Below are 72,089 nucleotides of genomic sequence, written 5' to 3'. Positions count from 1 at the left end.
GTGACCCCGATTGACCCCGCACACGTCATAAAAATGACGTCATAAACATAAATAGCGTGACACAAAATAGATTGGATTAGCAGTTTTTTTTTCTGCTAGACTGCACCGTTTTCGAATCGAAGTCTAGCGGAGAGAAGAATGAGATGTAACAATGCGAACTTGATCCGCAAAGTTCGGCTGTTTTTCATTGCTACTTGTGTAAGGAACATCAGAGAAACGTACCCAAGAAATTATTACTAAAAACCGCACTAAATTAATTCGTTTTTTAAATCAATGTTAATACCATTGGGATAACCTTACCAAGTTTTTCAAATTTGCAATGGTACATCGGGTTTATGTTGCCACATATATCCTTTTCATTTTTTCTGCTATACTAGTAAACATTGACAGTATAACTAGATTTTGGAACAGTAGGATTTACCTCCATAATTGGAAGCGAACCTAGCTTCTATCATACGTTGGTCCAATCGTCGAGTTCACAGAGTATGAAAGTATAGAGAAGTGCACTTTCTTAAATTGAGTAAAATATGGGTTCAATTAAAATTGAAAGCGCGCCTAAGTAAACAGGTATGAAGGTTTTGTAAATTAATTGTTTATTTATCTTTTTTTCTTCTAAAAATCGTAAAATTGATCAAGATTTAAACATTTCCATATATTTACATTGGTAGTATCATTACGTTGACAATGCAAATATGCAAATACACTTAACCCATCTTTATTCCTTAAAGATGTTGTTTGCCTACATATAAAACCATTTCTGTTTCGTTTTCTTGAACTGTTTTTTTTTATTCAAAGTATCAAATCAAACTCATTCACCAGTAACACCGAATACATTTTATGGATTTTTTAAACGTATGTTGTGCGACCATTTTTTTTTTTCTTTAGATCGGTTTATTCTGACATTTTATAAATAAAAACACCAGACAGCACACCGGAAGGCCATAGTATTGACTATTGATATCAAGGCTTCGACACACAAGGATAGATAAATTACAGATTCAGCCGAAGGGCAAATTGGAAAATGATAGTAAGTAAAAAACACATATAATAAATAACAATTCTCATTATGAATATTCCAAAACAACAGGGAACTTTACTTCAAGGTCAAATCACAAATTCCTCTGCAACAGCAAACCATTAGGAAAACTGTATTACAGCGTTAACACACAAACTATACCACAGCGTCAACACACAAACTATACTACAGCGTCAACACACAAACTATACCACAGCGTCAACACACAAACTATACTACAGCGTCAACACACAAACTATACCACAGCGTCAACACACAAACTATACTACAGCGTCAACACACAAACTATACTACAGCGTCAACACACAAACTATACTACAGCGTCAACACACAAACTATACTACAGCGTCAACACACAAACACAAACTATACCACAGCGTCAACACACAAACTATACCACAGCGTTAACACACAAACTACACTACAGCGTCAACACACAAACTATACTACAGCGTTAACACACAAACTACACTACAGCGTCAACACACAAACTATACTACAGAGTCAACACACAAACACAAACTATACCACATCGTCAACACACAAACTATACTACAGAGTCAACACACAAAAACAAACTATACTACAGTGTCAACACACAAACTATACTACAGAGTCAACACACAAAAACAAACTATACTACAGTGTCAACACACACACAAACAAACTATACCACAGCGTCAACACACAAACTATACTACAGTGTCAACTCACAAACACAAACTATACTCCAGTGTCAACACACAAACTATACTACAGCGTCAACACACAAACACAAACAATACTACAGCTTCAACACACAAACTATACTACAGTGTTAACACACAAACACAAATTATACTACAGCGTCAACCCACAAATTATACTACAGCGTCAACACACAAACACAAACTATACTACAGCGTCAACACACAAACTATACTATAGAATCAACACACAAACTATACTACAGTGTCAACACACAAACTATACTACAGCATCAACACACAAACTATACTACAGAGTCAAGACACAAACTATACTACAGAGTCAACACACAAACTATACTACACAGTCAACACACAAACTATACTACAGAGTCAACACACAAACACAAACTTACCACAGCGTCAACACACACACTATACCACAGCGTCAACACACACACTATACCACAACGTCAACACACAAACTATACCACAGCGTCAACACACACAAAACTTATACCACAATTTTATCACAACAAAAGAAATATACCACAGCTGTATCACAACGACAAAATATACCATAACTTTATCACATCCAAAAAAAAAAACCCACAGCTTCAACACAATAACAACATTTACCCTAATTTCATCTTATGATAAAATCTACCACACAAAAATTGCACGAAACATACACAAATGAGTATCATAGTTTAATACAATTTTAGAGTTAGATACAGTAGAGCTAAACAATGAATTAGTTTGCATCATAAATCTGTTTCGTTACCACAAATTCTAAGAAAGCAATATATATGAGTTCTTCTTTCAACGAAAAAACATTCTATTTTAACGACCCAAATTGTGCCTTACACAGCATCAGTAATAAAATATTGAGAAAAAAACTGAAACATTGATTCTGTGTTCCACACGCTCGAATTTATTTCCAGAAATATGAAAGCAATTGAAAAGAATTAAATATCTTCGTTTTATAAAGCGTGGTTTTTGTTGTATTTTTGGGAGTACAAACAATTGCCTGTGTTAAGAGGGCGTAGTAAACATATAAACTATCGATTGTATTGTTAACGTAGAGAGGTCACTAGGAGGAAAACACTTGGAAAAAATTAATGAACATACAAGTCTTTGTAATCAAGATACAAAAGTTTACAAGGGACATTAATATTGATCCCTCATATTACAACAGTTCTATTTGCCTGCAATTTCTTTCTCTCTTCAACAAACATGTCTACCTCCGTGTCACCCAAGTACCCGCACAATTTCTTCTCCACAACAATCAATCTCAACATAATTTTGGACCATTGTCAATTTGGGAAATTTCAAAACCAGGCCCATAGAAATCTAATCTATCTGGTTAAAAAATTAATTTTAAAAAGTTGCAAATACCAACATGTTATACGTCAAGATGCGATAGCGAAAATTAAGGATTTATGAATCTTTTGTCACAAGTTTTGATAAACTCTTTGATCTCGTTTGCAAAAAAGGGGCATGGAATCTATTAATCTATTGAAACAACCAACCTCCAAACCCAATATTTGGATCTTTGCTTTAAAACATTTATTTAAGTAAATATTAACTATATATTTCCAGTAGCCATATACTTTTAGTGTTATTTGCATTTTTTTGAAAAGAAAAACATCCTATCAATGAAATAGAGTCATTTCTTTAGTTTCGAATGGGGCGCAGTTCTAGCTCTATATACCATTTACTGAATTTCTTAATTATATCATCTGATTAGTTTTTTTATATATTTATCTGAATGTATTAGCATGTTATCAATTTTCTGTCAGAATATTATACATTCTTATCCGGATCACGCTTACACTCCTTTTGTTTAATACTATCGCCACAGTGAGGGGAAGTCACGTGATGTTTTGGTCTATGTGATCACGTGACTGGTGAAAAAATTTTGTGCACAGAAAAATTTTGGTTGACCAGATATTTTTGACCCACCTCTTCCCTATCTTATTGATTCCTCCATTGATGTACATTGTATGTTTATGTTAAGTTCATATTAGCATTTTGGTAAATTTTTGTGTTACAATTCCCATCTTTTTTGCTTGATATATTCATTATCTTGTTATATATGACCTAACGTTACACACCAGTTTTATCCTACAACTGGTATTTGAATAAATGCTCATTTTCGACCATAAAGTAATGTAAACAGTATCACAATGTTACTATTATCCTGATTTGCTTGTACAATATATTATGAAAGGTAGAAAGAAACATTGATAAAGGTTTGGGTGAACGACTAAACAAATGAGTAACAAAACACTGCTGATATATAATCCTACAAAGTTCAGATAATTATAAACACCAATCACATTTAATTTCAAAGTAGAAATTTTATATAATCATTACTCCTTTTTCGACTTTTTTTTTTTTTGGAAATAACTTTGAAAGTATATTTGTCGAAATGCACTTCCAAATGATATTCATAGCTGATTCAAATTGCATAAATTCATTCTTCTGGGATTTCAGTATGGAAATCACTCTTGTTCAAAGTGACAGAAGCATCACAACCATGGCCTATTTAAACTACAGTGCCTGAAGGCTGATCATATTGAATGTGGAAACAAACATGTATTTCTTTTATCTAACAAACGGGTTCCGTTCTGTTTATTATCCTGATTTTTTTTTAATTAATTAATTCCGTATCCAAATAACAATAACCAAATCAGTGTTTGTTCATGTATTCTGGTAGAAAAGCCGGCATGTATGGTTAGTTTTATCGACGTAATTAACACTGCGTTGTTGTTTTGTTTACAGAACGAACAGCTGACAATACATTGTCTGTTTTGTTAATGTATAGAAAAAGGCAATTAAACAAACAGTAACAATGTGTGAGAAATCTAAATACAGATGTTTGTTACACAGTCGTGGTTTGGTCAAATACCCCCTCCCTGGAATACACACAGACGGCTAATTGTGTATTGAATTAGTGAAACTGACACACGAAATCAAATATGTTTTGAAGCGACATCAGATGCTAGATAAACAACATCGTTAATACGCCCATATACTGCAAAAAAATATAGTTTTTTTGTCGTTTGATTTGTGCAATGATGAGTAAGTGCATCCACGATAATCGTTATATAAACAACATACATGTACAAAAAGTGCAACTGGCGTAATATTTTCAGCGGAATATGTCCATTTTGAAAATCGCTGAAATAGGACTATCACTGAAACATCTAGATTTACAGTAGAGATATATATTTCAGCGGAATATCTCCACATCGAAAACCGCTGAAATAAGATTATCGCTGAAACATCTAGACTTACAGTAGAGAGATACATATTTCAGCGGAATATGTCCATTTCGAAAACCGCTGAAATAAGATTATCGCTGAAATATCTATGTTAACAGTACAGAGTTAGATATAACATAGTAAATTGATTGTATTTCAGTAATTCAACACATGGGCTGCTGTATTGAGGGGGCTTTAGTATAATTCTGGAAAATCTTTTGAAAAACGGTAACATGAGAAATTGTGACGAATAGGTTTCATCCCAATAGGAAGTATAATTAGACCTAGCGAGTCATCTTACAAGCAGAATTCGTTCGTGATAATTCTAAAGTGTTTCTTAATTCCTAAATGGAGTTGTTCAAATAAATCTAAAAGAAAATGCCTCTTATCTGATTAAAAGATTATCAACAACTTCAAAGCCTTTTGATGGAGAACAATTTTCCGTCTTGGTCTTGGAATGACTCCTAGTAATTATATCTGTATTCTATAGTTGCTATCGTAATCCGTAAAACAATCAATTTTCATCTAGGTCTTGGAAATCGATATCTTATAATATCACTAATCCCGGGTGCTTTCCGTCAATAAAACTATTTGTGTTCTGGAGTGAAGTTAACAAATAAAGAACTGTTGAATTCCAGTGTCGAGTTCCACTCTCGAATTCAAGTGTCAAATTCAATTGTCGAAAACCACTGTCGATTTCCATTGTCTAATACTACTGTCGATTTCCATTGTCTAATAATACTGTCGATTTCCATTGTCTAATAATACTGTCGATTTCCATTGTCTAATACTACTGTCGATTTCCACTGTCTAATACTACTGTCGATTTCCACTGTCTAATACTACTGTCGATTTCCACTGTCTAATACTACTGTCGATTTCCACTGTCTAATACTACTGTCGATTTCCACTGTCTAATTCAATTGTCGAAAACCACTGTCGATTTCCAGTGTCGAATTCCACTTTCGAATTCAGCTGTCAAATTCAATCGTCGAAAACCACTGTCGATTTCCACTGTCTAATACTACTGTCGATTTCCAGTGTCGAATTCCACTTTCGAATTCAGCTGTCAAATTCAATTGTCGAAAACCACTGTCGATTTCCACCGTCTAATACTACTGTCGATTTCCAGTGTCGAAATCCAGTGTCGAATTCCACTGACGAATTCAAGTGTCAAATTCAACTGTCAAATTCAATTGTCGAAAACCACTGTCGATTTCTACTGTCGAATTCTACTTTCAAATTTCACTGTCGAATTCAAGGGTTAAATTCAACTGTCAAAATCCACTGTCAAATTCTATTCTCGAATACCACTGTCGAATTCCACGGTAGAATACCACTCTCGAATTCAACGGTCGAATTGCATTGTAGAATATCACTGTTGAAAACCACTGTTGTAGTACTTTCCATTTAATTCTTACTAGGTCAGATGGTTTCATCGATCCTTCAAAACCTAAAATATTATGTTCACATTCTTTTTCGGGAAGATTTATATGTAGTGATCGATGGACATATATAAAACAACCCTTTAGTTTTCAGTGTATACAGTCAATTAAAGTGACTCTCTCTCTCTCTCTCTCTCTCTCTCTCTCTCTCTCTCTCTCTCTCTCTCTCTCTCTCTCTCTCTCTCTCTCTCTCTCTCTCTCTCTCTCTCTCCCTCTCTCTCTCTCTCTCTCTCTCTCTCTCTCTCTCTCTCTCTATCTCTCTCTCTCTCTCTCTCTCTCTCTCTCTCTCTCTCTCTCTCTCTCTCTCTCTCTCTCTCTCTCTCTCTCTCTCTCTCTCTCTCTCTCTTTTTTCTCCTCTCCCCTCCCCTCTCCTTATCTCTCCTTTTCCCGTCCCCCTCCTTTCCTTCTCTCTCCTCCTCCCTGCCCTCCTCTCCACTATCCTTCTCTCTCCTCCTCCCTTCAACCCCCCTCCTATACCCTCTCCTTATCTCTCCTTTTCCCGTTCCCCTACATTCCTTCGATATCCTCCTCCCTGCCCTCCTCTCCACTCTCCTTCTCTCTCCTTCTCTCTCCTCCTCCCTTCAACCCCCCCCTCCTATCCCCTCTCCTTATCTCTCCTTTTCCCGTCCCCCTCCTTTCCTTCGATATCCTCCTCCCTGCCCTCCTCTCCACTCTTCTTCTCTCTCCTCCTCCCTTCCACCCTCCTCCCTTTACTCTTTTCGCCTTTCCTTCTCTCTCCTCAACCCTTCCACCCTCCTCTCCGCTACCTCCTCCCTTTCCTCTTCTCGCCATTCCTTTTCTCTCCTCCTCTTTTCAACTCTCCTCTCCCCTACCTCCCCCTCCCCTTTTTCTTTTCTCCCTTCCCCTCTCCTCACCCATCTCCTGTCTCCCCCTCCCTTTCACCCCCCGCCCCGCTCCTCCTTTCCCTATCCTCTCCCCTCCTCCTTCATTTGCAACACTTGGAATTTCCTCAACCAGACTAACAGAAAAAATTAGATTAGATTCGTTCTTATTTAGATGCATAATTATTGTAACATTACGCCCCAAAACTTCCATTAAAATCTTTCATCACTGATATGGTTTAATTTTCTCTGGTCGGAAACAATTGTATGAATTCGATGTCTTTGTTGATTAGGACAGTCGGTGATTACTTTCAAATGACTTTCTTTGGTCTAGAAAATATTACACACCACCAAACATATTTTGATGTCGTTATATTCTAGAAATTAATACATATACAGCTTATCCTACGTTTCTGTAACATTAACATTCCCGTGTTTCATCTTACAGCTATGAATACCAAAAGTTTCGCGTCCTTGACTAGCCTATGTGAAAAGGTCTTCGTATGAAGTAATGTGTTGCGATGGCAAAATTCACTGCAAAATCAAATATCAATGTGTTGTATTTCTTCTCTGTTAGGTAATTGTCCTTAACTCGGGACATCTCTTTATCAGTTCACAAATAAGTGATGATTCTGGTAAAGAATGCCCTTTATTTACATAAACATCCTTGAAAGACACTTTCTTAAAGAATCTATCATAAATTTAAATAATTCCACTTGATAAACCGTTTGCATAACTTTTGTTTCTGTATGGGACGAGGACATACGGAAACGGCCGAATAACAGCGAATATTCGTTCATTGTCGAAGGTAATAGACATTACGATGAGGACAGGTTCCGACGAGAGACAGAGCACGCATGCTTTTCGATACCAGTGCCGCGAAATAATTCTTTGTATCATATAATACCATTTACTTATACATGTATGTACTTATAAATAAGGTTATTAAGTACTCCAGACATATAAAAAATCTTAAGTCTCCTTATGGTTTTATAGAAAATAAAAAAGATAAGAAAGAAAATAACACTTAAACCAAAAATTATTATGATGATGTCATCGAAATCTGACCGATTATTTATTAGGGCACTGAAGATTCGGAAATAAATTTTCTATTACCCAGCTCTGAAACTGGACTTTCACCTGCCTCTATATTGTGTTAGTTTGTGTATGTTAATCTTCTAGATCTGATCAATATTTTACCATAGCAACCGCCTTTATGTGACTTCAGATGTTACGAGCACTTCGAACACTGAACGAACGACAGAAAAAAAAAAACGTATTTAAATATGGCCACGAAAATGTATTGTGAAGCAAGAATAAGGCAACTAGTGAATACTTTGATGTCTTCGATCGATCACAATATCGATGTCGTCAGAGGATTTTCGCGCATCAATATTCTCAATATGACAGCGTCTAAAGATCTGAATGATTTTCAATTTCAATCCTGTGTCTGTCCATCGGCTTTGACTTTTGGGAAATGTATTCACATGATTTGTGTTCAAAGACTTTTATCGAAAAACTGGGCACAAATGCAAAGAAAGAATGTCGATGAACAGAAAGTGGAGAAAATATTGGTTCTACTGATTAGCAGACAAACTTTTGTGCGCTTTATGTATACAATCTAAAAATCTCTCGGAAATCTGTAGACAATAATGAAAACTAATACACCAAAATGATAACTTATTAATATTGATACAAGCGACTAAACATTTTAATTTATAGACCCCAAATTAATCATGTTTGTAAATAATAATTATTGATATTAGTTACATATTATTTCTCTTTCCAGTCACCACTAATTATAAAGACTAGTTAATAGTCTTCAATGATAACTGAAAGTCTGTGTTCGTGTTGATTCTAGTTATTATCAAACATATATATGTATATATACAGTAAAAATACAAATATTGATATACACTTTGCAATTATGTGATAATGAGCTACACCCGTATTGTCTCCTTTTAGAAGACATAATTAACATTTTGTGTCCTTTAGACAATAAAAGAACTTCTGTGCTTGAGACCTTACTTTGATATCCAACTACGATAACAATTTTTTTTCACGTAGAATGCCCTCTAAGTAACCTTAAGCTTACAATTCGCTATATTTCGATCCCCCCTGTGTCCCAAGGTTTTTTTTCTACCTTGGAATATACTGTCAGCCAGTAATGAAACATTGATTTACGAGCTTGGCAAAGCCTAGTGTCAAAAAAAGTATATGTCCTTTTCTACTATACCGAGGCAAAAACATCACACTTTGCGAAATTTAAGGATTGAAATATTTTGAAAATCTTTCAGATCATGTCACCTCACTTCACCTTTAAGAATAGAATGAATGACGTACAGCCTAGAAGCGGCAATCAATACAAATTTAGAATCAGATACAGAGAAGCAAAACACGAAAGACTTAAACTGTATCATACAGCTGTTTCGTCCTTCTAGGACTCGTCAGTGATGCTGTATCATACAGCTGTTTCGTCCTTCTAGGACTCGTCAGTGATGCTGTATCATATAGCTGTTTCGTCCTTCTAGGACTCATCAGTGATGTCAAGGACCTAACCTTAATACGTAGGAGGCAATTGAAGAACTTACAAAAAAAGACCGATAAAAAAGTCAACATCTGGACGGACAGGTGCGCTCCAAAATAAATATATTTGATATCTTTCAGTATCGGCAGATTTCAAAATCTAAAACTATACAAGTACTTATAATAAATACCAATATAGACTCGTGGTTCTGATATTTTATATGTCATTATTTTTCATGTGGGAAATAATTTCAATTTACTGTAAAATCATATTTTTAAGCGAGTTTTTTTTTCATATATCATATTTTCGTGAACATTTGATTTCTTCGAAGATAAATATTGCTCAATAAAGTTGCTTCTACTATTTCTTACAGTTCTTGTATTTATGAATTCGAATGATTAAGACCACCCACAAAACGAATTAAATAAAACCCCACGAAATATAATATTTTCGCAGTATTGTGTCTTGATCCAGAGGCGGATGGCGGCGGCGAAGAATTAGGTCTTCAAAGTACTTAGTATCTCTCTCTACACACACACACAAATATATATATATATATAATATGTAGTTAGAGGGGATACACAACAATCTTGGCGGTTTTGTAACACTCTCTTCATTTTTAAGACATTTGTACCTAAACCCATTAACGAACAGAACAAAGGCAGCCTGTTTTGTTTGATCGAGCTGTATCGTCGTGTCCTCGGTTAATGGATTAAATGAATAGTGCACGTGCCCTTTTCATCTTATCTAGTTGGTGTGATTACTTAGAGGCTGAGAGAAGTCAAAAGGAATGCTTATAGCTGTTCAAGTATTGATTTCATAACTTCTTCCATATTTTTAATCCTTATCTATGAGTTGTTGGTATTTATAGATTTTGTTATATAAAATTATATAGGACATGACACTGAGTGCACTGTCACCTTTACCTGACTAATGACTAATGTCAATTGTTTAAGCAATGAAACCTTTCAAAACCAGGCAGTTCACCTCACTTTCTTTTTTGGAATAAGCAGTATCTTTTGTTTAATTCGTTTTGAAAGGTACAAGCATATGTTCTTGATTTGACATAACAAATTTAACCCAATTTTCATTTTTCAGTCCGGATTATCGCAACGTGTACATGTTGTTTGCTTTATAACCAACATAAGTAAATTGCAATTAATTCAGCACAATAAATTATATTGTACATTTTAACGCGAAAAGTACTAAAATAAGATAAAAACCATAATCAGGTAATCGCTAAAATAAGATAGTCGATAAAGATAAGATAGTCACTAAAATAAAACAATTGTTAAAGATAAGATAATCGCTAAAATGAAAATATCGCTAAAACAAGATAACCACTAAAATAAGATCATCGCTAAAATAAGATAATCACTAAAATGAGATAACCACTAAAATAAGATAACCACTAAAATAAGATAATCACTAAAATAAGATAATCTCTAAAATAAGATAATCACTAAAATAAGATAACCACTAAAATAAGATAATCGCTAAAATAAGATAATCACTAAAATAAGATAATCACTAAAATAAGATAATCACTAAAATAAGATAACCACTAAAATAAGATAATCTCTAAAATAAGATAACCACTAAAATAAGATAATCACTAAAATAAGATAATCACTAAAAATAAGATAATCTCTAAAATAAGATAATCTCTAAAATAAGGTAACCACTAAAATAAGATAATCACTAAATAAGATAACCACTAAAATCAGATAATCACTAAAATAAGATAACCACTAAAATAAGATAACCACTAAAATAAGATAATCTCTAAAATAAGGTAACCACTAAAATCAGATAATCTCTAAAATCAGATAATCACTAAAATAAGATAATCTCTAAAATAAGGTAACCACTAAAATAAGATAATCGCTAAAATAAGATAACCACTAAAATGAGATAATCACTGAGATAAGGTAAGCACTGGAATAAGATAATCACTGAAATAAGATAACTACTAAAATAAGATAATCACTAAAATAAGATAATCACTAAAATAAGATAATCACTAAAGATAAGATAACCACTAAAATAAGATAACCACTATAATAAGATAATCACTAAAATAAGATAACCACTAAAATAAGATAATCACTGGAATAAGATAATCACTGAAATGAGATAACCACTAAAATAAGATAATCACTAAAATAAGATAATCTCTAAAATAAGATAACCACTAAAATAAGATAATTTCTAAAATAAGATAACCACTAAAATAAGATAATCTCTAAAATAAGATAACCACTAAAATAAGATAATCTCACTGAAATAAGATAACTACTAAAATAAGATAATCACTAAAATAAGATAACCACTAAAATAAGATAACCACTAAAATAAGATAACCACTAAAATAAGATAATCACTGGAATAAGATAATCACTGAAATAAGATAACCACTAAAATGAGATAATCACTAAAATAAGATAATCTCTAAAATAAGATAACCACTAAAATAAGATAACCACTATAATAAGATAATCACTAAAATAAGATAACCACTAAAATAAGATAATCACTGGAATAAGATAATCACTGAAATAAGATAAGCACTGAAATAAGATAATCACTGAAATAAGATAACCACTAAAATAAGATAATCACTAAAATAAGATAATCACTAAAATAAGATAATCACTAAAATAAGATAATATCTAAAATAAGATAACCACTAAAATAAGATAATCACTAAAATAAGATAATCTCTAAAATAAGATAATCTCTAAAATAAGATAATCGCATCGCTAAAATAAGATAATTACTAAAATAAGATAATCGCTAAAATAAGATAACCACTAAAATAAGATAATCGCTAAAATAAGATAACCACTAAAATAAGCTAATCGCTAAAATAAGATAATCTCTAAAATAAGATATTCGATAAAGATAAGATAACCACTAAATAAAGATAACCACTAAAATAAGATAATCACTAAAATAAGATAATCGCTAAAATAAGATAATCACTAAAATAAGATAATTGTTAAAGATCAGATAATCGATAAATAAAGAAAACCGATCTGATTAGATTTTTTTTTAGAATCAGATAATTGCTAAAATAAGATTATCACTAGAACAAGACAATCGTTAAGATAAAGTTACATTTTTTAAACTCTCTCAGAATGTTAGATTTTTTGTTGCTTATGCGATTTAATTAGTGCATTTTTGCTCGGTCATGTTCGGATGTTTGCCTTTGTCACTGAATTACTAATATAAAAAAAATATCAATGTGTTAACATTAGGCGCGTTTACATCAGCATTGTTACGTAAAAATAAAGTTTGCCTGGTCGTGATTCTCATGCATAATTATGCTTGACTTTGGGATCTGCCTATCTAAACAGAACTTCAAACGAATGAACAAACGGCGTCCAGATGACGCTGAAGCCATACATCACAATGGTAGTTATAATCAAGGCGACCAAGGTTTTCCCAGCAGTCGCTTTTGTTAGAGACATAATCGAAACTTCAGGCACACAGGTACTAAGTAAAATATGATTATACTTTAATTGATTTATTGATTTTTTAGTTGACTCTGTCTACTTTAGTGGATTTGTTGTAGCGTTGTTGTGTTAAGTGATAACGCCAACGAAAGTCCTGGATTACCCTTAGAGCAATAACGTCTGTTTGTGTTTACTTTAATCCCTAAAGATTTTTGTACACGTGCTGGTATTAAGTGTACATTGTAGAATATCAGGAAATGTATATCTGTTTATCACTATAATAAAAATAAAATATGTATGAAATATTTATATGTGTGTGTGTTTGGGTAAGAGTGTTTTTAACTACAGCTAGGTAAGTACTCTTCAGTGACGAAAAGAGCGAAATGGACGGAGGTCATGGTGGGAAGAAAGTGAAATCGTAAAATTGCCGAGAGTTTGAAAATCTCTGTCAGGTAAAGGAAAATAACTTTGAATGTACTCACAGTGCAATATTTGAGAAATAAACTGCAGCGATTTTGTATATGCCCATTACCTCTTGTAAGACAACTTTACTTTGAATAAATCTAAAAAACACAGCTTTAGTGTCATTCATTGTCATTTATGTAAAACATCTAGCTGACAAATATACTATTCGTTGTTCAATAGGTGTACTTTTAACTTTACTTTAAAAGTGAAATGACTACAGATACATAAGCACCAACAAAATACCAACACGTGACATTTATAATCCAAGCTCAAATTCATTAACACTTGAGTAAAACAACAACAACAACATAAAAAACAAACAAACAAAAACAAACAAAATTGAAAAGCAAAAACAAAAAAAATAAACCTTCTGAAAAAAATCTGAGGATAAGGCTAAGTGTCCAGGAATAATAAGCGTCTTCTCCTTGCGCATATTAAGAAACAATCGTTCACCCCCTTGTGAGTGAAACATTTGATTTATTCAAATTCGTAGAAAAACTGCAAAATCAACACGAATCAAGCATCAATAAGATGTTTAATTACTTATTACAGATGATAACGACGATAAGTATAAATTTTGAATTAGAATAAAACAAGTATTGTACACACATCTAAATAACGTAGTTGCATTGTACTTAAGAGATAAGACAATACACCTATCTCAAGTTTCGTTCTTAATCAGGATCATTTGGCACATTCCGTATAAGAGACGATGCATTTTTCATGTACGGCAAGTAGCGAAGGTAGACAAGCTTTAACAGGAAATCAGCTACGTAGATATTCGAATGTTCTCAAATGTTTATCGGTTAAATTTGTGGGTTTTTTACTACAATTTCTTGGGCAGCATGCGTTCAAATCATTCATTGTATCAGAAAAATTGACACTGAAAATATCAACCCGACCTGTCACCAAAATGATTGGTTTTAAAATCATAAAATGATAAAAAAAAAAAAAAAAAAAACATTGACCATATTTTAATCAACTGGGGATTGGTAGTAATTCGAGTCTTGATCTAAATCCAATGACTGTTTACTCTGTATGATATCCTCTATGAGCCTATAACATTACTAATAAGGAAGTGGAGTTGTTTGACGGTCTTTTCCAGTGTTGGTTAATGCTTCTCGCGGAGCTGAGATACTAGTGTCTCTAAGGTCGTGGTTTTTGACCTTCGGCAAGACAATTTACTCTAACTTATCCGGTCGCGCGTGATGAGTGTCCCGTGTGTTAAGTGACGTAACGAGATCTGTCGAAACAACTTGTTGTTCACGGAGTGATAAACCAAACAAACAAATAATGGAATAGTCTTGATGTTGTCAATTCGCACCACGTGTTTCAAAGTTGTCAAAAGACATTTTAAGAAAATCAGACAGGTTGTTTAGATTTATGTTTTGTCTGCAACTTCATCTCTCAGAGATTCGGATTTTTTGTGTATTTAATATTTGATCTCTTTAAACATATCAATTTACTTATTATCTTTTATTCTATTTTATTTTCGGTACAAAGATGGACGTGTTTAATGCTCGTTAGCTTGCCGGTTGGTTTCGTTCTTAAATTCTCATTTGAGAACGTGACATTCCTTGCTTGTCTTAACCAATATTTGCATAACAGATGTCGTCGATGAAGCAGAAGAAGCTTTTACTTTAGGAACACCTGGTCTTTTCTTTCCTGTAATTTTTCAGTGTGTTTAGTTTTCTTTTAGCCATATTTTACCATAGCTTTATTAGATATGAGTTTGGATTATTATTATGTTGACATGTTGGTATTTTCTTATTGTTTTTCCCCCAAATTAAAGAAGAGGAGGGGTGCGGAGTGGGGGGGAGGTTAAGAAACTCTTTGGAAAAATTCAAGTACTCCACTTTCAATATCACAATCACAATCAATACACCGTGAGTGGACATGATAGAACTGAGGTTATATGGCCGTTATACATACTTGTTTCAACAAAAGAAACATCCTTTTGAACGTGGTATCGATGTTTTATTGACCTTCTGCCTGGAGCTCTGTCTGTAGTTAGTACCACAGAAGCCATATCGTTAATCCGTAGAACGTACAAGCCAAGCATCGATGTTAACAGTTGATATTGAACCCTTTCGAGGCCTGTATCTCGACCGCATGTTGTAGTCAATGTCACATGGTCATTATCGTTCCTTGATATGCATCTGAAAATGAATAAATGAATAAACATTTAAAGATACATAAATCAAAACTACTTGTTACATATGCATAGAACCCGGTATAACAAAATGCAAATTGCAAGTATACGAAGCGTTATAGGAAAGCATGGTTAGATTTAACGAGTAATTGAATGAATAAACTGGTCATGCTCGAGAGGAATCAATTCAGGTGTTAACAGCCGAATAACTGATGTAATGCCTCAAATAATCAATTTAATAACCAGTTCAGTCATCCGTAAAATATACACCAATAATCCTTTTCTGTCCTGTTTCAAGTGGACCGTGACAACCTCTGAAAATGGTGTGTGTTTCAGCCTCGTGGGGAAATGTTATTGGTTATAATGGTTTCTGTGTACATAGCATGTGCTCCTGGGAAATATTATCTATCGATACCAATAATGTTTGCTCTAAAATATCCACTGTTTAATTCCCTGTCTCGTGTTTTCATGAATGTAAACTTTATCATACGTTACTACTGACATCACAGTGCAATACATATTGTTGCAGTGGTAATGTGATAGACAAGAGATGGAAGGTAGTGTGATCCGTGGAAACAATTAGATATATTACAAATATTATTGATTGTGATGGAGATATACTTGGAGACATAATTATTTTTGAGTGCAAATGAGATCGATGAATATCTTCCATATAGATACAAATTTCTTACCAGTCGACAAATAAAAATAAACTTATATATATATACTTATATATATAATAAAACGTGCTTTTCGATAAATGAGTACAATTGGTTTAAACAATATTTTATTTTCAGATTTTCATTTACAACATACCCATACACAAATTATAAAATTGAAAATGGATCTGGCAACAAGATTATAAATCTTATATTAAGCCATCTTCAAAGTACAGTTAAAATATTACATTTTTGTTATAAATATATAAAAGGTCTGAAAAGAAAACCAAACAAGAATAAAGATTGTTATAGTCAGTTCCTTATGAGCATCATCCTTCAATCAAAGAAGAGTCGCATTGTCTCTTTATTCTAAGGACCTGAAAGTCATACTAATTGCCTGCTTATATATCATGTCTTGCTGACCAACATATTCCGTTATGACCAAGCTCATTAGTGTTCCTATTCTAATCTGTTAATTAATTTGCACTTTTTCTTTATTTATAAAATAGAATTTACACCTTCATTTGAATTGAAATGATCATATTGCGACAGCTTCAAATATCTTCATGTTGTGAGTAAATAACCTGCAGCATTTAATAATGAACAGAGATATGTAAAAGAAATGTAAAAGATGTTAACTAAATAAATTTATATCTCATCTATTAAAAAAAGATTCGGTACCATTACAAGTCACAAAAACCATGATCTGTGAAAAAGATTAGAAACTGATATGAATAATGAGAATACTCCATTCATATTTAAAAGCCTATTAAAAATAACCAAAACACGTGTCATTAGAGGGATAGGAATTTATATCGACCAATGACAGGCGTTGAGGACCATGCACTTACAGCGTGTTGGAGCTTGACACCAGTGCCCCGTACTAAGTCCTATATATTCTGGTACGCTTCAATAAGAGCTTGTCTCAGAGTATGAGAGAAAGGTAACTGGAGCAGAAAAACCAACATCGCTGCAGATTCAAGGGAACCAGAGCAACAATAAAACACAGGCTATAGACTGGGGAGTTGAAGAGTTCATATTATAACAGACATAAGACAGGAAGTGTTCTAACGAAGTTTCGATAAAAAGCCTTATACAAGACTTGGAACATAAGTGTTCATGCATAGCTGAACGGTAGGCTGTGGAACAAATTTGTTCAGTGTAATTATACCATTAGATGTGGAAAGGAGTTATTCAAAATTCAAACGTATACCTTAGATTGTGGCACAGGTATTTGCAGTGCGGTTGAGATTTTTAGTGAGAAGCACACGTGCTTTTGTGAAAGAGGGTTTCTTTGCAACTTTGATCTTATCATAGTCGAATACTTAAAAACAGTATTTGCATTCAAAAATGTCAATTCTGCTCCAAAGAAAACAAGCGCAAGCAGGAAGAAGAGTGGTAGTCAGGTTTGTATTTTTATTATATGTAAGATATGTAATGTGGCTGTATCTCTCACCAAGTATGTTTTTTTGCACATGTAATTGACACTGTTTAAACATTATGAAAATCACGAAATTTATCTAATGATGGGGATGCTGCAACTCCCCGTCTAGGTTTTTACTTTTCTTTTCGATCACTTTGGATTTTCCCCCTTACAGGGTTCACAAATTTAGACCCTTAGGCTCACCGACAAGTCGTAGAAGGACGAAACATGCTGTTTAATTCATTGTTTGGCTCTACAGTATCTTACTCTAAGCTCGCATCATTAAAAGGTTTTAGTCACTGTTTTTCGTGCAATTTTTATGTATAAAACAGAGTAAATTTTGCATGTAATTAGAAAATTTGTTAAGCAAGTTTCATTTATCTTTGTATAAAATGCGCATGTTCTAACAAACGGGCGTACTTTTACTTGTAGGGTATGAATGTAAGATTGAAGAAGTTTTCAAATATATGTTACAGAGTTGTAGGACCTTTTAATGAAAAGAGTTTTTTGGACTAGGTTGCTTGGGTTAGAATATATACGATGAACAGGGTTGCAGTTGTCCTGCATTTAGACAATATTTACTGATCATAAAACAAGGACGTGAGCCAAGTTTGCTACCCACATTTTATCAGTGCGACAAAATTATTACTCATATTCATAACTACAACTCCACTAAAACACACATTACTTTAGAAACAATTCTTTTTGGGGGTATCTTATTTTGCCTTCATTTGCGGATATACTCCGGACCTGTAAGGCTTTTTATGATGTTGAAATAAATTATTTTCACTGTAAGTGGTGTAATGTTGACAACACAAAGACGGACATAGTAAAGAAAAGAAACAAATATAAAATTTGGTTTCAGGATTCCATTTTCAAGGTCAATAAACAATTTATTCAGTATCTTTGACTTTCACCTTAATGCTTTTACGCTCACTTGCAATGAGATTCGACATTAACTTAATTAAATTGGATGAAAATGAAAGTCGTCTAGAAAAATGGGGAAAAAAACCTTTTTTAGCTACAATTGTCTTTATCTTAGAATGTGTGCGAAACATTCTGGGATTTAACGCAGGAAACCCTGCCTTAAGCTTCACTTTAACTGAATGAGCACCGCATTATCTGGCAAATGCTAAGTGGATTATTTCTCGCAATGACCTTGATCTTGAAGCTAGATGGGTGATTTTCAGACGTGTTTTAATTATTAAAGTACTGAACTACAGTTTCAATTAAATCAAATTAGAAATACACTTCGTGGATGACAAAGAAAATTAGTATGACACTGATCTAGATGCTGAAGTGGTAGTAAATTACTGTATGAAGATGAAGATTCAATGAATTAGAACGGGATTTACAGTCGACAGTGTTGACAAGGAAAATCGATAGACTGCAGAATGTGTCTATCCTTTATGCCCGCAAAAAATAACCAAATATACAGAACTTACTGTCAATGTGCAGGATTTAACAGTTTTCTTATTTTCAGTGTTATTCGCATTGAAGGTGTTGCACTAAAATATGACTACATGAATTGCAGTTTATGGATGTTGTTTTAGAGCAATATTTGTGTATTGACTAACGTCATCATGACGAAAATGTTTTCAACCAAATACTCAGTTATATCTATAATAGTTTAACTTATTAATAAGCTTATAGATACAATCGATTACGTGAGCACGTGTGCGTTCATGCGTGTGATCTTTTGGGAATTCTTGTTCACGATATTATCATGGTTATGTACTTTATGTATATATTTTATTCATACATGGGTGGCAACTCTAATCGGGAATATAACTTATTTTGATATTAACACTGTTTAAAAAACGTTCTGCACGTTTAAGATCACTTTTGTAATACAAATATGTACTTGCCTATTAGAAAGTACTAGATGCATGTCCCTATGTGATCTTCCTTGATACAGTACCACATACATAGCATTTACTCATTAAAGGAAAACCCATTTGAACTCCATCCGTTTCATGAATAATTCCACATTATGTGTCATTGATTTCCATATTTCCTTGCAAAATACTCTAACTCACAATCTGTGTCATTTGACATGTTTATTCTATCAATATGATGACACACAATACGGAAGGATTTATTACGGAACTTTTTATGGAAGAAACGAGATGAAATTTGATCAGGGAAAATCCCCACTTGTAAGTTGCAATGACCTAATAAATAAATATAAAATTTTATAACAAATGCGAAACAAGCTATCAGCTTATATCAATCACTCTTGTTCGCACGGATGGAAGCGAGCGGAGCTTTTACTGTGATAGGAAACCGGAGTACCCGGGGAAAACACAACTTTTCACGTCCGTTCTGGAAATTACCTATAACGTAAACATTACAGTAATCTTATTCTAGACGTGATGGAAAATGGAATTGCAAATTTAAGTTTATATAAACATTGTTTTTTGTATTAAAAATCGGGTAAATTACAATGCCTAATTGTGCAAACGTGCAAAATACAGGACATCATAAAATTTGAACTCGCCAATATGTATAAATTTCCATTAAACTGGTTTATTTGTTTTATATCCTGTTTTAGAAGTTAAGGTCACGTGATGGTAAAGCAAGGATATAGTAACAGGATACGGACACCTAGACATAGTTTACTGTTTCTAGATATTACCGCTCCCTGAGGATGACGATAGAGGGTTATCGACGTGGTCTCAGCCAGGAAGACGTACTCCTATGAACTGGCTAGACGCACAACCCTTTGACCGAAATCAGATGTTAGAAAGAAAAGATTGTTTAGGGCTTACTGTAATCCTTCGTCATACTGGGAGAGAGAAATCCGTAGATTGCAAGAAGCAAAGGTTAGATACTACTATCTGCTGAAGGAGAGATAAGGAAATTGTAGGAATACATGGTTAGAGACTACAATGTGCTGCGGGAGAGATAAGGAGATTGGGAGAATTAAAAGTTAGAGACTACAATGTGCTGCGGGAGAGATAAGGAGATTGTGGTAATTAAAAGTTAGAGACTACAATGTGCTGCGGGAGAGATAAGGAGATTGGGAGAATTAAAAGTTAGAGACTACAATGTGCTGCGGGAGAGATAAGGAGATTGTGGTAATTAAAAGTTAGAGACTACAATGTGCTGCGGGAGAGATAAGGAGATTGTGGTAATTAAAAGTTAGAGACTACAATGTGCTGCGGGAGAGATAAGGAGATTGGGAGAATTAAAAGTTAGAGACTACAATGTGCTGCGGGAGAGATAAGGAGATTGTGGTAATTAAAAGTTAGAGACTACAATGTGCTGCGGGAGAGATAAGGAGATTGGGAGAATTAAAAGTTAGAGACTACAATGTGCTGCGGGAGAGATAAGGAGATTGGGAGAATTAAAAGTTAGAGACTACAATGTGCTGCGGGAGAGATAAGGAGATAGGGAGAATTAAAAGTTAGAGACTACAATGTGCTGCGGGAGAGATAAGGAGATTGTGGTAATCCATGGTTAGAGACTACAATGTGCTACGGGAGAGATAAGGAGATTGTGGTAATCCATGGTTAGAGACTACAATGTGCTACGGGAGAGATAAGGAAATTTTGGGAATCAATGTTAGAGACTAGAGTGTGCTGCGGGAGAGATAAGGAGATTGTGGTAATTAAAAGTTAGAGACTACAATGTGCTGTGGGAGAGATAAGGAGATTGTGGTAATCCATGGTTAGAGACTACAATGTGCTACGGGAGAGATAAGGAGATTGTGGTAATCCATGGTTAGAGACTACAGTGTACTGCGGGAGAGATAAGGAGATTGTGGTAATTAAAAGTTAGAGACTACAATGTGCTGTGGGAGAGATAAGGAGATTGTGGTAATTAAAAGTTAGAGACTACAATGTGCTGTGGGAGAGATAAGGAGATTGTGGTAATCCATGGTTAGATACTACAGTGTACTGCGGGAGAGATAAGGAAATATTGGGAATCAATGGTTAGAGACTACAGTGTGATGTGGGAGAGATAAGGAGATTGTGGTAATCCATGGTTAGAGACTACAGTGTGCTGTGGGAGAGATAAGGAGATTGTGGTAATCCATGGTTAGATACTACAGTGTACTGCGGGAGAGATAAGGAAATATTGGGAATCAATGGTTAGAGACTACAGTGTGATGTGGGAGAGATAAGGAGATTGTGGTAATCCATGGTTAGAGACTACAGTGTGCTGTGGGAGAGATAAGGAGATTGTGGTAATCCATGGTTAGAGACTACAGTGTGCTGTGGGAGAGATAAGGAGATTGTGGGAATCCATGGTTAGATACTACAGTGTGCTACGGGAGAGATAAGGAGATTGTGGTAATCCATGGTTAGATACTACAGTGTACTGCGGGAGAGATAAGGAGATTGTGGTAATCCATGGTTAGATACTACAGTGTACTGCGGGAGAGATAAGGAGATTGTGGTAATCCATGGTTAGAGACTACAGTGTACTGCGGGAGAGATAAGGAGATTGTGGTAATCCATGGTTAGAGACTACAATGTGCTACGGGAGAGATAAGGAAATTTTGGGAATCAATGTTAGAGACTAGAGTGTGCTGCGGGAGAGATAAGGAGATTGTGGTAATTAAAAGTTAGAGACTACAATGTGCTGTGGGAGAGATAAGGAGATTGTGGTAATCCATGGTTAGATACTACAGTGTACTGCGGGAGAGATAAGGAGATTGTGGTAATCCATGGTTAGATACTACAGTGTACTGCGGGAGAGATAAGGAAATATTGGGAATCAATGGTTAGAGACTACAGTGTGATGTGGGAGAGATAAGGAGATTGTGGTAATCCATGGTTAGATACTACAGTGTACTGCGGGAGAGATAAGGAGATTGTGGTAATCCATGGTTAGATACTACAGTGTACTGCGGGAGAGATAAGGAAATATTGGGAATCAATGGTTAGAGACTACAATGTGCTGCGGGAGAGATAAGGAAATATTGGGAATCAATGGTTAGAGACTACAGTGTACTGCGGGAGAGATAAGGAGATTGTGGTAATCCATGGTTAGATACTACAGTGTACTGCGGGAGAGATAAGGAAATATTGGGAATCAATGGTTAGAGACTACAGTGTGATGTGGGAGAGATAAGGAGATTGTGGTAATCCATGGTTAGATACTACAGTGTGATGTGGGAGAGATAAGGAGATTGTGGTAATCCATGGTTAGATACTACAGTGTACTGCGGGAGAGATAAGGAGATTGGGGGAATTAAAAGTTAGAGACTACAGTGTGATGTGGGAGAGATAAGGAGATTGTGGTAATCCATGGTTAGAGACTACAATGTGCTGCGGGAGAGATAAGGAGATTGGGGGAATTAAAAGTTAGAGACTACAGTGTGCTGTGGGAGAGCTAAAGTGATTGTGGTAATCCATGGTTAGAGACTACAATGTGCTGCGGGAGAGATAAGGAGATTGTGGTAATCCATGGTTAGAGACTACAGTGTACTGCGGGAGAGATAAGGAGATTGTGGTAATCCATGGTTAGAGACTACAATGTGCTACGGGAGAGATAAGGAGATTGTGGTAATCCATGGTTAGATACTACAGTGTGCTACGGAAGAGATAAGGAAATTTTGGGAATCAATGTTAGAGACTACAATGTGCTGCGGGAGAGATAAGGAGATTGTGGTAATCCATGGTTAGAGACTACAGTGTACTGCGGGAGAGATAAGGAGATTGGGGGAATTAAAAGTTAGAGACTACAGTGTGCTGTGGGAGAGCTAAAGAGATTGTGGTAATCCATGGTTAGAGACTACAATGTGCTGTGGGAGAGCTAAAGAGATTGTGGTAATCCATGGTTAGAGACTACAGTGTGCTGTGGGAGAGATAAGGAAATTGTGGGAAACCATGGTTAGAGACTACAATGTGCTTCGGGAGAGATAATGAGCTTGTGGGGGTCAATGGTTAGATACTACGATATGTTGAGATGAGAGATAAGGAGATTTTGGAAGTTAAGTCAAAGCACACACCTGGGATTTTCACCTGAAGTTACAGCGACCAGTTCTCTTACCGACTGAGCTTTAACGTCCTCAAAGGGTTGTATAATACGCCGTGTCTGTTACTGACGGTTGATCATCGATATTTCAATTATTCCGTTGTGTTTGTCTTTCTGTTGCTCATTTAGTCACACAAAACATTTATGCGATGTCCATTTCTCGGTCAGCTTTTGTACCTTTTACAAACAAATTTAGAACAAAACATTATTGACGAAAATCGAATTGTTGATACATGTTATTACCGTTACTTAATACTGTAAATAAGACAACAAACGATGACTTTATAAAAAGGTCTTTAAATAGTCAAATCAATAACTATTAACTTCAAAGAAGCAGCTTATGGACATGATGCACTTTTACTCAAATTTCCTATTATACAGTTAGGCTTATATTTAGGGACAATAGAAAAATTCTAAAGAACCATGTTTGAAACATATATTTAAAATAAATGTCTCAAATAACGTTAGTGATATTATTCACATTCCAATGAACAGTTCGTAGGATCGTTAAGATTATAAAATTTTAGATTTTTTGAATGTAATATCATGCAGATGTTGAATCAAATATAAAAATAGTGTTTCATAAAGGCCGGTAAAAAAAACCCTGTATATTTCAATTTTGATACCTAACATCGTAAATATTAATGAATAAAGAAAATCTTGTAACCACGAAAATATATACGTTCACAGTAAGCACACAGCGAACACATTAATGAATAAAGAAAAAAATGATACCACGAAAATCTATACGTTTACAGTAACCACACATTGTACACATTAATGAATAAAGCAAATTATGTAACCACGAAAATCTATACGTTCACAGTAAGCACACAGCGAACCCATTAATGAATAAAGAAAATAATGTTACAACGAAAATCTATACGTTCACAGTAACAACACATTGTACACATTAATGAATAAAGAAAATAATGTAACCACGAAAATCTATATGTTCACAGTAACCACATATAGTACACATTAATGAATAAAGAAAATCATGTAACCACGAAGTATATATGTTCATAGTAACCGCACATCGTACACATTAATGAATAAAGAAAATAATGTAACCACGAAGTATATATGTTCATAGGAACCACACATCGTACACATTAATGAATAAACAAAATAATGTAACCACGAAAATATATATGTTCACAGTAACCACATATTGTACACATTAATGAATAAAGAAAATAATGTAACCACGAAAATCTATATGTTCACAGTAACCACATATTGTACACATTAATGAATAAAGAAAATCATGTAACCACGAAAATCTATATGTTCACAGTAACCACATATAGTACACATTAATGAATAAAGAAAATTATGTAACCACGAAGTATATATTTCTTAGTAACCACACATCGTACACATTAATGAATAAAGAAAATAATGTAACCACGAAAATCTATATGTTCACAGTAACCACATATTGTACACATTAATGAATAAAGAAAATTATGTAACCACGAAAATCCATATGTTCACAGTAACCACATATTGTACACATTAATGAATAAAGAAAATAATGTAACCACGAAAATCTATATGTTCATAGGAACCACACATTGTACACATTAATGAATAAAGAAAATAATGTAACCACGAAAATCTATACGTTCACAGTAACCACATATTGTACACATTAATGAATAAAGAAAATAATGTAACCACGAAACTCTATATGTTCACAGTAACCACATATTGTACACATTAATGAATAAAGAAAATAATGTAACCACGAAGTATATATGTTCATAGGAACCACACATCGTACACATTAATGAATAAACAAAATAATGTAACCACGAAAATCTATACGTTTACAGTAACCACACATTGTACACATTAATGAATAAAGAAAATAATGTAACCACGAAAATCTATATGTTCACAGTAACCACACATTGTACACATTAATGAATAAACAAAATAATGTAACCACGAAAATCTATATGTTCATAGGAACCACACATCGTACACATTAATGAATAAACAAAATAATGTAACCACGAAAATCTATACGTTCACAGTAACCACATATTGTACACATTAATGAATAAAGAAAATAATGTAACCACGAAAATCTATATGTTCATAGGAACCACACATTGTACACATTAATGAATAAACAAAATAATGTAACCACGAAAATCTATACGTTTACAGTAACCACACATTGTACACATTAATGAATAAAGAAAATAATGTAACCACGAAAATCTATATGTTCACAGTAACCACATATTGTACACATTAAGGAAGAAAGAAAATATAGAAACCATCAAAATATCCACGTTCACAGTAATTTTTTATTGTCATCCTTTTTTTTTATTCCATTACAATACCAAAGTTCCTTTGATATTTTCCAGCAGTTTTCTTTAAGACATGAAAGACTTTGTAGTCCCATTCAAAGCAGTCTACCAAGACAATATATTATTAATTACAGCTTGACAATTAATCAATCATTAATCACGTATGTTTGTTGATTAGATCTGTGTCGAATTTTATCTTTATATATGATCAAAGATCTCTGTTAACACAAATCAGAGACATTTTTCCTACCATAAATATTGAATTTATTGATTCTTATTTATCTAACAGTTTCATGTCCACTATTTCTGCCTTTCAGCGCACGAGAACAGATAGGAAAATGAGTAGAGAGGAAATAGTATGAAGAGATAGGAGAGAGTAGGATACAGAGATTAGATAGAGGAGGATGTCTACATTATTAGACTAGCTTTTACGTATAAGTTTGAAGACGATTCCCTCGGCCCAAGTATAGCTCTAATTTAGCACTAACTAGGCACGTCACTGCAAGAGGACCGCTTGATGACGGAGAGGAGACGAGTTTCGGTGCCTTGCTCTCATTTGAGAACGTGCCGTTGTTTACTGGGATTGACAGGGGTTGGCATGACCGGTGTTGTCGATGGGCTGGAGACGCTTGGTATTCCGGAGCACCTTGTCTTGTTTGTCTTATGCTTTTCAGGGACCTCCGCAAGGACCTTTCTTTTGTTCATATTTTGCCCTAGGTTTATCGAATTTGAGTTTGGATTATGATTGTGTTGACATGTTGGTGTTTTTTTTATTATTTTTATTTTAGTAAAGAGCAAATATTCCCTATCATCAACACTACATAATGAAGTTTTACCAATAATTCAAAACTATATATTAAGATGATAACCATCAGTTTAATAAGTACACAGATATTTTATTTTCCATTAATATTCCCATTACATATACCTTTCTGTCTAAAGTGGACACATGCATTTTCATGAAATTGATTTCTCTTAAAATAGATTCAATATAAAATTGACTGCAATGATTTAGATTCCCAGTTTTCATTTACATATATTCTGATGGCTGGCCTCTTTTAATCACATGTAATCCTTTCTCATCGCTATGCAGCGTATTGGGATTTTTGTATGTATTTTTGCTAAGTTCTATAGCGTTATATAATGGAACACAAAGGCCTTATGAAGGCCTTAGTTCGTGAGAAACACTGCTTTTACTTCATGATCTATCATCTATCGGGACCAATTGTGTTTGTAGTGTTCACATCATTCTGCGCTGGTAAAACCTGAGCGGCGTGGCGTACAAATATTGCATTTCCTTGAGACTGAATCCCTAATAAAACCCAATATTTATCAATTATGGACCTTTTGATCAGGTCATTAAGGTGTTATATCGACCCGGAAGAAAAGTATTGACTGATGGCGAAAATATTTACCTTTTTTCAATTTCTTAATGCATTACTTGTTTGATTACTTTTTTCTAGCTGGTTTGTGTTTCCTTGTAGAAGCTAGAGGCTTAATCACTGCACACCAAGCGGGAGGTCCGAATCACACACCTAGGATGTTTACAAGATATTGTGGAGTTTCTTTCGAGAATTTAATATCAGGCATCATAGTAAAACATTATTTTTGATTATCCAACAGTGGCCTCGTCATGCTTTTTTTTAAAAATATTATTATTATTATTATTATTGTTTACGTTTAGCCCAAACATAGTATAATCTAAATATATCGAAGTGTACAAGCTGACTATGACGATTAGTTTCATAAGAGCGTCTCCTAGCAACAAGGAAACATGTCATATTTTTCAGGTAATCAATTTCCATTTTGTGAATTTTTTATCACAAATTTCTAATGAGCTCGAAGTCTTTAATATAGGCTCAAGGACGAAAGATACAAGTTCACATACCAGAACGAAACTCAATATCTGAACCAATATGAAGACCCCGTTAATAGTCATCTATAAATAATTCATCTTTGCGATAAAAGTTTACTTTATATCTTATCAGAAACATCCACATCCCTCGTGCTATCACTAATTACTATCAGCGATTACTGCTGAAATCATAAATTTTTGTGGAGCTTTTATTTTCGTTGATATTACTGGTTTTGTCCACGAATATTTATGTCCACGAAACAATACACAGAAAAAAAACACATATATTTTGGTAATAGTGGAGTTAGTAAGATTTATAAACAAAATGAAATTCGAGCGAAAGTGCATATAAACCTCGAAATTTATGTCCAACGAAAATACATTAGTGACAGTAAAATCCTTTGGTATCTTTTAAATAAAATACACCAGCTTATAGCAATTCAGTGTGAAAGGAACGTCGTTGAGAAATTAAAAGTTGAGTCTTGTTTACACTGACGTCTGTCCCTATTTAAGTATAGAATGGATTAAGCCTGCTGTATCTCACTGCATTTCGTATGAGACATCCTATTGTTACACATCCCTTGCAGTTTACGTACTTTCTCTATGCCTTCTTCTAACGGGACATCCGAGAGACAAAGAAAGACCCCTTGCAAAATTCTATCCTAACTTATTCTTTTATCCTTCTGCATATATGACCTTAGTTGTCCACCAAATACTCTTTGGCATAGCTCACATTATATTTGTGTCGCCGTTCATCCTGTAACAGGGAGGTCCTTCTGACTAGAATAGGGACTGGCACAGTAGAGAGTGGAAATTTATACATTCTCACTGAACAAGTGTTTGAGAAGACGGTGTTCATCATAGGTCAAAAACTTTTTTTTTCAAATTCAACTTGCCTTTAATTCCTGTGTATGTAGTGTCACACTATTTGATAGAACACAGAATGATATTAAGAAACTCTGATAAAGGCTTGGTTGAACAACTAGACGATCCATCGATAGAAATGTTGTTTTCATATAGAGTTTTGTAAGGATAAGGAATCCAATATAAAGGAGGGAAGTCCGTATCTTTATCATTACCTTGGAATATGAATAGTTATAATACTGGAGCGCTTTCAACCAGTATTTCTTCTTTGGAAATGATATGCTGCTAAGGTTTCCTCCATAATCGAGCAAGACTAGGTCTTTTTGTAAGCAGGATCTGTAATTATGTCTGCAGTGAAGGACCAAGTAATTGGATAACTTATCTGCAGGCACAATAACATACTTATCATGTAAGTCGTGATAGGTGGATTTAATATAAGTGTTTACCTCGAACTACTTATGTGTTTAAGAATGATAGACCAAACAGATTCAGTCCACGTTAGACATGAATCAAACCCTGCATGTTTTCATTTCACCCACTCTCTGGGATAGATTTTAACCGAATCAATATCCTGAAATTCATATTCAAAATAATGGACGGCGTTTCGAGTAATCAAAAATTCTTTCCACTGCATGATACCGATGAATAAATTTGCTTCGTGATATAGGTATAAATGTTTTGTAACTATCTCTGGGATATTCATGTATTGGTAGGAATATTTTTTATGGGTGATAGACACACAATATGTGACAGGCACACGAAAGCTGAACATGATGTATTCGAAATGGACAAAGCAAACATTCGGTGGTGTGTAGTATTTCTTAATTGAAAGTTAGCATTAGCTATGTTTATTCTAAAATGTGTGAATAATATCTGGTTTAAATAAACGTAGTCTTGTCAATAGCGGCGTCATATGAAATCGATTCCGACCCTGAATGAACATTCTCAGATCTTGTCATGTCAGTAAATAGTTAGTGCAGTAGAATGTTTTAAATGTATTGGATTTTAACAGTTAGTTTAAAACGTCGCGTTGATCATGATAATGATTGTACCAGTCTATTAAGTCTGATTAACGTATGCCCATCCTTTATACGTAAAATAACCCACTCCATACATCTGTAGGTTTAATCTATTGAATATCAGAATCTTGGCATTTGGGAGAGGAGTTATGTGGTCGAAAACCCAATACGATCATATTTGCCAATAGTGGCATGTTTGTTTTTCTCACCTTCAGCATCGATCTGTCACTCGAGAAGTGTTGGTCTGACCTATTTTCATCAATAAACCGCCCTGGTAACGACAAAGACACATCAGTGAGAGTAATGAAGTACGCTGCCTTCAAGAAAAGTTTGACATCTCTATCACAGTAGAAAATTGGAACATCTGCATAAACAACCAACACTCTGTCTCACCCAGTCAAAACTTTACACACAAACATTTTCCACTCAGCCCTTCCAAAACATTGTTTACAAACAAATTGATGTTATTTTATATCGTGAAAACCTTACATGCTTTTCTGAATAATAAGCCTTGTAAACATTAGATATGATAAAACATTTAAAACACAAGACTGTTTTAGAATTGTTTAACTTATAGCACTGAAGTAGATAAAAAAAATGGACAATTGTTGAACGTGTCTTTTGATGTGTTTCATTGTGTTTGTTTTGTATCAGTTAAATAATACCCCTGTTACCTATAAATACGATGAGAAGTAACGAAACAAATAAGGTTTTAGTTTTTTTTACTTACAAAAATGCACCTTCATCATACCATACCTCATAAACATTTTGTCATTAACGCTTTCTCCATATCTTACAAAATCATTGAGAAACATATCGGATAGATCTAGTTAAAAAGATACGCACTATCTCGACTGAAAATTCTTGTTCAGAACGATTCTGTAACTTGTTTATTTTGATTTGGTTGTACATTGTTTGTCGTCCTTTCAGGGTGGTCGGGTGGCGCAGTGGTAACGCACTCGCCTTTCACCCTGGGTTTGATTCCCGGAATGGATGTGAAAAAGACATGAGGGTCTCCTTCCCGATCACTTGGGTGTTCCCAGGCTATTCCGGTTTCCTTCGACAGGAAGACCCCTCGCGCTCTTCCATCCTGGCACACAGACTGTTTCGCATTTGTTTTTATATTTATTTATTAGGTCATTGCAACTTACAAGTGGGGATTTTCCCTGATCAAATTTCATCTCGTTTCTTCCATAAAAAGTTCCGTAATAAATCCTTCCGTATTGTGTGTCATCATATTGATAGAATAAACATGTCAAATGACACAGATTGTGAGTTAGAGTATTTTGCAAGGAAATATGGAAATCAATGACACATGGGGCTGGAATTATTCATGAAACGGATGGAGTTCAAATGAATTTTCCTTTAATGAGTAAATGCTATGTATGTGATACTGTATCAAGGAAGATCACATAAGGGACATGCATCTAGTTCTTTCTAATAGGCAAGTACATATTTGTATTACGAAAGTGATCTTAAACGTGTAGAACGTTTTTTAAACAGTGTTAATATCAAAATAAGTTATATTCCCGATTAGAGTTGCCACCCATGTATGAATAAAATATATACATAAAGTATATAACGATGATAATATCGTGAACAAGAATTCCCAAAAGATCACACGCATGAACGCACACGTGCTCACGTAATCGATTGTAACTATAAGCTTATTAATAAGTTAAACTATTATAGATATAACCGAGTATTTGGTTGAAAACATTTTCGTCATGATGACGTTAGTCAATTCACAAATATTGCTCTAAAACAACATCCATAAACTGCAATTCATGTAGTCATATTTTAGTGCAACACCTTCAATGCGAATAACACTGAAAATAAGAAAACTGTTAAATCCTGCACATTGACAGTAAGTTCTGTATATTTGGTTATATTTGCGGGCATAAAGGATAGACACATTCTGCAGTCTATCGAAGCATCCTGAGGACATCCCACCAGGTCAATTATCAAGACAGTTCATAGGATTTAGATCTCCGCTTTTGAATTTTTGTTATCTTTATACGAAGTACATGGATTCCAGAAGATGGAAGAAACATATATATACATAAATTCTGCAAGAAAATGTCCTCTATCAAAATTAACCAATTGATGGCGCAGCCTTCTTGAGTCGTCCAATATCGTTATCTTCTGTGTAATATTTAAGAAGTCATCAAAGTTGAGCGAAAACTCATATTTAGTTATGAAATTTCACTTTTTTGCCCATGTTTATAAAAGGTTCCAGTACGCCTTTTGTGCAATTGGTTTTAGTTGAGAGTGTAACCACAATCATGTTTTGCCGTTGGTCCGTGATCGGTATCAAGTTCATGATGTCATATGCAGCAGCAAGCAATGAGAGGTTGGACGAAACAACAAAAATATGGTGATCTTTCCTTTTCTTTCAGAAAAGCTGGAGAAGTAGAGAAGGGTAAAGATGCCTGTCTCAGCTGTGCTTGGGAAGTAGACCTCGAGGGTCAGAAGATACGGATATCATTCTGTAAGTAATCGACGGACAACTTTGTCTTAAAATGTCACAGGATTGTTCAAAAGGCACACACATCGTCATCAAACAATGAAAGCTATTGATGTACATATTTTATTGCCCTTATTTGCTATGTAAATGACATGTTTACCTCCAAAGATGTTCGTTATTTGCACAAGAGCCACGTATTGGTTGGAGGGAAACACGCTAAGGGCATTTCCCCATGTCTTGTCTGATCTGGTATACCAGCCAGAGTCTCACTTGTAAAAGATTAATGAGGAAATCGACCACCTAGAGTCAACAATGACTTTTATGATTTGAATAAAACCAATAATGTCTTGTTGATTATTTATCAACTCTATATTTGTTCAAGCTTTTATTTTTATATTGATATCAATCATATCGATGATGATGTTTAAGAAAAAACAGGTTGATGAAATTATGGTGAAGTTTTACGGCCGTCACAGTGATCTCATTGAGATTTTTTTTTCTTTTTGTGATATGAATCTGGACGTGTTTTAGACTCGTTAGTTTGGTTATTAGTTCCTTTTTTGTATACATTTTTCTGGATAACTCGGCAATACTTACTTGGATTGACCAAGATTTATATCGCGGATATTGTCGATTAAGCGGAAGACGCTTACTCTTCCTGAACACCTGGCCTTTTTCTCCTTGAACTGATTCAGGAGTCTCCGTGTAAAACTTTCTTTTGTTCATATTTTATTCTAACTTTATTATTATCATTATTATTTTATTATTTTTTTTCTTTTAGCACGTGACAACCTGCATGTATGGATTACTGGAGATCCAGTGGATACGACCGTAAGTATTAGATTTTTATTTATTTATTTATTTATTTATTTAACATTTGTTTATAGATAAATCATCACATAACACCCATTACATAAATGTTTGTTATAAAACGCATGTAATATGGCCTTGCGGAAATGCGATTGCCTGAAGGTTCTCGTTGTTTCCATAGTGACCACTTAGTCTCATGGCGCCATACGCATTTGTATGTAACCTAAGGAAGAGAATTAGAGTGGAAATATCGCCAGTTAAGAATTTTGCATCAGTCATAATACGCTATTTTCACGATTAAAGTTGCTCAAATATCTAAGTTATGTTATATATATAGAACCTGCATACGTTTCTATTACATGTAAGATATATGAACCTTCCACAGACTCGGTATAATGAAAAGAATTCCTGTAAGATCCCCAATTTTCATTCCTGTAATTATTTGGATTTAATTATTATTATGATGTCATCCAGCATGTTTCACAAATATGTCTTTTAATAAGATTGTACAACAGACACACGAATAAACACAGACGTAGCATCTTTCATTGAAAATGAGAGTTAGATATTTTTGATCCAAATAATCAATTAAATCATACAACTTTTTCGCCCTCCTCGGTCTCGTCAGTAATGCTAAATCATACAGCTGTTTCGCCCTCCTCGGTCTCGTCAGTAATGCTAAATCATACAGCTGTTTCGCCCTACTCGGTCTCGTCAGTGATACTAAATCATACAACTGTTTCGCCCTCCTCGGTCTCGTCAGTGATACTAAATCATACAGCTGTTTCGTCCTTCTAAGACTCGTCAGTGATGCTAAATCATACAGCTGTTTCGCCCTTCTAGGACTCGTCAGTGATGCTAAATCATACAGCTGTTTCGTCCCACTCGGTCTCGTCAGTGATGCTAAATCATACAGCTGTTTCGCCCTACTCGGTCTCGTCAGTGATGCTAAATCATACAACTGTTTCGCCCTTCTAGGACTCGTCAGTGATGCTAAATCATACAGCTGTTTCGTCCCACTCGGTCTCGTCAGTGATGTTAAATCATACAGCTGTTTCGTCCCACTCGGTCTCGTCAGCGATTTTTAATCATACAGCTGTTTCGCCCTTCCAGAATTTGTCATTGACACTATCTTATGCTAACAGCGCCATTTCTATATAGTTATTAATACAGATAACAATCTCCTCTTAGTAACAATAGAAAACATAGATATAAAACCGAAATAACGTTAGATTATCCTTTTTCTACATGGAAATACATGGAAAATCGAGAACAGACTATGTAGTTACTTCTGTTTGATACGAGATTTATAAAACGCGTCATATTTTTTTAACATAGATATACATATATATATTTCATTTTAGCTCGTTTTTTGAATTTTTTTAATTTTTTGATTCACATATCAAAAGGAGGCTCATTTAAGATATTTCTTTTTTACACTGTATCTGACTCATATGAATATATATATTTACCATTGGTTGTTCATAACAATTTTTTCAATATAATTAATTTCAGGCCTACATCAGTGACCACAAATACGACCTTGACCTTGATTTCGAGATCTGTCCTGGATACAGAGGTCATATATTCAGCGATGTCAATGACAATCGCACGGAGATCAAGAATCATTTGTTCATCAACGAGCAGAAATTTGCCGAAACTGTCCTCACGTATTCGAAAAATTCAGAACACTTCAAGAACATACGGAAAGGTCGATAACATACGAAAGCCCAGTTATCCGAAGCTTAAAAACCAAACTTAAAAAGGACTTTTTTCAGTCGAGTTTTTTTTTATTTTATGAACAACAGTACATGCCGACTTGCAATGAAATACTGTTAATTTAGTTCATTTGGCGTAATCCAATTTCAGCGCCTTGTTACGTTTTATATAATCAATTCATTGATAATTTCTCACATCCAGAACAATTGGTGTGTAAACAGCATAGGCAAACATTTTAGCGCAGTAAAATCAGCGCGAGAGACATTAAAATAAAGTTTACCGTTAAAATCAGCACATTTACATTACTTGAAATGTTCAATTTTGCGATTTTGTTCCCTTGTTTGAAAACATAATCAGATCGTATATATTTGTTTATTTGGAGTCGGTCTCTGTTATTTATTAAGAAAATCACGTAATCTTTCCGACTTACATCGTGTTAAAAGATTCATATTTCACCGCAAGTAAACCTACACCTGTCAAACGTTGCAGTATGTAAGTATCATGAAATTTATCCGCTAATTGATATATTTCATAACATGAATGTTGTTTTTAAATTTGAAAGCTTAAAACACACAAATTGCTTTTCATATTGTAAACTTACTGTTGTATATCATTGATGTCTAGTCCTATACTTGTATATATCTAGTGTCTTGTGTTCAAAATTTTGTGTCTTTTGTACTAAATCTTGTGTCATGTTCTAAATGTTGTGTCTTGTGTTCTAAATTTGGTGTCTCGTGTTCTAAGTTGTATGTCTTAAGTTCTAAATTTTGTGCCTGATGCTCTAAATGTTGTGTCATGTGTTCTAAATTTTGTGTCTGATGTTCTAAATGTTGTGTCATGTGTTCTAAATTTTGTGTCTGATGTTCTTAATGTTGTGTCTTGTGTTCTAAATTTGGTGTCTCATGGTATAAATTGTGTGTCTTAAGTTCTAAATTTCGTGTCTCATGTTTTTAATGCTGTGTCTTGTGTTATAAATTTGGTGTCTTATGTTCTAAATTTTGTGTCTACTGTTCTAAATGTTGTTTCTTCTTTTTTAAGTTTTGTGTCTTAAGTTCTACATTTTGTGTCTTACAATTCTTTGATATTTGTAATTTGTGTTGTAAACTAGTTGCTTTCTGTATTCAAAATCATATTTTAACTGAAATTTTTCATCATAGAATACAAAAAGTCATCCTTAGCTGTAGTTCATTGTCAGTCCTTGTAACATATATCCGAAATCAACCGATATACACTATTCGTCAGTCATGTTTTGTTTTGAAGGCTTTGTTTACATTCTGGTGATTAATCGTCAATAGCTTTCACATGATGGGTATCGTATAAAATTTCTTATAGACAAAGAAGAAAAAATGTGTTGAAAGTTCGGATAAAAGTCCATTAATTATTTGTGGATTGTTTAATGTTTTCTAATCATATATGGCACTTCATTTTAACGACGATTCGGCGAGGGGGAAAATCGTTTCATATATGTGAAATTCTGCTTATCATATCACATGGAGTTTTTTGCATAGGTTATTGGTTAAAATAGCATTTCTTAGCATTTAATAGAATTCAAAATTTAAATCAGTTTTAAATCAGTGATATTGTCCCTAAATATATCTCTGTCTTTGGCAACAGCACAATTTAGATGACGCCCTGGAGTTATGACGTCACAATGAAAGAATGCTAAGTTTCCGTCAACCAAAAGTAAAGAAACGCCCTGACACAGGAACAAGAATGACGTCATATAACCAATTATGTTAGATACAATGTGCAACCTTAACACATGTGAAATATCTATACCTTGTTTTAAAAGTTTTAAACAATTTTGAACATACATCACAAGGTTTCGAATATGAATAATCTTGGAGTTTGAATATGTCAAAGAATTCCAGTGTAAACCAAGGAAAAGATACTGCAATGTTTGACATGCTCTATATTAATCACGTGACGTGTTATTGCCCAATGAACAAGTGAGTTGGTCTTTTAAGCCTCGTACATTAGACACAAGGAATGTGGCGCTTTACTTTAGAATACTCGTTCCTGACAATACATGTGTTACCTGGTGTATGTGTGGAAGGACGAGTGACTGTGTTTTAAATGTAACTGTGTTTTTTAGATTAAAAGATCAGAGTTCAATTGCCATGGTTGTGTTTTTATGTTTCATTCAAAAACTTTGATAAAAGGGAAGGTTTCATTAAAAAAAAGCGGGGGGAAGGATTTTTTTTTTCAAAATGTCACAGGTGTGAATGGAAAAGTATCAACGAATTGGACCAAAATGTTTCATTGCGAAGGTGAAAGGAACTGTTTCATCAGAATAGAAACAATGGTGGTGAGACTGTTCCTTCCAGGTCGAAGGTCATTTCTTAACGCCGATGAAAAGAGAATGAAAAGTTCTCAAAATGTTTCAAATCCAAGACAACAAAGGTTCATGTATTCTTGAAAATACATCATCTTAAGCATATTACCTACGAACCTACAATATATCTATCATAAACATATTATTAGCATTGTATGGCATCGATATCACGTACCAATGCCATTTGTGTATTACCAGCTCATGAACTGCCAACATCGCAGGAATATTACACGTAATGTAGACATATTGGGGTTGGCATCCTTGATCAGATGAAACTCGTATGCGGTAAATACAAGCATTAGACTGCTAAAACGCATCGTTAAATTTGCACTTTTCTTGTTGGCATTCATATGCCCATAAACGCCAATTGAAAGCAGTGCAATACTTACATAAACTGAACCAGTGTATTATTAGGAACAAATTGCCAGCTCACAAGTGGTTTACCTTGTTTTATCATTCTTTGTAGTCAATCACAAGAAATATGATCAAGGACGGTTTCAATGAAGAGGGGAAAGAACTGTTTCATATCACCCGGAGCATCCATTTTCTATAACGACAATTATTTTTGTCTGAATTTCTTGTTACTGATGTCAAACCCATATAAAAAGAACTTGTCTGATGATTCTGTGATTGTGTTTGTCAATAAGACATTCAAGAGCGTGATCCTTTGATGCAAATTGTATTTAATCCCTTGCCTGTAAAACGAACCAGGCTTACAAAACGACATAGAGAAATCCTTATTCACATTGTCCAGTTTTCCCAAGGAGAAAATATTAGTTATTTGTTCATTAGCATAACAAAACTCGAAAATAGTCAAACTAGTAATCAAGGCTGTGGTATCAGCAGTCTTTCCCACAGTACATTGACTTCTCCGAACTGCACTTCCGGTAGAGAATGTGGCTGGAGATGTGTTGAAGTTTATATTCATGTTTCAGTTTCATAAAGGGAGGTAATTTGGCGTCGCCGGAAAAGAAATTCTTAATTATATATCATTTACTGGTAGTAAAAGATAAACTAATTGTGCTGATATTGTATATTAAAGAAAGGGACACAATGTTATTTAATAATTAACTATACTTCATCAGACTTTGGGTTTACAGTCCCAGTTCGATTGATAATGTTTATGCAAATTCAGATCTTACTCTCAGACATTTCGCTAATGGGGTTATTTTTTTTATGTAAAAATGGCATTTATTGCATCGGCGATCAGTAAGTGTTTCAGCAAATTGTTGTTCAACTGTTTAATCGATATACCGTGCCACTTACAAAATTAATATCATTCTAATGTAGATCCATTAGCCCAGAGCAATAGTAAAACATTGTTATACTTTGTAAAATTGATTTTCAGCGGCAATTTTGAAAACAAATACAAGTAGCTAAAGCATGGAAATCATTGATTTTGTCCACATTAGAATAATTGATTTATACTAAAACAAGTTCAGAAATAGTGCTGCTCGTAAAGTAGCCCTAGTGCGACATCGGTAAATAAAAACCACAATATCATGCTTCAGTTGATAAGACCAAAGACTCGTTGATTAAGCATCATCCATACATTAAATGTTTGAGTTGCTTTTGTTCGGAATCAACAGAAAAATGACTACTGACTGTTATATAGTGAATTGGCCCATGTACTAGTTTTGCGTACAAGTCACTGAGGTAATATACCCTAGAGCATTTTCTATTGGCTGCGCCTGTCAGAAATCGATTCTGATTACATAAGATGGACAATAACGTTATGCATGACATGAAAATGCCGCAACAAAATAACTGTCCCTGTTAAATATTTCCTCCAAATTTTTACCTTAAAACCTGTCAACATCTATTTTTAAGTTATGTGATAAAAAGAATCTCAAACCGTTTAAATCAAAACGCGCAAAAATAAACACTGCTAAGACTACTTTCTTAAAACCTCATATGAAATGAGATCTTATTTAAGATTCTATACATGTTAAGTATATTAACTTTGGACAACTTCTCACCTTACCGAAAAAACGTATGGATCCCCCGTGGATGTATGCTTCAAATTTCTCATAACACTTTATTTGACCTGGATAAACATTTTGACCGCGCTTGACAAAGCCCGGTACGCTTACACTTCCGTAACAACTTGTCAAAGTTTCACTATAATCCCTAAACTACAATTTGCTTTTGGCAATTTCCCCGATTTTCCTCACATGAAACTAGGACAGAGCATTATTCTCGTTCCTTTTGACCAATATCTCTGTAATTCTTTGTTACATTCGTCTTTTGTTCATTTACAACAACCCTTCTTTGTTTAGACACAGCATACTAACATGCCTATTGTATTCTAAAACTTTGACGTTAACAACCCGCGTAATTTACAATATCTGAAAAAGTGCAGTTTACACACCAGTAAACAATAAAAAAAAGAATAATTATCTCCTATATTTATATTTTGACATTTGTTTTCGTTACTTTAAATAATAACAAGTCATTCATTGAACAGTATATGCATTAACGGAATAGTATAACTGATGGAATAGAGAAATGGCTAATTTCAATCCTGCGGGAAAGGTTGTCAGACTTGACGTTCACCGAAGTGTAAGGACCAGTTAAGTTAGTTAGGGAATACACACCGGAAGTGTAAATATTGAAATAGTACCCGACCAAACAAATTTGTTCAACAGAGCGTATCATATAACCTGTCATTCATATTCATTCTTAATATTCATGAGATATAAATTAGGTATACTGCTGTATCAAGTGCCTTTACACTAGCGACATAAACTCGGAAGAATTATCTTTTTAAATCTTTATCGTCAGCTCAATCATAGACCATGCTGCTGCTTCTGGAACACCTGGTATTATTATTCTTTTTTTTAAAGAGCACCCGTGTAAATCATTCTTTTGTACACAGCATGTCATAGTTTCCAGAAATTTGAGAGAATTTTGTTAAAATGTCAATTCTCCATTACATGAAAACGTTTTAACGTGTCGAGTTTCCCCGTTTCCCATAAACAGGAGGATACATTTCAGTCTAGACAGCATGTCGAATAGTGTTAATTTTGTACCGTAGCAAATTAATTTGATGGTTAATATTGATCGATTCTCACAAAATAACAAACACAAATATACAAGACCTCTAATTATTTTAATTTGAAATCTTTCGTACGTAGACGAGAAGTATTGTCCACGCCATTCAGACAGGTATCTCACCATGGACCGATACCTGTACACTACACAACATTAACGTGTGACATTGTATGCCGATTTCCATACCTCCAATACATTCATCTACTTCTGACACTCATAAAATGCATACACAGCCACATGTGTTTCCCTTTCCATACATCTATCTTCATACACACACTCATAAACAAGAATTTATTTTTCCAATCACTGACTAACGGAAAGCAATAACTACTATGATGGTTCCGTTTCATAAACCTCGTGCATTCATTCACTATTTACACAACCTCGTGTGCCCAACACAACCTCTCCTTTGCACTACACTCACAAAATATGGGCACATCCACACATTCGAGTTAACACTTCACATCCACACACACAGAGAAGTTGTTGTGACTATAAATATGAATGAAAGATGTGTAAAATTAAACGTACACAAAAGAACCATTAAGTCATTCTCTCAAAAGTTCATATATCTAGTCATTACGAGCAAGACTAAAGAATATACGTCCATATATTTGGATGGCAGCCTTCACGTTTTTATACAAGGTGGTCAGAGTTGCGTAGAAAATGACAAATATGAAACAATTAATGACATGTTGTACCTTATTTAACCGGAAATAAGACTTTGTCAGGTGGAACACCCATCAAAATAAAAATGCTGTTTCTTTCTCCTACATTGTCCCTGTAGTCACAAGTACAATGATGGATCCCCCAATTCAAATTAATACATTATAAATCATCGGAGAAAAACACGACCCGTTCTTCAATAGACAACAACAAATTAGCCACGAGTTTAAATCTAAATCCTCTATTAAAGGGGATTAAAGTTGAGTTCAACGCTATGCGGTAAGTCATGATGGTTATAATTGCTAACTAGATTCTTATAATAACATTTTGTACAAATATTTCTGTAAAAAGTTCTTTTGAGCTAGAACAACACATTTTCTGCCCTTTATCTAACAATGTTCACTGCAAAAAAATATGCTATTCAACATTCTTCCACGAAATTTACTGGAATCGGGTCTAAAATTTGAAATTTAATTTATTTCTTTTTCTTTCTAGATATTTCCTTAGTCAGCCAATCCTTGGTTTTTATATTTAACCATTATTGTTTTTGTCTTCTCTAAAACATTTCCTACAAAATATATATATTATTGTTTTTGTCTTCTCTAAAACATTTCCTACAAAATATATATATTAGCAGAACATAGGACAAGTTAACTTTGAGGAAATAAACCGCTATTTTAACAAAGTTATTTAATAGTGATTCAAACACATTTTCATAAGATATTTTGCACAAAAATTTAAAACTGCAATTATGTATCATTCTAACGCTATGTACAACCTTTCTGATCCACAAAACATCAATAGCCACATGCTTTCACATTTCAGTTTTATACACTTGTGTACAAATGGTCTGAAAAGTTTCACTCGTCTTTAAAATTAAGTCTCATTTTCAACTATATGTTAACAGATTACACAACATAGAGAATACACACATTGATATGATTGATATATAACTTACTACAGACTATTTAGGACAGACTTTTCTAGACTTATGCGCATCTAAAATTCAGACTGCAGTGTATAATGTAACGAGGGCGGCAACAATTGAAAATGGCCTGCAGATTAATATTCGAACAGAAATCATCCGAACTCTAATTCTAGCCAGAGATCGATCAGCAGTTCATATATAAAAGATGTATTTATTGGTTTTATGCCACACGAAGGAGCCTTAACCTGGTCAACTGCAATATCCCAGTAACATATGAAATATCATTAATGACCTTTGACCTCCAATATCGGAGTAATAATTTCAAAGATTTAGCCAGAATCGAATCTTATACATCCTGTTAAAGCTTTCATTTTATCCCAATGGACTGTAACGTTCATACGCCAATATAAAAATTCTAGCACACAGTACGTCAAAGTATGAACAGTGAACAATGGACACTCGTGACGGCAATACTTGTACATTTACATAAATATTTGTGTCCCTTTCCGTACAAATATATTCCATACAAAAAAGTATTGATGTTGATCTACAAATTGTAAACATGAATCCAGGAAATGTACAGTATTTTTATGAGAAATGCAAAACAGTAATTTAATGTTTCATGATAAATAAATTAACACTATATACCTACCATTGTAAAATGCTTAGACAAGGGCAGACAACTCGCCAAACGGTTCACCATTCACAAAAGTGGAGAACTAATATATCTTTTATGATAAAAACACACAACTGACGTAATGATGACCATAAATGATAATATACACCATTTTATCACGTAATCTTATGTGATAAACGTTGTCTGCCCTACAAATGTATATATAACGATAATATGACTTTTCTTGTAAATATTAAAGAAAAGCTTGAGACAAACTTTACAATAAGCGGAATACCAGATTCCCCATACATCAACATTGGAATACCTGGTTCTTATGAAGTAAAAATATAGCGAATCATGGACTCTCTATCTCTAACAATGAAAGCTGCAATGATTATAAAGGATGCGATAAAAACGACTAGTTATAGGCCTCAACAAACGATATAAAAATAATGACATTTTAGGGACATCAACTAAATGGAACATTGAAAGGCAGTTCCTAATGTTACTGTAAAAATCCATACTAGAACAATTTTTAGCATTACTGTATCTTATTTTTTGTTAAACTCGAATTACGGGACAAGTTTTAAACAATGGTTTATCACTGGCAAAGTATAGCAACTTCAGCTATACGTGTAGGTGACAGGGGGAATTAACGTCAGGGAACCGAGTAAAGGAATGGTAAAAAGGGAGAGAAATACACTTAGAATTTAAACGACAAAGGTTTGTACCATCAGGACAGTCTGACACCACCAGTACATTGTCTGAGGCACCACTAGTAAACGATCTATAGGACTACCAGAATATGGTCTGTGGTGCCAACAGAACGTGGTCTATGACATCACCAGAACATGGTCTGACATCACCAGAACAAGGTCTATGACATCACCAGAACATGGTATGACATCACCAGAACAAGGTCTATGACATCACCAGAACATAGTCTATGACATCACCAGAACATGGTCTGACATCACCAGAACAAGGTCTATGACATCACCAGAACATGGTCTATGACATCACCAACATGGTCTATGACATCACCAGAACATGGTCTAAATTCACCAGAACAAGGTCTATGACATCACCAGAACATGGTCTATGACATCACCAGAACATGGTCTATGACATCACCAACATGGTCTGACATCACCAGAACATGATCTATGACATCACCAACATGGTCTAACATCACCAGAACATGGTCTATGACATCACCAGAACATAGTCTATGACATCACCAGAACATAGTCTATGACATCACCAGAACATGGTCTATGACATCACCAGAACATAGTCTATGACATCACAAGAACATGGTCTATGACATCACCAACATAGTCTATGACATCACCAGAACATGGTCTATGACATCACCAGAACATAGTCTATGACATCACAAGAACATAGTCTATGACATCACCAACATGGTCTGACATCACCAGAACATGGTCTATGACATCACCAACATGGTCTAACATCACCAGAACATGGTCTATGACATCACCAGAGCATAGTCTATGATATCACCAGAACATGGTCTATGACATCACCAGAACATGGTCTGACACCACCAGAACATGGGCTATGACATCACCAGAACATGGTATGACATCACCAGAACAAGGTCTATGACACCAACAGAACATGGTCTATGACATCACCAGAACATGGTCTATGACATCACCAGAACATGGTCTGACATCACCAGAACATGGTCTATTTGAGGACTAGATGGAAATATTTGCATCTAAGAATTGTCAAGCCAAGTGTTCATTTTCAACATTCTTTGTCTGTGTTTATACTACAAATGATAGATAGCTTAAAATTTCAAGGACAAAATGTGTTTTGGACTTTTTTTGTTGAAAATTAATTCATTAGTCATTTGGCTGTTTTGTGGGGTTTCTCTTCAAAATCACGATAAAACCATAAGTATGTGTTATAAATACAAAATGTCTCTAAACCTTCTGACTTTTAAATGAGAAACTTTGGTTTTATCAAGTAACCGGACAGAAATGATTCTCTGTGAGGTGTAAGTCAATAAGTAAGTAAGTAAAAATACTACACATTAATAGTGCAACTTGTACACCCAATAGCTTCAATACAACCAAGGTTATATTTAACGTTCAAATGTCAATATATTTATGTACAATAAAAATATTGCGATAAATTTTCATGTCATTTAAATGAAATACAACATAAATGGATTTTGGATGAGTGTAAATACATATGGCACAATGTCTATTGTATTGAACCTTATCAATATAAATTCATTAAAAGGGATGCAATATCTGTAATGGAAAGAGGTAGCAAAATCATCAACAGACAAATAGGGGTAAAAAATAAAAAACCATTGATATAAAGCCACTATACAAAACATCATTAATTTCTCCTTATCACAACGGAGAGAGAGAGATTGTAATCTGGACAAAAAGGAATTTACATGTATATAATAAAAAGGAATATTTACTCCCACATATCGATTTCTTAAAATTTCGTGTTTACCGAATATTAAGGAGATGGAACTAAACAGTAAGATATCATTGCTATTCTGGGCATACATATTTGACTTTCCCGATATCATTTAAACTTATTTTTTTAAATGCGTCGATTGAACAGTTTCAAAGTTTTAGTTTTTGGTTTTGTACACGAGTATCATGGTTCCTTATAACACAATTTAATATCTATACAGTATTTTTTAAAAATCCAACAGCATTGTTTTTACATAAATCATTAAAATATTCAATAAATTTGTATTTTTGATACCATAATGACCAAAACAGTCCATTAAAAGCTTTTCTACATAACTAGGTTCAAATCTACTTTATACACATGGCTTGTGATGAAGGACATTCATAGGAAACCTATACTACATCAAAGTCTTGTCCTAACATACATACTGTGAGCTCAGCAGAAAGTATGTTGTGTGACCGATAGATGATATCATTCACACAAACACTTCATGAATATATATTTAAGAAAAATGATTATACATGTATTGATGCATCTAACTGTCACCAATTTTTGTACACTGAAAATCCAAATGTTGAAAAGTATGTCAAAATGTCTAACATGATTCATAGTACATGATATCTATACTTGTATGACATTGACATTGAAATCTTTACAATGTCTTTTGTATACAACCGGCTTGGAAGTTCCTTTTGGTAACATATGAAACTTATTACAAACGGATGCCCCGAGTTAATAAGGAGAGACACTGTCACTCTTTCTCCTTGAAAAAGTCATCATTTGTAACATACTTGACAATATCAGCAATGTCCGACATGCTATCCTCGTCCTCTGGTTCAGCTGTGGAATAGCTTGTGTAGTCAGGTCGACCACAGTGTGGCGGGGCAGGTCTTCCACTGCCACCTCCACCATCCAGCTCCGTCAATGTCCCCTTCTTTGGTTCTTTCTCTAAGAGCTTGTCAATCATGAACCCACCACCTCCACTGCCTCCATTTGGTGTGTGACCCATTGGATGGGGACCAGTTCCATTAGCACCATATGGGTACCCTCTTGGGGGCATTCCCGGATGAGGAAGTCTCTCCCCTGGTCCATACTGGGGCCCATAATACTGTCCTCCATATGGCCCATAAGGTCTAGGAGCTCCCATATGCCCATCTGGACCTCCAGGCCCTCCTGGTGGGTATGGATACATTCCTACATGGGCCTGGTGGGGAGCCATCTGTCCTGGGTGCATTCCAGGTGGAAAGGAGGCTGGTGGGTTCTGTTGGTTCGCTGAACCTTTAGTCACACTTTTCTTTTTGCCTTTCCCCTTTTTCCCTTTGACAGGTTTAGCTGGTTCAGGAAGGTCAGTCCCGGACTGGGTACTAAAAGGAGGTTGATTTGGGGTCATTGGGCGCATTCCTTGTTGCATTGGAGACATGTGAGGTGGTGAACCATAAGATCCAGGATAACCTGGAGGAAAGTTACCCATGTGAGGACCTGGGTACATACCTGGAGAGAAAGGAGCACCTGACCTTGGATGGGGTGCCCTCTGTGAAGGCATTGGCCCCTGCTGGCTCTTAGGACTCATGATAGGGGGACCCTGGTTTGGGGCCATAGGACCATGCACAGACATTAAGGGACCCTGATTTGGTGCCATTTGACCACGGGCAGACATTGGGGGACCCATGTTTGCAGGTATTGGGCCATGGGCAGACACTGTGGGACTCTGACTTGAGGGCACTGGGTCATGGGCAGACATTGGTGGGCCTTTGTTTGGGGACATTGGTCCATGGGCAGACATTGGGGGACCTTTGTGTGGCGGCATTTGGCCATGGGAAGATATTTGCGGAACCTGGTTTGGGGATATTCGACCAGTAGTTGACAATGGGGGACCCTGATTTGGAGGCAGTTGGCCATGGGCAGACATTGGTGGACCCTGGTTTGGGGGCATTTGGCCATGGGAAGACATTGGGGGACCCTGTTTTGGGGGCATTGTGCCATGGGCAGACCTTGGGGGACCTTGGTTTTGGGACGTTTGGTTATGGTCAGATATTTGGGAACCGTGGTTTTGTGGGATTTGACAATGGGCAGACAATGGGGGACCCTGTTTTTTGTCAGACATTTGGGTGTCTTGGTTTTGAGGAATTGGGCCATGGGCAGACATTGGAGGCCCCTGATTTGGAGGCATTTGGCCAGGGACAGACTTTTCAGAACCTAGGTTTGGGGGCTCTTGGCTATGGCCTTCCATTGCAGGGCCATGACCCGAGGACATGGCACCCTTTGCAGGCACTGACGGGCCTTGGTCTGAGGGTAATATAGGCTCCTGCTTTATGGCCATACGCACTGCAGCTGACGATGGGGGGCCCGGATTTGGGGGTAATGGACCCTCAGCTGACTGTTCAGCTGGCTTAGAGCTGTTTTGCTTTTGGGGAATCGAAACATTGGCAGACATTTGGAGTTCCTGGCTTGGAGCAACAGGAACTTGGTCCGATACTAACGGACCTTGTTCTTTGGACACTGAATCATGAGTTACCATTGCAGAGCTTTGGCTTTGGATTTCTTGACTCTTACTTTGCATTGGTGGTCCATGATCTTCAGAAGATGTTGCTGGTGCCTGACTTGAAGGCATTGGTCCATAGCTTGATGCAGGTGGACCACGATTTGGGGACATTGGCCCATCAATAGGCATACGACCATTATTTGGGGGCATTGGACCTTGGCTAGTTACTGGGGTCCCACGGTTTGGGGACATAGTTTCTAGGTTTGGCATTTGGGAGCCATGTTTTGGGGACATAGAATCTTGATTTGACATAGTGTCTTGGTTAGGTGATTTTCTACCTTGGCTTGAAATAGGACCTTGGGAAAAGCCCATTTGGCCATCACCGGTTGAGAGGGGAATTGAGGTACTTTGGTTTACAGGCATTCGTCCTGGTATTTGTGGAGCATGTGAGATGGATGTTGAACCAGCAGCAGACACCATTGTGGCTGGTGATGGTGACATAGGACCTTGGTTTATTGCTTGAGGACCCTGCTTGTGAAGTACTGGAGACTGAGTTGGTGTTTTAGCGGTAGGATGAACTGGGCTAGACATTTTTGTTCCTTTGGAGTTAGGCAGAGTCAATGCTTCAGAAATGGGTTTATTTGGTATAGGATCATTAGCTGGTACTGGATGTCCCTGTGATGTAGGTATGGGCCCTAAACTTGAGCCTACTGGAGGACTTTTAGGTGTGGGACTTTGTGATACTGGGAAAGGAACCTGGTTTTTCTTACTTTTTCCCTTTTTTGCCTTTTTACTTGGTCCTGAAACTAAGGGTGGGGGCTGGGCAGGTGCAGTACTCAGACTAGATCCCATGGGAGGTGATTGCAGGCTAGCTTTTGAAGCTTGCTGTGATGTACTTAGGCTTGGTCTCAAAGGAGGAGGGCCAGGGTGATTGGGCAATGGAGCTGAGCCCTGATTGGACATTAGGTGGTGATTTGATGGCACGGGATGTCCTTGTGAACTGGACATAGAAGCCATAGAATGACCCGGTGGAATGGCTCCTTGCTGACCAGGCATGTTCCCTGGGTGACTTGCAGCATTAGGATATGGGCCAACATTCATGTTAGAGCTGTCACCTGAACCTTGATGCATGTGAGGATTAGGTCCTTGTGGAGGTGGAACGTTTCCTGTGTTAGGCATTCGACCAGGTCGTGGCATTCCTTGTGGCATCTGACTTGGATGTGGCATCCCCTGTTGTGTCATTTGACTTGGGTGTGGCATTCTCTGAGGTGGCATTTGACCTGAATGTGGCATTCCTTGCGGTGGCATTTGACCAGATTGAGGCATTCCTTGAGAAGACATCTGACCTGGACGAGGTATACCTTGGCGTGGCATCTGACCCGGGTGCGGTTTTCCTTGTGGAGGCATCTGACCTTGTTGTTGCACTCCTTGAGGGCGCATCTGACTACGATTGGGTGGACCCTGGGTTGGCATTTGACCTTGATGTTGCATGTGACCTTGATGTGCCATTCCTTGTGGTGGCATTTGACCATGATGCGGCATTCCCTGTGGAGGCATTTGACCTTGGTTTTTCATGCCCTGTGGTGTTATTTGACCTTGATGTGGCACACCTTGTGGTGGCATTTGACCTTGATTTTTCATGCCCTGCGATGTAACTTGACCCTGGTGTGGCATGCCTTGTGGTGGCATCTGACCCTGGTGTGGCATTCCCTGTGGAGGCATCTGACCTTGATGTGGCATTCCCTGTGGAGGCATCTGACCTTGATGTTGCATTCCCTGTGGTGGCATTTGACCTTGGTGTGGCATGCCCTGGCCTGACATTGGACCCATCGGTCTGTGCATGGGATGACCTGGAGGATTATAGGGGCTGCCCTGATACATTTGAGGATAGCCTTGGTGTTGTGGGTAATAACCTTGTGGAGGTGGTGACATGTACTGCCCGTGGGGAGGGGAGCTATATGGAGGAGGCGACTGTCCCGGAAAGTTCCCAGGACCCATTGGTCGAGATCCATTGCTGTACTGGGGTTTTGGATGTCTGACTGGATGAGACGGCATCCCTGTGGAGCCATCAGAAAAATGATCCCGACTTGAATCATCATAAGGTGGTGGTGGAAACTGTGATCCACTCATTTGAGATTCCGACCCGCACGTGCTGCCTGAACTCATCCTTCTGTCCATTACATGAGGAGGTATACCCCCATCAGAGCTTTCTCCTCCAACAGGAGGTCCTTTCTTTTTCAAATCGCCACCCTCAACTGGCAGCACAGTCTTACTCTCTTTAGCAATACCTTCTTCAGACTCTTGTTCCTTAGTGATGTCCTCCTCATAATCTTCTGTCCCCGATGACTCTTCTTGAATCACGGTCTTTTTCTTTTTAGCACTTCCACGCACTTCCTTCTTTTCTTCCTCTTTCTCACTTTTCTTGGAAGCAATAGAATCATCAGAATCAAAATTAAGCAGACTTGTGAAATTGACTTTTTGAGCGGCTTTACGCCTTGATCGTCTGACAATAGAACCGTCGGAAGAGGATTCCGACTCAGTACTAGATTTATAATGTTGTCTTTTACGAGATTTCTTGATAATATTTGGTTTTCTATCACTGTCAGATTCTGACTCTTCTCTACTTTCACTATCCTCTTCTTCACTTTCCTCGGATTTAGAATTTGATTTCTGATCTGATTTTTCATCAGAATCATCTTCCTCGCTACTGTCATCAGATCGTATCACGCGCCTCCGTTTAGGCTCTTGTTTTGATTTCTTATGCTTCAATTTTTTCAGCTTTTCATCGAAAGCTGTCCGAGATTTTTTGCGACTAGTAGGGCCACTTTCATCTGAACACAGATCTGCACTGTCCATTGATTCTTCTTCCTCCTCCTCCTCTTCCTCCTCCTCCTCTTCTTCTGACCGAGCCTCCCGATAGCTCACTCTCCTCCTAGCACGAGCCCTAGTTGAACGTCGGCACATTGCGCTATCATCACTATCATACTCTTCATCCACCACTGAAACAGGAAGTACAGAATAATTCTCAAGTGTTTCCACTTTCTGATTAGTTCAATGTAACCGCAGTGTCTACAGTGAACACAAGAAGTACTGTGGTCATCCAAAGTTGTATTACTGTAAATAATTCCATTTTCCTGTGATATTCTTTCTTTGCCAATTCAGGGGCAGATAATTCAACAATAAATTTTAGCTTACATATTAATTCCATAGCTGATAAGTATCAAAATGGAAATTTTATTATTTTTGTTAAATTAATCTCCAGCATTCTGGAAGCAATATCAGCAATTTTTCAACAAGATGCAATCGACACTGAAAATTCTTTCTTGTAAGATATCATTTATGTCTCCTATTAAAGCACTGAGTAAAAAGTTCTTACCAAAATCATCAAATCTGTTGCCACGACGTTTGCGTCTGCCACTTCGTCGTGTTGAAGCCCTCCGCGACCTAGACGTGCGCCAGGCTTCGCCATCAGCACTATAGTCACTCTCGTCATCATCATCATCCTCTTCCACTTCTTCTTGGATCTCAGATGCTGACCCACTGGAACACAATATTCTCTATGAAGAAATATCTTAACAGAGATGATGACATATAAAATACAATTATGAACCAAAGATCAAATCTAGTCTCATTCTAATTATATAAGCTTCATAGGTCTCGGCTCAGTAAAGGAACGCCAATTCCAAAGCTTAAACGTGACTTACATTCACTTAAAATGAAAAAAAAAAAAAAAAAGATTAATTTTCTGTTTAAGAATAAGAACTCTTGTGTTTTGAAATAAATCAATAACCGGGAATCTGAGAAGCATCTAAAACCAAGATTTAAAATAATGTACTTCTCTGTCGGAGTAAGAACTTAGCATTGTGACATGAGTCACTATACATTAACTCAGACGGTTCTCAGACATCTACTATCATATTTCTCTTTCTCTAAGAGAACACCGACACAACGTTTCAACAAAAGTCCCTACAAACATACACAGAAAGCTAGTAATAAGATTTCACTTATACTGTATTTCCTTGTCTCATTAAGATTGATAGTTTGACAGAAGTCCCTACACACATACTCAGAAAGCTGGTACTAAGATTTCACTTATTTTGTATTTTCCTGTCTCAACAAGAACTTGATAGTTTGACAGAAGTCCCTACACACATACTCAGAAAGCTGGTCCTAAGATTTCACTTATTTTGTATTTTCCTGTCTCAACAAGAACTTGATAGTTTGACAGAAGTCCCTACACACATACTCAGAAAGCTGGTCCTATGATATCATGTATACTGTATTTCCTTGTCTCATTAAGATTGATAGTTTGACAGAAGTCCCTACACACATACTCAGAAAGCTGGTACTAAGATTTCACTTATTTTGTATTTTCCTGTCTCAACAAGAACTTGATAGTTTGACAGAAGTCCCTACACATATACTCAGAAAGCTGGTCCTAAGATTTCACTTATTTTGTATTTTCCTGTCTCAACAAGAACTTGATAGTTTGACAGAAGTCCCTACACACATACTCAGAAAGCTGGTCCTATGATATCATGTATACTGTATTTCCTTGTCTCATTAAGATTGATAGTTTGACAGAAGTCCCTACACACATACTCAGAAAGCTGGTCCTATGATATCATGTATACTGTATTTCCTTGTCTCATTAAGATTGATAGTTTGACAGAAGTCCCTACACACATACTCAGAAAGCTGGTCCTATGATATCATGTATACTGTATTTCCTTGTCTCATTAAGATTGATAGTTTGACAGAAGTCCCTACACACATACTCAGAAAGCTGGTACTAAGATTTCACTTATTTTGTATTTTCCTGTCTCAACAAGAACTTGATAGTTTGACAGAAGTCCCTACACATATACTCAGAAAGCTGGTCCTAAGATTTCACTTATTTTGTATTTTCCTGTCTCAACAAGAACTTGATAGTTTGACAGAAGTCCCTACACACATACTCAGAAAGCTGGTCCTATGATATCATGTATACTGTATTTCCTTGTCTCATTAAGATTGATAGTTTGACAGAAGTCCCTACACACATACTCAGAAAGCTGGTCCTATGATATCATGTATACTGTATTTCCTTGTCTCATTAAGATTGATAGTTTGACAGAAGTCCCTACACACATACTCAGAAAGCTGGTCCTAAGATATCACATATACTGTATTTCCTAGTCTCAATAAGAACTTGACAGAAGTCCCTACACACATACTCAGAAAGCTGGTCCTAAGATATCACATATACTCTATTTCCTAGTCTCAATAAGAACTTGACAGAAGTCCCTACACACATACTCAGAAAGTTGGTACTCCTCACTGTCATCCTCTGGATTACTGCCACTGTCTAGAGCTGTAAGACTACGGCCCTTCTTCTTCCTTTTGCCTGCCACTCCGGCGGGTTTACCATCCTCCGCCTCCTCCTCTTCCTCTGTATCCTCCATTCCGAGGATGTTAGACATATCTTTACCTCTACTTCGCCCTGGTTTGGCTGATAATACAAAAAGTATGTTTACATTACTTAACATTCATGGTATGATCAAAGCTTGATATGTCACCACACTGTTAATAATATGCTTACAGAAGATTATGAACATCTAACATTTTAATTCCTCTCTCTGTCCCCAACGAGGCCATAAACTCCATCTCATACACTCTTAACAGAAAATGCTGTAGACAAAATTTTGTCAAAATATATTGTATGAATCAAATAGCAACATATAGATAAAAATTCTGAGAATCTCTTTCTCAGGGCTTTTTCAGGCACTTTTTGTTTTATGGATCAAATAGCAACGAATGAACAAATAACTTTAGAATCCCTTTCTCAGAGATTTTATCTGTTGGCTGTCATCAAAAGGCAAGTGCAAGTGTAAGTGGTCTATACAGAAAAAGTAAGGACATTAATATTTCTGTTGCATGTAAAAGGCTACCCCTGCACCCTTAGGTTTAGGAGGAGGGTATATCAATGGTCCTTAACAGACGACTATTAATGTACAAGACACATGAGTGTAGAACATTTCAACACTATTTAAAGTAATACACAGTATAGCTAAATAATTAAACTCCAACATCAAGACCATCGAGACAGTAAAACAAGAATATTACTCTCCTCAAAACACAATATCTCAAGTCTAATTTCTGAACATTTTCTTCAGGTGGGTTTGTATAATGAAGGTGACCGTGTAGTCATCAAAATGTGATACTCTATTCTTCTATGTGTTGTGTTAAAAGAACTGCTATCCTTTTACATGTCTAACCTTCAGTCCAGGCCTTTTCCACCTCTTGTTGTATCGCAGTGTTAATCATTTCATCATAGTCTTCAAATTTATAGCTCGTCTTGTTGCGCGAGCGACAGGAACGAGTTGCAAATGTTGGCTTGGACTTTTCTTTGTGGTGTTTGTGGTGATGCTTGTGGTGGTGATGTGCCTTGCGATACCGCTCTGGTCGTATCCCTTCATCACTACTTTCACTTTCCTCCTCAGGTTCAATGTTCTCCTTCAGTTCCTGACAAAAAAAAAATTACAACCGTTACCAGGTCTCTTTTCCAAGAAAAACTTTGACACGTTAAAACTTTAACCGGAATACTTCTCTTAAGGAAAACTTCAACACGCTACATTTTAACACGACTCTTTCCGTGGGAAACTTCAAATTTTGCTAGCTGCGGTAAGTAATGAACAACTGAAGGGAAATAACTCTTATCCGATGGCTTCATAAATATGGAGAAAAGGGGTCTTACGTCTTGGGAACGCACATTTTAAACTCTAGATGACATTTTCAGGACATGGGCCCTTTCTTGCTTAAAGAAATTTTGCCAAGAGTTGAGAATGCTGGGTAATCTTACCTCATTTAGGATATTGTCCAAACTAATCCCAACGTAGGCTAACCTCTCCTTCCTGCAAAAATATCAACATAAATATCTTAAAAAATAATAAAAACAAAACATGTTTTTGAAAAAATTAATATCTCCCTTTTGTAAAATTATCAAATACATGATAACTTAAATACAACAAGCAGCATTAACCACTATAATGTTTGAGTAAATCACAGAAAACACATTTCTGTTTGAAACACAGAATTTTTCAGTTCTGGGAAAAATGAACATATGCAAACCAGATTGATGAATAAATACCTACAAAATTGATACAAAGTTTAATTCTAAACTCTAAAATACCAAAATAATTATTCCAGTGTTCCACATATTCATCATATATCACCTTTTGGTTAATCTGTCTTTTTTCTTCAGAGCAATGTCTAGTTCTTTGAGATTAGCTAGCAGGCGTTCGACTAGCATTTTCTGTAAAGTGAAATACAATTTCTTACAATTATGAAATTCTTGATTTTCATTCAGAAAGAGATTTCTCAGTTTAGTGAAGTTTATTATTGATTTACATCCTATTAACAGCCAGGATCATTTAAGGATGTGTCAGGTTTGGGTGGTGGAGGAAAGCCTAAGTTCCCACTGAAAAACCACCAACCTGCGACCAGCACCTGTCGACTGCCTCCATGTAGGTCTCAAACCTCCAAGGTGGAGGGCTAGTAATAAAGAAAGTCAGACGCCTTATTTCTCTTGACAACCGCAGCCCCGTCACTAACAGATGGTTTTAAGATACATGTATAGGCATCATAGAATGTTGAAATTGAGATCAAGGGATGCTGCTTTTTTAAAGCCATTTTCAAGAAGCGATCCATTTTGGACAAATATTTCATCAAAAAAAAAAATGAGCAATTTCAGTTTACATACATGTTCACAAGGAGGACAAAACCACTCGCCATCAGGTATGATCATAAGAGGAGGACGTAGACAGGCGGTGTGGTACCCCGCATCACATTTATCACACAGCAGAATCTGGAAAACAAAAGCAAGATTTATAGAATCTTTCAACTTTAAAAGATTTCTACAGATGTTTCAAAACAACATTTCATTTCTTTCCAAGTACCAATATAGCATGAAGCTTTGTGGAGCGTTAATTTCAACAAGTTGAGATTTCTGTCTTCAAGACTCAGAGGTGATTGGTTTACTCTCATATGTATACTTTTCAATTGTTCGAAACTTTAAAATCTTTAAATTTCGAGGAGGAATTCATACATGTGTGTCCAAAAACTGTTAAGTAAGTTTAAGTAGATATATTGAGCAATTAAGTGTCCATGAAATAATTATCTTTAGAAAAACCATGAAAATTGAGCCCCACCAAAATGTATGATTTTACAGTAAGTGGTAATGTGATGACAAGATCCTATTGAAAATGATGTATTTATCACATATAAGCAGCTTCAGAAAGATAAAGGTAATGAAATACGACAGAATCAATCACCTGTGTGTGTTGTAGACAAAGACAACCCTAACTCTTGGGATAGATTTAATTTAAGTTCTGCCAAGTGATAAACTGAAAATATTGGCATGGTCTACACCACACAGAGGAAATAAATAGATTTTTCTAACATATTTTATTATCAATGGGACATCAAGGTAAAAACATATCCTTTTCTTTCAATTAGACAAACATGCTGATTACTGAGATAAATCTTTGATGTTTTGATGCTATCACCATACATTAGGTCTATAGGGATGTCAGTTTTGTTCCCAAAATACATCAGCAGTAATTACATAATAGTAAGTGATGGTTATCACAGAAACAGGTAGTCTCATCTGTAAACACATGTACAGTAACCGCTTAATGAGAGAAATAACTTGTATTACCAGCAATGATACAGTTAGTGTTTTGTGTTGATACATTTTTTTTCTGAAAGACATTTTGCAAAGAACATAGTACACACTTAATTGTTTATAACAGTTTCAACACTTTTCAATATTATAGCTTAAACACTACTCAATATGTTTTTTTTTTCCAAAAATTTCTTATACAACAGAAAATTATCACAATCTGACTCTCTAGGGGCCCTTCTACATTAAAGCTATCCAGCTGAGGATTTCTTCATCATACAATATACCTAATCCCATCATTTCATTGAGTCTAAACAAATTCAAATTCTAACTACCACACCATTTTTACAAAATGAATTTATGTGTGTGAAAAAATTCTGACAAAGTCATAAAAACAAAATGTATTCTTTACTATAAAAAACTGTGTTACAGTAATGACGTTCCTACAAAGTCTTAGTACACTCAATGAAATAAAAAAAATATATAGGTCACAGTGACTTAAATATCACAAGACGGTGAAGCTATCGTCTCCTGAAGTATACCTACATGTTTGATATTCTTCCTACTAAGGTCTACAGATCACAAGATTAAAAAGTTGGATGGAAAAGTGACAGTAGTGGGTGATGGGGGCTATCCTTGCCAAGCTCCTATTGGACATTAACCAAACCTACAGGTGCTGTCTTACAATACCTACCCATTCCGGTTGATTGTATTTAAGGCACTTGCAGCAGGGTGTATCGTCCGGCACAACTCGCTTTTTTTCTTCTTCAACTGCCTCTGCAAAGACAAGCCATTGAAATCAAGTTAGCAATCAACCTTCAATAATTGTTTTCTTGAAAAGAAATCCATCCTGCAGGATGTCGAAAGATAAAATTGACCATTACTATGTACATACATTATATATATTTTTCTATTTCTGTCCTAAAAGATATTAACTGAAAATCCCCCAATTAACATCAGATTCAACAATCAGATTTAGGGTTAAAAAAAAATCCTGAAAATTGTTGAAAATTAATCTGAATATACCAATTAATATGTATGTTTATCTATTAAAATTATTTTGTAGAATTGGATACTTCAGATACCTTGTTAAAGAAATTAAGTTAAAAACAAATCATTGCATTACTGCCTTCTTTCCAATATTGCAAGATATTTACAAAGTAACATTTTTTTAGGACTGGTAGTTAAAAAATTCAGAAAATTTTTTAAAAAATCTTTCTGAAAATTGCAATTTAACTTAAGCATGAGCTTTTCCATATATATTTTATAGATATGAATTTCATTGTATGATAATATACATTTCAATGAGCGAAAAAATGAAGTATTCATACCAATAAGAATTTTCAGCTGAAGTTTCACATCACACAACATTACATTGATTTAGTGAAGATCATAGGGATTACTTACTTATGGCTGCTTGCCTTCTTGCGTTTCTCCCCTTTTGGATTTTGAAATCCTCATCAGAATCATATTCCGACTCAATCTGAAATTCACTACTCTCATCACCGTTGTCTTTCAGCAGCTCCTCATCTGTCGATGCCTCAAACAGCAGTAATTTCTTCTTTTTCTTTTTGGCCATTTTCCTCACACGAACACTCCTTCTTCGCCCAGACAGATCCTCTTCCTCCAGTTCTGTTGCTGAGGACGAGGACGGGGTTTCGACTTTAGGGGCTGGGGCTGGTGTGGACTTTGGAGTCACATTCCTCTTACCCTTTGGAGTTGCTTTTGGTGTCGACTCCTCCTCATCACTATCAAATTTTTTCTTCTACAAAAATATCAATGAACATTTGGATAATGACAAAATTCAAAATTACATAAATCTATGGTTGTGATATTTTATAATAAACTTTGTTTATTCATTTATGTAATTATATTATACCCGGCATGCTGCTAGTTGAATTGGATTCAGAAACAAGGTTTTTCAATTAACCTGGTACATAAAATCCACCTATGCAAAGCATTTATCATAGGTATATCGTCAAGATGATCTATCATTAAAACTTTCATTAAATTACATCAGTAAGTACATCAGTCACGAGTGCAAAAATGCTGCTTCATCTTGTACATATTGGTTTTTTTAAACCTAAAATCCATTGATAACCATACTTGATTCCAATACAGAAGGAATGGTCAGAAATCCACAACAATATAGGGCAAAACAGTACAATTTCATATTCAGAGAATATTTCTAAAATTCAATTGTTATATAGCCAACCAATATTTTTGTAAACATTTCAATTTTTTCCAGCACTAAACATAAAATCTCCAAGCTACACATTGTACATTGTATCATCATGTTTGCAGTATCTCTGTGTATCATTATAACAGATTTTTTCTTTCTCTCGAGTTGAATGTTCATTAAAAGTCAAAGCCAGATATATGCTCACCTTGACAGGTCGAGAACTCTTCCTGGTGGGTGTCGTCGCTGATTCTGTCTCACGTTTGTTCCCTTTACTTTTCCCTCGTGCTGCCTTTCCTCCACTTCGATTTACTTTACTCAGAGGAACATCATCACTGTCCACGCTATCCTCTTGAGAGGAAGAAGATGTAGCAATGACTCGGGCTGGTACTCTCTTCCTCGACTTTCCCTTTGCCGCAGCTTTCTTACCTCCCTTTAATTTCTTGGAGTCTGGTTCAGCAGATGATGTGTCAACAGATTCCTCCACCTGCAGCTGTCGTTTCCGAGTTTTACTTTTAGCAGTTTTTGTTTTCTCTTTCTCATCAAGCGATACATCTCCATTGACTTTTTCTTTATCCTCTTTATCATCATTTGCTTCCTGATCAGTTTTATTCGTTACACTGGTTTCATCCTTCTTTTCTTCCACATTATTGTCTTTAGAATCTATATTATCAACTGCCTTTTTCACCTGCTTATTCCTGTTAGACCTAGGTGTCACTTTCCTTGCCACTGGTAGAGGAGCCTGAGGCAGAGATACTGATTTCCTTGACCGTGAACTTCTTCGTAAGCCACCAGTATCCTCGTCGTTATGTTCTACTTGATGTTTTTCTTCACTTTTTTCCTTACTTTCCTCACATACATCATCCTTTATTGCCTCAGTCTTTTCTTTTTTCTCTGTCAATACCTCTTCACTTTTCTCCTCCCTCGACTCCTTGGCTGGTTCTTCAGAATCGCCACCATCTCCTACATCTTTATCAGACTTCAGCTTTTCCTCCAATGTTTCATCCTTTTTGGCAGTGGCCTCAACATTTTCACTCAGAGTACTCTCCTGTCCTGTCTTTTGTTTCAGACTTTCATTGTCAACATTGTCCAACTTTGTCTCACCTTTACTTTCAAGTTTCTGACCTTTGTCCTTGGTGTCCGATTTTGTCTCACTTTTACTTTCAAGTTTCTGACCTTTGTCCTTGGTGTCCAATTTTGTCTCACTTTTACTTTCAGGTTTCTGACCTTTGTCTTTGGAATCTGTCAGTTTTTCTTCTTTTTCAGTCATTTCTATAGATGTTTTATCACCTTCAGCTGCAGGTAAAACTGACGTTTCCTCCAAGTCAGATTGTTTTGGTAACTCATCACTGCTTAACTTACTTTCAATCTTATCTTCCTTAGATTTATTGCCTTGGGTTTCAGCGATTAACGGAGATTTATCTCCTTCATTTTCCTTTGTTTCTTTCTCTTCTTCCTCTTTCGTAATTTCCTTAGTTTCAACTTTCTCTGATTCATTCTCACACTTTCTGTCTTTGTTTTCCTCTGTTTCTATTGATTCTTTTTTCACACTATCACAGTCCTTTTCTGATTTATCTTTCACATTAACATCTTTATCTGTACTTTCTTCTACACATTTTGGATCTGGTTTTTGTTTGTCTTTTTCATTTACATCAGATTGTTCTTTTCCTTTTAAATTTTCATCTAAAGATCCCTCATCTTTAACCTCACTTTTAACATCTTCTTTATCTACTTTGACTGTCTTTTCTTTATTCAGATCTACTTCCATTTCATCTTTATTTTCATCTGTGTTTTCAGGTAATTCTATCTCTGATTTATCTTTCACTTTACTTGACTCACAAGAACTTTTTGTCTCTTCATCACAAGTTTTTACACAATCAGATTTTGTTTCTTTCACTTTTGTATCACTTGTTTCAACAGATCTAGTCATTTTATCCTCAACCGAATCTTCTTTATCTTTCACACCATCCTTATCTTTTCCTTCATCTTCTGTTTCTGCACTTGTTTCTTTATTTTCTTTATTCTCGTCTGTATCCTTTAACGTATCATCTACAGATTTATCTCCCTTCATTTCCTCTTTCTCTTCCTGTGTTGTGTCTTCAGATCTCAATTCCTGATCTTTCTCTTTTTCCTTGTCATCATCCTTTTGAGAATCATCTAATGCCGAGATATTTTCTGTATTTTTCCTACTTTCGTCCTCAGCCACAATACTACATTCATTATCTTTTTCTTTTGAACTTTCACTGCTTTTTTCTTCTTTCTCATCGCATTCATCCACTTTCTCCTTTTTCACTTCAATAGCACCCTCCTCTTCATTAGCTTCCTTTTTCAATTGTGTAGATGACGTGTCTTGCTGTGGCTTTTCTGCCTCTGGTTGAACTACAACACCATCCACTTCATCCGCTGGTTCAGCTTTCACTTTGGGCGATTGTTCGTTCTCGGTCTGTTTATCAGGCTCCTTTTTGATTGGTGGATTAGAGTCCAGCGAGTCTTCTGATGTCTCTGTTTTTATGTTGGTTTTGTCTTCACTTTTTACACTGTCTCCTGATAAAATGAGGAAAACAAAGAATAATGGACAACGTTCACAGATTTAAATTGTAAAATACTGTATTTTTATATACATTTATAAAAATTACAAAACCTTGTTAAGATATTGTCTTAAATCATTTTTCAAACGAGGGCATAACAGAGGGATGCTTACACAGGAACACTAATATCTGAATTCCAATTCAAGTTTGGGTAATTTAGGCTGCATATATGCATGGTAGCATAATTCAAATGTCCTATAAAGTTCATTTAAGGATGTCTTCCTCAGAGAAGTTGAAAATTCCAGTACAAACCAGTTTTCTGGTGATGATTTTTTTGAAAGATTAGATTATAGAAAATAGATTAAAAACAAAAAATCAATATTTTCCACACTACTTTTCCATTATAGACATCAGAATGTGTAACAGAAAATAATTCCCTTTCACATATCATTCTTCATTTTTCCTGAACAACAGACATCCCTAGTTATTTTTACAGCAACTTCTTTTCAAATAAATTTCTATCCTTCATCAAAAGGTATGATACATGGATATTAAGCAAAAATACAATGAGAATGCTTAGTTTTCATTTGATTTAATGAGCTTAAATCTGCACAGCAACAAAAAATTGAAAAAATACGACTTAAATCCTCTTTTGACCATCTTCTAGTACTTAATGTTTTTCAAAGACTTCATGTTTAGATAGAGAACTTTTCAAGGATATGTTTCATGATTAAAAAAGAAGGGGTATCTGCAATTTAACTTTTGCAGTTTTCGCCCAAATAGCCAGTTTTTCACAGATCTGGAAACAAGCTGAAATATTTGTTTTCAGGTCCTTAAAATCAGGGAAAGTGGTCTACCAAGTTGCAACTCATAAATTTGAAAAAAATCTGTGATTACCAGTGATCATTCTTGCAAAATTTAGTTAAATTCTACCCAAGACTTTCAGAGTTATATTCATGAGAAGTATCTTAGCAACAAAAAAACATTGAAAGTTGTTGACAGTATTAACCTAACAGCACCATGAGTAAGAATCTTGTACATACCAGAGTTAGTACTGATGTCCTCTTCTGGAGTTTTTAGACCAATACTGCTCTCTAGGTTTCCTATCAAGACTGCAAGCTCCGATCTATTTCTGTAAAGTACAGCAAAGTCAAATTTCATTTTCTCATATCAAAATGTTTAATATGATAAATCACATAGTTTACAAGACTGTAATATTTATTTGGTTTAGGTAATTTCTAAATACTTTTTGTGATGATCAATTTCTTCAGAGAAAAAGTTTTTACTTAAACAAGTTTTAAAATTTGTAAGTTTCTGAAAAAATTGAACTAAGCAGTGACTGCTTTTAAAATGTTTCTCTTTATAAGACAAATCAGTTGGAGAGTATGTTGACCTGCAAACTGTCATCAACACTTCATGGTGAATATTTTACCTGCACAAAGAATCCTGGTTATCAACACTTTACCTGCACAATAATTACTTACCATAAACAATTTACCTGCACTTTATTTCATTGTTTGGCTACTCTGTAACTAATCCCAAATTTGTATTGGATGGTTCTATTCATGTTTGTGTCTTTTGTACAACCCTAATATCCTCTTGACTAATATTTTACCAAATATTTACCTGTACATTATTTTCCATATTTGCACTTTACCTGCACACTAACTCCCAATGATAAATAGTAAAACAACATTTTCCCTGCACAATAATTCTCTGTGGCTGACATGCTAATAATTACATGAGCACTATTTTTCATGTTTGTATTTTACCTGCACACAACTCCCTGTGATTACCATTTTACCTGCACACTAACCTCTCACTTAACCTGCACCAACTATCGATTATTAACTCTACCAACAAGTTACCTGCACACTATTTCCCAGGTCTCTGCATCTACATCATCCTGGTCCTCACGGTACACCATCAGATTCTGTTCTTTGTCCTGAAATGTAAGTAATTTCTGTTAAAAATTTTGAAATATTTTCTTTTTTTTTATGTACTGTATGAAACCCAGAAGACAACACACACAGGTAGGTAGGACAATGATTCTTGGAGAAAAATGGTAGCTGGCCTGAGGATTTTTCTGGTCAGAATTCATGTACCGTATTAAACAGGAAAGTCAGCAACCCAAGTCACTGGGACACTTACCAGTATGTACCAATAGGCTAGTCCATTCTTGTCCCTGCCAATGGGCTGGAATCTCATAGCACCTGGTTCTTCTTCATTTACCTTTTCTTTGAATTTGGTGTTGTAGTCAAACTGGTTCTCTAGTAAATTCTGCAGTTATCAAGTGTATTTTGTCATTGAATTTTGCGAGTTGAAATGGTTAGCTACATCTGTTAATTTTCTATGGAATATTTTGAAAGGACCAAATAACTGTGTACAACTTTAAATGTGTGTGTTAATAACTGTTTTCCAATAAAAAGAGAGAGAAAATAGTCAGTTTGTTTTTTTCATGGGGTTTTACGTCCTTACAACAAGGGTCATATGAAAGTAGAGGTCAAGCAGGATGCAAATAGAGGGAAAAAGCATGGAAAGAAAGAGACAGGAACAAAAGACCTTGAGCAAGGAAATGATGATGTGACATCATAGATTAATGACGTCATGAAGAAATCATGTCATGACTCATTTGAGAACAGTATTTAAGTAAAAGCCTAAAAAAAAAACATCTAAATCTGCTACCTTGTAAAGAAATAATCAAGAACAAATAAATAGCATTAAAACCTGTTTAGGATAAATTAATTGACTCCGTTATTTTTAATAGGACATTGTGACATGTAATAATGTAAATCATGAATTTTTTAAATAAAATAGTATGCCACTTGCATGAAGATTTGTGAACTTCATTATTAAAATCCACATTAAATAGATGTGCTTTAAGACCTATTATATACAAATCTAAAACCAATTTCCACAACAATTTAACATTAAATGCCATGTGGATTCTCACAAACTGTGTGTGAGATTTTACAACTTTAAAAATTTTAATTTGTATGTAAGTAATTGTTATAACTTATAAAATCTGGAAACATCAATGACAATGGTGTTTATGCTTCTTGAAGTTAGGAAAATGTAAATTTTTCTGTAAAAATTTTCAACGGATACAGAAAATGGCATATCTACGGTAATCTGTCCTGTTCATGGTAGTGAATGGTTTTATATGAATTACCTTTAGGATTTTTAATTTTGTTGATATTTTGGAATGTTTGTAGCCGAATCTCTCCACCTCCCACGCGTCTATTTCTGAATAGGTGTAACAGTACTGAAATACAAAACAAGTCAGTGACATCACATTTATGCATAAAAGATAAATCATGATACTCTATTTTGATTTTTTCTAAATTCATCAAGTCAGAACTATGTACCTAAACTTACACTACAATTCTATTTCAGCATTTTTCATACTGAAAGTACATGTATGGCACTAATTGTTTTAGTATGTTATTTATAACTAATTAATGTTGATACACAGGCTGATAATTGTCCAAATTTGCCAAAATTTGATAATGTGTTAAAATTTCATTGTGCCAAATAAAGCAAAAATGTAATTCCCCTCTATGTATCTCCATCTTCCTCACCTTGACGACGTATCTTTCCCATTTCTCGGTTGACACAGAACCCTTCCCAACTCGTCTCAACAGCCGCACATGAATATCTATGAGGAACGATGACACTACAAGACAACAGATACAAGTTATGAAAGTTTGTAAAAATTGAACCATAGATCAATCCAAATTTAGCTTGTTTATTTGTTTGATTGCTTGTTTGTAATGTGCTAGCTGGATGAATACCACCTCTTCAAATGCCAGGGTCATTTTGAGGAAGGATTTTCTTGTAGAAGCAGATGGATACCTTAGTGAACAACATACAGAAGGTCTGTCGCATGCTGTCTAGAGTAAATTAAGGTTAAGTGTTTTGCCCAAAAAAATAACCACAACAGCATAGACAAATTGTATAACACAGGCTCCTTGTAATCATATGTTTTTGATACCTATCATACTACATGCAAAATCTTGACACACCATACTCTTGAAAAGCAAAACCTGAATACTATGTACCAATAAATAGCTAAACAAGCAAATCTCTGTTGTTGCTGTGCAACAATCTCACCATCATCCTATCTTCATCCAATACATCCCTTTGGACAGAAAACAATTCAATGAAAGGGGACTTATGCTAATAAATATTAAGTACAACAATCAAGTGTTCAAAATGTTCAAACAAGTGCTTCTTCCACTTCAGTTTGGAATCTTGTAATTTCAATCTTATCATCTTATAGCATTCAAGTCTCATTCTTCATGTTGAAGAATTATTTTCTTCCTTTTTCAGACACATATTCCATCGATACACTATGTCATTTGTCCTGAAGTATCAAGAGTTTTGATGAGAATTGTCACTATTTCAATCTGGCACATAAGTTTTAAAGAAGAGAAATACTTGCTGGCAATTTTAATGAAATTAATGAGCTTAAACAATACTGAATGTGAAAAAAATCCCCAAATCCAATCATTAAGATATTTAACAATTTTACACATTTATTTTGAAGAAACATTAATATGGGATGTGAAAAATCTTACCTATTTAAAGAATATGTAAACTTTTTTTTAAATGACAAACAGGATACAGGCACACATGTCTTATTTCAAATCATATTAAGAGTGATCTTCATTCATACTGAAATACTATTTAACGTTAACATGCCCTTGAACACTTAATGATACTAAATGCTGTACTTAAATACAATCCTTGGTATCAAAAGTTAATCATCAAAAACATTCCAGTCTATGCAGATAAATCATTGTACATGAAAAGGGAGGTGACTTGTACACAGTGTTAAATCTGCCTTCTATAAATTCAACATTCAATCAATATATTGTGTCAAATCATTTATGCTCAAGGGGCTCTATATTTGTTGATTGGTGGGTACCCTTTATCCATGAATTCATATGTCCATGAACAGTTAAACTGGTATAAATATATACTACATAGAATTATTTATTCACAAATGAAGTGTCCTTAAAATTTTTTTTCAAAACCACCAAAATTATGTATCACAATATGCCCAATACATGTGTATACAGCTACAGATTGAATCTAACATTAGGCTGAGTACATCCACTCCCTCCTATTAATTTCCAAACAAATGTGATATCTATATATATGCACTTAAGACTTTGACTGGTACATGCGCCGAGTATATAAATGATCTTGGGTTTTAATTTTTTTTAATTAATGAAGGATGTAATTACTAAAGGGGGGTAACTGTGATTTGTTGATATTTCTTTTATCTGAATACAAGTGGATTTGTGATCAAAACATACCGACATTTTTGCTCATTTTAGAACTAATATCACATAATAATCATCACTGGCTGTGGATAAATAGTTTCCTATATAAGTTGGCTTCACTATAATTGGGCTGTTTACAAAAAAGTGTTTAATGAAAACCAGACATTTGCAGATGTTTTCGGCGTTACGCTATTTGTTTGCATAACTTCATTAGGACGCTGCACTGTGTCTGTGATATTAACTCTAATTGTTGTGTAGTAAGGATATAAAAATGCGTGAATAACAATCGATACGATTGCAACAATTAAGCTGTGTGACAACGTAGCGAACCAAATATGTGTTAGGTAGTCAAATGAAAGCTAAACTGAATCAATTGATTTAAGAAAAATCGCGAATTTACATCTGAAAACAATGAAAATGCTATGTCGGCCTCAATTATTTCTAAAGTAAAACGGATTTATGCAAAGATCGTGGCATACCATGCTTTGTGTCCTCAATCCAATTTTGCAGATCTACATGCGAAGTTTCTGCAAGCCCCAATCTCTCGCCATATTTGTCGAGAAACGAGCAAATAACGGCAAAGTTGGGATCACTGTGGCAGATCGCTTCTGATGCAGCCGCCATCTTGATTATGCTAATGACTGCAAATACACATAACTTTTGGGAAATATCTTAAATGTTGTTCTTAAAATTACTAAACGAACGCGTTACCTTATAATTTTAATATAGGTTTGATTTATTTCGGCGTATACGTGTTATTAATATAAAGTTAAACAAATTAATGCCTCTCACATGATACGAAACTAAACGTTGAATACAAAGCTAGCTATTTTAGCTGCCTTCACCTTTACTGTAAACAAAAGCATCTACTATAGTCTGTTTCAATAATCTTCGTCTGCAAAGTGATTAGCACCTATCGACATAAATTAAGAATTAAGTATAGCGTAGACAGACGATGCATTAAGCAACTGTTTCGTCCTTCTTGCACTCGTCAGTGATGCTAAAGGTCAACCTAGGAGGCGACTGAGGAAAATCCAAAGTAATTAGAATTAATGTAAAAAACAAGACTGCGCCAAGCTGAACCTCAGCTTTAAGTTAATCCAATCGATGTCAAGATTTTCAACACTGGTTAATTTCACAGGAACATGGCCGTTCTTATTATTCCTTTGGATTAAAACGTGACAACGATAGGTTGAATTTGAGTACAATTTGAGTAAAAGAATGAAATAATTTTCCTTTAAATTTTATAAGCCAAATATGCCCGAACACATACAATAATACAAAAGAGGGTATCCTTATGTTTTTTTCAATGAAAAAAAAAAAAAACACGAGTTGAAAAAAGAAAGATTGACATGGATACCCCGAAATTACAAGAGAATATTAGATATCGAGTGTTCTGGAAGTGTATACATCAAAAGTGTCAACATAGACGAAACCCGCTTTGTAACTAGTCTTGGTTAAACCAAGCAAATAATGTCAAGTTCCCAAAAAAGAACAATGTTAATTACTAAGGAACTTCAGCTATACTAACGAATGATAGATATATTTAAATAAATATTCCAATAGCAAATAGCATTTGTTTCCCAATAAGATCATTGTGGCGACCACAATTGTGGATTCATTGAACTATCCCAGCAGGTCATCGATCATCATCGATGCTCCAAGTCAAGGTTAATGTCACTTTAGCTCTCTGTACCCCTGGAACATTTCACGACAAAAATAATGTTCCATGTGCGACACTTTATGGATAAGACCAGTGACTTGTTTGATCCTTTGATGTACCTCAAACGAATCTCGATGTCTCATAACGGTATGTTGTAATGACTCTGAAGTAGGATATCGCTCGTTTTGTAATTTCAAAGGAGCGTATCAATCTGCAGATTGTCTTTTTTTCTCCCGCAACCCGCTCTAGACCAATGAAATTACTTTGCTTGTGCCTTTGATTTTGGCATGAAATATCACAGGAGAGCAGAGAGCAATAGTGAGCGTGGTCCTTACCATCGAGAAAGGTCACTGATACTTCAATGGTAATAAAACTCATTCTTACGGACGAACACTAGAAAATTATGTAACTACATGTATAAGTACTTATTAACATGAAATCGTATTTTTCATAAATAATGTATATTGAGCTTTGTAAAGGTTGAAGTCGTTTATGTATGTGACAACGGTGTCATATGTATATTACAATACCTGTATTTGTAACCGTAAACGATTATGCGAAAAAGAGACATTTTTTTATTAACAAAACTGGCGAAACAAATTTCGTTAGAAAAAAACGTCACCTATAGAGGATGAAGCAATGAATTAAGACTATGTATCGGTTTAGACATATCTTAAATCAAATACATATCTACATGGGGATTATTTCAATAATTTTCTTCGGAGATTATATAAAGACAAACAAGTGAATAACACCTTTTAATACAACTTTAGATTTAGACAAAGTAGAATCAAACAATGAATTAAACTGCATCATACAGCTGTTTCGTCCTTCTAGGACTCGTCAGTGATGCTACATCATACAGCTGTTTCGTCCGTCTAGGACTCGTCAGTGATGCTACATCATACCGCTATTTCGTCCTTCTAGAACTCTTCAGTGATGCTGCATCATACAGCTGTTTCGTCCTTCTAGGACTCGTCAGTGATGCTGCATCATACAGCTGTTTCGTCCTTCTAGGACTCGTCAGTGATGCTACATCATACAGCTGTTTCGTCCTTCTAGGACTCGTCAGTGATGTTACACCACACAGCTGTTTCGTCCTTCTAGGACTCGTCAGTGATGCTTCATCATACAGCTGTTTCGTCTTTCTAGGACTCGTCAGTGATGCTTCATCATACAGCTGTTTCGTCCTTCTAGGACTCGTCAGTGATGCTTTATCATACAGCTGTTTCGTCCTTCTAGGACTCGTCAGTGATGTTACATCATACAGCTGTTTCGTCCTTCTAGGACTCGTCAGTGATGCTACATCATACAGCTGTTTCGTCCTTCTAGGACTCGTCAGTGATGCTTCATCATACAGCTGTTTCGTCCTTCTAGGACTCATGGGCGACATTAAAGACCGTATATTTTATACGCAGAGTGTGAGAGAGAGAGAGAGAGAGAGAGAGAGAGAGAGAGAGAGAGAGAGAGAGAGAGAGAGAGAGATGAGAAAGTGTCTATTGTATTGTTGTATGATGTGATAGTGTCTATTGTATCGTTGTATGATTAGGTAGTAGTGTCTATTGTATCGGTGTATAATGAGGTAGTAGTGTATATTGTATCGTTGTATGATGAGGTAGTAATGTCGATTGTTTTGTTGTATAATGAAGTAATAGTGCATATTGTATTGTTGTATGATGATGTAGTAGTGTCTATTGTATTGTTGTATGATGAGGTAATAGTGTCTATTGTATCGTTGTATGATGAGGTAATAGTGTCTATTGTATTGCTGTATGTTGAGGTTATAGTGACTATTGTATCGGTGTATAATGAAGTAATAGTGTCTATTGTATCGTTGTATGATGAGATAATAGTGTCTATTGTACCGTTGTATGATGAGGTAATAGTGTCTATTGTATCGTTGTATGATGAGTTAATAGTGTCTATTGTATCGTTGTATGATGAGGTAGTAGTGTCTATTGTATTTCTGTATGCTGAGGTAATAGTGTCTATTGTATTGCTGTATGCTGAGGTAATAGTGTCTATTGTATCGTTGTATGATGAGGTAGTAGTGTCTATTGTATCGTTGTATGATGAAGTAGTAGTGTCTATTGTATTGTTGTATGATGAAGTAGTAGTGTCTATTGTATCGTTGTATGATGAAGTAGTAGTGTCTATTGTATTGTTGTATGATGAAGTAGTAGTGTCTATTGTATTGTTGTATGATGAAGTAGTAGTGTCTATTGTATTGTTGTATGATGAAGTAGTAGTGTCTATTGTATTATTGTATGATGAGGTAATAGTGTATATTGTATCGTTGTATGATGAGATAAGTGTCTATTGTATTGTTGTATGATGAAGTAGTATTGTATTGCTGCATGATGAAGTAATAGTGTTTATTATATTGCTGTATGCTGAGGTAATAGTGACTATTGTATCGTTGTATGATGAGATAATAGTGTCTATTGTATTGCTGTATGATGAGGAAGTAGTGTCTATGGTATCGGTATATGATGAGGTAGTAGTGTCTATTGTATTGTTGTATGATGAAGTAGTAGTGTCTATTGTATCGTTGTATGATGAAGTAGTAGTGTCTATTGTATTGCTGTATGATGAAGTAGTAGTGTCTATTGTATCGTTGTATGATGAGGTAGTAGTGTCTATTGTATCGTTGTATGATGAGGTAGTAGTGTCTATTGTATTGTTGTATGATGAGTTAATAGTGTCTATTGTATCGTTGTATGATGAGATAATAGCGGTGATCGATGTATTACTATGTGATAGTGTCTATTCTATCAGCTTCTAACATTATGCCATGATATTAAGTCAATGTATATAAATATACTAGTTTTGGTTCGCAACTTGTTGTGCCGTTACTTAAGATAGCGAAATGACGTCGCGCTTTCACAAAATGCGTTCTGATGTCTTAATGATGACCAAAATTTCTTAATCAAACTCGTCACGATTTTTTCATTTGACCTCGTCCAAGATACTTTCAGTTTAGCTTGCCAAAGGCTAGTTCAAACGAAAAACTCTTAGTCTTTTATAATAAAAAATATCACATTTTAAGCGTTGTATTCAGTGAGGATGGAAAACATTCACAATGTTTTACCTTAATTTGGTGAAAATTTTTTAACTATTTCTTTAATTTCGTATATAAAGAATAAATGGTTTTATTAAGATAGCGCTTTAAAAAACAACAATGCCCTATAGAATCACGTACTAGTCCGTTCTCTCTCTCTCTCATCATACAACGATCTCTCTCTCTCTCTCTCTCTCTCTCTCTCTCTCTCTCTCTCTCTCTCTCTCTCTCTCTCTCTCTCTCTCTCTCTCTCTCTCTCTCTCTCTCTCTCTCTCTCTCTCTCTCTCTCTCTCTCTCTCTCTCTCTCTCTCTCTCTCTCTCTCTCTCTCTCTCTCTCTCTCTCTCTCATTTTGTTCGAAAATGGATACATACCGACTTTCTTCCACTGTCCGAGAAGTCTATTTGTATTAGCTGAAAGCAGGTACCTGTCATGATCGCCTATTTCTCGAGGTTATATCAAACATGTCTATATAGACCAATCTGAATTATATAACCTTGACATTCATACTAAGGGGCCCTAGATCATACATTATATCGACAGGATGCAATTTACAACAATTGATAAAAAGTTAAATAAACGAATTAAAGAGTGAACTTTTTATAATCAAGCATTTTCATATAGATAAACCTTCTGCACAGACAATAACGGAAATTCATTCATAAATACCATGAAATAAAGACACGGTTAACGCGTACTCACAAGAAAACGGAACAGTGTACAAAACCTCAGTATACCATACCGCACATGGCACGATCGCATTATTAGAAGCGATTAGGAGCACTCTTTCGGGGAGCTTTGTTCATGTGACAACCCATGCTTGACAGTAAAATCACACTTGGCTTCTTGAAGACGTGTTTAATACGCTCTTGTATTCTGTATATATACAACAGGACAAATCTTAATCGCGGTGTTTCAAATCTATTCATTTCAAATGCACTCATTTCAGAATACCAATGAAATCAGACAGTGAAGTAATGTCGGGCATTGCATTTTATAAATTGTGGTGATGAATTTCGATTTTCACCTCCGTTTAACTGATTTTATTCAATTGTTTTTACATGCCATCGTTAGGTATCACGGGATAGGTAACGTATATAGAACGTATGTGAAAGAGAACCGAAACACCAGAGAATAATAGCT

The 72,089-nt window shown here is 35.4% G+C and overlaps 2 protein-coding genes across 2 annotated transcripts; one reads left to right on the top strand and one right to left on the bottom strand.

Annotated features, from left to right (window-relative positions):
- The first annotated feature begins 17,889 nt into the window (after positions 1-17,889).
- LOC132563501 (uncharacterized) lies at positions 17,890-35,011 on the top strand. The gene is made up of 4 exons (XM_060228259.1): positions 17,890-17,945; positions 32,415-32,506; positions 33,264-33,313; positions 34,808-35,011. Exons 1-4 carry the CDS (start codon positions 17,890-17,892, stop codon positions 35,009-35,011), a joined length of 402 nt encoding a protein of 133 aa, XP_060084242.1.
- A 9,816-nt stretch (positions 35,012-44,827) lies between these two features.
- LOC132563500 (uncharacterized) lies at positions 44,828-66,848 on the bottom strand. Its single transcript, XM_060228258.1, has 19 exons — positions 66,704-66,848; positions 64,515-64,609; positions 64,106-64,198; positions 63,085-63,213; positions 62,802-62,878; positions 61,977-62,065; positions 59,531-60,949; positions 58,614-59,458; positions 57,634-57,991; positions 56,921-57,003; positions 55,306-55,410; positions 54,779-54,858; positions 54,406-54,457; positions 53,822-54,068; positions 52,863-53,055; positions 50,941-51,104; positions 49,226-50,563; positions 47,505-49,192; positions 44,828-47,450 (listed from the first exon to the last, which is right to left on the bottom strand). The coding sequence occupies exons 1-19, from the start codon at positions 66,846-66,848 to the stop codon at positions 45,834-45,836; spliced, it is 8,817 nt and encodes a 2,938-aa protein (XP_060084241.1). The 3' UTR covers positions 44,828-45,833.
- Between the last annotated feature and the right edge of the window lie 5,241 nt (positions 66,849-72,089).

The sequence above is a fragment of the Ylistrum balloti genome, unplaced genomic scaffold, assembly GCF_031769215.1.
Source record: "Ylistrum balloti isolate Yb309-2 unplaced genomic scaffold, AGI_CSIRO_Ybal_v1 Utg371750, whole genome shotgun sequence".
In the NCBI taxonomy this organism is placed as follows: domain Eukaryota; kingdom Metazoa; phylum Mollusca; class Bivalvia; order Pectinida; family Pectinidae; genus Ylistrum; species Ylistrum balloti.
Note: the sequence above shows the minus strand (reverse complement) of the source record. Positions and strands in the feature narration are given on the sequence as shown.

What these genes read in the sequence shown, in the direction of transcription:
- LOC132563501 (XM_060228259.1), top strand. Translation starts at nt 17,890, where the DNA reads ATGTCAATTCTGCTCCAAAGAAAACAAGCGCAAGCAGGAAGAAGAGTG. An exon ending in GGAAGAAGAGTGGTAGTCAG is followed by an intron (nt 17,946 to 32,414) that starts GTTTGTATTTTT and finishes CTTTTCTTTCAG; the next exon opens with AAAAGCTGGAGAAGTAGAGA. An exon ending in GAGATCCAGTGGATACGACC is followed by an intron (nt 33,314 to 34,807) that starts GTAAGTATTAGA and finishes AATTAATTTCAG; the next exon opens with GCCTACATCAGTGACCACAA.
- LOC132563500 (XM_060228258.1), bottom strand. Translation starts at nt 66,848, where the DNA reads ATGGCGGCTGCATCAGAAGCGATCTGCCACAGTGATCCCAACTTTGCC. An exon ending in GAGGAGTACCAACTTTCTGA is followed by an intron (nt 51,105 to 52,862) that starts GTATGTGTGTAG and finishes ATTGTGTTCCAG; the next exon opens with TGGGTCAGCATCTGAGATCC. An exon ending in CAACAGATTTGATGATTTTG is followed by an intron (nt 50,564 to 50,940) that starts GTAAGAACTTTT and finishes TTCCTGTTTCAG; the next exon opens with TGGTGGATGAAGAGTATGAT.